At 38.3% G+C, this 72,089-nt stretch overlaps 3 protein-coding genes across 3 annotated transcripts; 1 reads left to right on the top strand and 2 right to left on the bottom strand.

The window, feature by feature from the left end:
* The first annotated feature begins 15,714 nt into the window (after positions 1-15,714).
* LOC576792 (uncharacterized peptidase C1-like protein F26E4.3) lies at positions 15,715-53,702 on the top strand. Its single transcript, XM_030983202.1, has 10 exons — positions 15,715-16,065; positions 39,163-39,580; positions 40,148-40,223; positions 40,638-40,742; positions 41,634-41,869; positions 42,385-42,538; positions 44,432-44,603; positions 49,412-49,457; positions 49,801-50,024; positions 50,894-53,702. Exons 2-10 carry the CDS (start codon positions 39,235-39,237, stop codon positions 51,050-51,052), a joined length of 1,518 nt encoding a protein of 505 aa, XP_030839062.1. The 5' UTR covers positions 15,715-16,065; positions 39,163-39,234; the 3' UTR covers positions 51,053-53,702.
* Positions 53,703-54,710: 1,008 nt separating this feature from the next.
* LOC100893201 (putative IQ motif and ankyrin repeat domain-containing protein) lies at positions 54,711-60,238 on the bottom strand. The gene is made up of 4 exons (XM_030983201.1): positions 59,882-60,238; positions 58,129-58,390; positions 56,159-56,281; positions 54,711-55,262 (listed from the first exon to the last, which is right to left on the bottom strand). Exons 1-4 carry the CDS (start codon positions 60,003-60,005, stop codon positions 55,106-55,108), a joined length of 666 nt encoding a protein of 221 aa, XP_030839061.1. The 5' UTR covers positions 60,006-60,238; the 3' UTR covers positions 54,711-55,105.
* A 2,566-nt stretch (positions 60,239-62,804) lies between these two features.
* LOC753918 (putative IQ motif and ankyrin repeat domain-containing protein) lies at positions 62,805-71,712 on the bottom strand. The gene is made up of 10 exons (XM_001183758.4): positions 71,476-71,712; positions 70,485-70,702; positions 69,847-70,011; positions 69,049-69,269; positions 67,512-67,748; positions 66,942-67,086; positions 65,999-66,113; positions 64,007-64,232; positions 63,311-63,439; positions 62,805-62,969 (listed from the first exon to the last, which is right to left on the bottom strand). The coding sequence occupies exons 1-10, from the start codon at positions 71,594-71,596 to the stop codon at positions 62,810-62,812; spliced, it is 1,737 nt and encodes a 578-aa protein (XP_001183758.2). The 5' UTR covers positions 71,597-71,712; the 3' UTR covers positions 62,805-62,809.
* Between the last annotated feature and the right edge of the window lie 377 nt (positions 71,713-72,089).

Genomic DNA, 72,089 nt, shown 5'->3' with positions numbered 1-72,089 from the left:
TAGAAAGCCAACTGTTTAAACAATCGACTACGCGACCTTGAATGCAACACTCCAAGAAAATTAACTTTTCATATACATGATATACAAAATAATCAATATGATTGGCAAATGCATTATTGATACTCATTTTTAATGCTATTTCATGGACTCAAGGCTCCTTCCAATTATAAAATAAAATTGGTTTCAGCATAATAAGCTATACAAATAAAATCGTTGCATTTTCCTCAGTACTAGCCATTCTTACCTTATGCTTTTGAGTTCAAATTTAAGAGCCGTATTTGTTTAACATGCAACCTGTGCAGCATAACTCATAGCATTTATTTTCATGAGGGACATTCGATTCCCATGTCATGGTCCCTCTCCACAACCTCGTCCAGCCAAGCATGCCACACGACGCAAATGTTTCATAAATTTTGGCGCCAAAAAATAGTTATGAGCAGACGACACGGCAACAGAAATTTTTGTGTTTGTTTCCCAGACTGTTTTATTTGTCACATGTATGGTGTACGATTATCAACTACATAAAGTGAGCAAATAACCCTAGAAGACTTGAGAATGAATGTAGTATAAAACTGCCCTATTTACTGATAATTCGTAATTGATTTATTATTTGATCTAACCGTGGTAAAAATATAACGTAGGTATCAGTAGAATTCGCTTGGATAGCTGACCAAATGAACAGTTCAGTACCAATATTTAATGCTTTGTGGACGCGAACCATTGAATTGAATTGAATTGAATTGAATTTCTTTATTGTCATGCACAAATTATAACGAAGGCATAAAAATCGTCTTACAACTCACATTTGTATAAAATATAACAATACATTAACATATCACAAACAAGTAAACGACGTTAAAGACAGGTTTGCCTTCTAATTTCCTAATTACATATCGGACTATTGCCAATTTAAAGAGTAACAATTTGGGACTGAACATCAAAGCATTCATAACTGCATTCATATTCCCCAAACATGTGCGTGACATGATCATGGCATTTGGAAAAAAACTCTACAAGACAATAACATGTCCTTAAAGACAAAACATGACCTCCGAAATGACATCTGTTGGCAATATTGGGCCCTCGATGAAAAACAACGAAAAATAGAAATGCCCTTCTCTGCCCACGAAGTGCTCCCTTATCATCTGAAACTTGATATAAACATCCTCGCTTCGACTGAAAACAATTTCGGAAGTTTGGTCTGATAAGAGGAAGGAAGGAGGCGAGAAATTATGGATATATTGAAAGAAGTGGAGAGATTGGTGTCATATTGGTCATAAATAGTTGGATTTTGATCAGAGAGACGGCGGACTGGTATAGGTGCGTAGGGTAAAGACGGGACGGCGTCATGGATGTGGGAGGGGGGGGGGGTGTACGTGGGGAGGGGGAGGGGTGACTAAAGGGAGGGGTGATGGTGGAAACGCCTTAGTAGCTCCAGTTCTAAAACAAATGGCAGCCCATACATTCATTATTATGTTATGTTTGGTAATAAAGATAGGTCTATCGGTCTTTAGGAGGGGCACGCGCCCCCTTTTTTTAACCATCAAATGGCAAACACTTGCTATTAAAAGAAATGGAAGAGGGAAAAAGAGAAAGAGGGAGAGAAAGAGAGAGAGAGAGAGAGAGAGAGAGGGGGGGGTAAGGAGAGTAAGAGAGAGAGAGAGAGAGAGAGAGAGAGGGAGAGAGAGAGAAAGAGAGAGAGAGAGAGAGAGAGAGAGAGAAAGGGGGAGCAAGGTGGAACATTAAAATATAACACATGCCAATATTTTCTACATCCCCTCCTCCCCCAATCCGTCGCCTTGCTCAGTGAATAAATTATAAACCTTTGCTTCCTCGCACATTACCCAGAACTATTACAAATCTGTATATGTCCCCACCCCCCCCCCCCCATGACGTGACACACGCTATACTCCTGTCTAGGTACAAAGTGCCTTTACATGTTTATATCTTTCAAACACATTACAGGACACAGGACAGTTCACCTAGTTACCTCTAATTTTTACTATAACAAAATTTCACAAACACACAAAAACACACACATGAACTATAGGCTGTTTATTCTCTAAAATAATGGGAGTAGTCCCGATGTCAGTTGTTAACATCTCTTAAATGTCAATCAATTTAATATTTATAATAAATGTGTATATTATTAACATCATAAAATTCCAAACACGCACTCCCTTAACCTTAATACTCTCCATTGGTAGCAAGCGGCTGGAGTAAAGAGGGGCATGGGAGGGGCACCGGTGTACCCCTGAGAGTGGTCACAATCCCGCATCTTTCAATACGCCGTCATTGATAAGGCATAAGTGGTGGAGGTGATGATTTATTAGACCGCTCAATATTTCATATTTCATCTGAACTCTCTACGACTATTAGAGTCACAGGCAGAGATTTGTATATTTATTTACGGTTAGAGAAAAGTGATTGACGGTAAAATTTACATCGGTGTCTAATTTATGTTTGATAAGTGGTATATATATCAAATTTATCAGGCGAGAGACAGGAATTCTTGATATTATCATCTATATTTAGGTAGAAATTTTGTAGGTCGCATTTAAGATATGAACTTTGAATTTCGAATTTTAAACGTTGATTGTTTTTCTTCAAGTCATATTAACTACACTCGTTAAAAGCTATGTGGTATACGTAATTCGAAACTTCTATATGAACTTTAAACTCTGAACCTTATTTTTGAATTTTTGAATTTTCACTTGAAAATTATTCTTTCTTTTAATGAAGCAACAAGGATCTATGAGTTTCGTTGTATAAAACAAATGATGGATGTTCTCATGCATTCATTACAGGATCTATCCGCTCTTGTTGAGGTTGTTTATATGCACCTATCGAACTCTGCCTAACGGCTTCTAAAGATAGATGCATACAGCCTCAACTCGAGTGCATCATTTTGCGTAATATCTAATAAAAATTAAAAGTAAATTTTGTATCAAAGTCATCGATTTGAGACACTATTTGAGGTTTAGGCGTTTATATCTCATTTCTATAACTTACCCACACAACTCTTTCTGACAGTCAACAAAACACCCCCAGTACAGTTCACGCAAGTCAATTTAGAGCTAAATTTAGTAATTGGGCGTAAAATATGTAGTAAACAGGGTTAAAACAACATCGTGAGCGATTAAATTGTACCCCGAGGATAGCAAGAACGCAAGCGATTAGAAAAACAACGCGAAAACAAAGTTAAAGAAATAAATATCCAAATGTCGTCTGGTAGCCTCCGGTCAAGGAGATTGTCAGTTTATTCAAATATAAAATACATAGAATATGTGGAATTTCCTTGTCGAGATACTCCCCCCACCCCCCCCCCCCCCACGTCCTGCGGCTATTTAAAGAGATGTGATGGCATCAAGACTTATCATCTCAATTGTAATCTCGTCATCAAAATGTAATAAAGACCATCTCATTAATATTGGCTGAATATAAGGTGATGATGGCCCGAATAAATGGTTGCCCGAATAATGGTGTTTTCAATATTGCTAGTGGGGGAGGGGGTTTATCCCTGTAGGCTCTAGCCACCTCAGCTCGAACTCTTCCATCAAAACCAGGCGCTCCTCCCTTTAATAGCCCCCCCCCCCGCTCCCCTCACACACACACACATACAGTACACACCCCAACGCCTATGGACGTAGTAACCTATACACTTTGGTTAAAACTAGGGGTTTCCAAAGCCATTTTATACAGAGTTTGGCCAACTTGGTTTCACTGGGTCGCAACATGGCGTTTATTCTTCTGTTTTGTGCTTGCCCAACAAAGCAGTAGTCGCCATATTGTGTCCAACTCGAACATGTTTGGCCAAGCTCTGTGTATAGATGGCTCTGGTGGTCTCCATCCCCTACCCCCCCCCCCCCCTACAAACAAAACCATAGTCATATACTTATCATGACCAGAGGGGTGTTTCATAACGCACTCACCAAGCCTTAATCGAATCGGAGTAGGAGCATAGTAGGAGGTTTGGCGTGGTCCAGCTGAGTGTGGAATGCAAGATATGAAAAGTGACCCACATCTACCGACACCCAGTGACCAAAAGAGTCTCAAAACTGAAATGATATGCTCTCCCCGTTCTGTATTCCGTCACTGTTAAAAGGCATTGTTTAACAATGTTTCTAGTTTTACAAATCTCAGATGCATGGCCCTACGTATTATCAGTGTCTGTGATATGGTGTAATAATAATATTGAAGCCCTACAAAAATTGCGCTTCAAAATGAACATGAAGTGCCTCAAAAAAGTAAAAATCTTTGAATGACCGGTTTTACCATACTCATTTTCCCTAATAGACTGTAATGTTATAAAAACCGTTCGGAAAACGGAAAATTTGATTTCGATTTTCAATCATAAATATCTCGATAATCAGACAGGCGATCGGCTTGTAAAAGTCATGGGGTTCCTGACTGACCTAAAGGTTTATACTTATGATTGGAGCATGAGCTAAATCCAGGACTTTGTTTAAAATCTGAGACAAAGATACCCAATCCCTTTAAAATTACACGTATCTCCGTTAGCGGTCCATTGGTAAGATATTGCGTTTCCACAGAACTCCCTAAAAGTAATTTAAATATTATTCCCTTCGAGGTAATATGGTTGTTAGTAGTGATAGGACCAGCAATTTGTACAATTGAAAAGATGGTTAAAAATAGATGGAATTAAAACCCTAAACACATTACTATATACATAAACGAGGGACTGCTGGAATGCTGGTTTTATTAGGCCAAGCAGACCGCGTTGATTTATTCATTATCATTACATATTCATTTCTGCTGGGTTAGCTAGGGTTCATTCCTCAGCTATCTTTCACATTTTCAAACTCTAATAAATTCGGTAGGCGGGTATCATTTTAATTGATGTATCAAAGAGTCGTTACAAATGTTGTATGATTCAATCTGCATTTCTCTTTCTTCACTTCAGAAATTCAAGAATATTCCAACAATTTTAATAGGATTTGAATAGCTGGGATATAAATGATTATACGTTCTCAACAGCTATATATCAGTCTATAGTAGAACAACAACAACAACAACAACAACAACAAAACTTTATCATGGGATTTACCGGAAAAAAAACAGAGTATAATCATGGCAAATCTCTGATATGGAAATATCATTTATTTAATTAGACAAAGGGCACATTTTAGGTCTCTGCATGGTCTTGATAAAGTCTGTCATTGACCGCTTGATGTTCTAAACTAATTCAGACTTAAAACTAAGACCCTTGACATATTGTTACAACTTCTCTTTTACAGAAAATTTAGGGAACACTTAGGGCGGCCTCTCTTAGGCGCGTTGATCTTTGAAATTGGGGCCGGGTGGGAGGGGTCGTTTATTTGACCGTATAGTCCGGCGTACCCATCTAATTATAAATATGGTACACGCCCTTAGTCTCCAAAAATAATGAAAATCGTATGCCCTGTAGTGCTAATAGTACGGAATATAATCTAAATGACCTCTGCTTTACTAATCATATTAATAAGTCAATCAGGCATATTACTTCATCCTGATTTTCTTGAATATTTTGTTGTCAAATACCACTTTCGAATGTAAAATAATTTCATTTTTGCATTGCGTGAGGTGCAATTAATAATTTTAATGAACAAATCTTGTTTTCATCCTGTTTATATCTAAGTTCCAAATCGATTTATTGTACATAGATTAATTCCCGGTTCGTGCAGCTGATTATTTTAATAAATAGAAGATAAAACCCATTAGTGCAGTCTGACATGTTTTGCTGTAAAGGAAATTACTTTATTAATATATTAACGCTTGATTACGGTTTCCATGTTTCATGTTTTTCTTATTTTTTCTTTCTTTCTTTCGTGTTATAGATACGCTATACGGATACGGAGACATCTGGTATTGAGCTTTCATTTGTGGTAAGTTTCATATTTTCTATGTTTTCAGTGTGAGAGTTAAACAGGACAGACGGAATATTCGGGACCCTTTTAGGAGAAATATCCTAAACGTCTGAAAATGGAACAAGTGAATTGTTAGCTTGCACAGTACTGTTTCAAAATAACACCTACTCAGCGATTGCAATGCCTGCCGTCTCTACAAGACTGGGAAAAGGTATTCCAGAACCATTCAAATAGTCCCGAGTGTTTCACGACCACGTTTATCATTCTATTTCACAAAATATGTTGTTAATATCATCCATACTAGTATCTCCATTACGACACGTCTATGTAATACATTTTCACATATATTTCAATAAATTTGGTTCATCGTAAATGAACAATGAGGTATTAATTTTCAATGAAATATATAAATTGACAGTATACACATGTTTTATTGTCACCGATTAGCAATAAGTATCATAATCATGCTAAAATATTGGTGAAAGAAATTGGATTGCCGGGACTTGAAAGGTATAGAACCATAGGTTAACAGATTAGAAATTAAGATATTGAGATTGTGTATCATGACGTGTAATTTAACTTTTTTTATTTTGTTCATTCGTTCGTTTAACTTTTCTTCTAATATTCAAAATAGCTTTTACCAACAACGATTTGTAATATCCAGAATGACCATTTATGGACATTCCTAAAAAAAAAACTCCAATGTCCGGAATTCCTAAAACATTGCCAAACAATGAACCTAAGCTGTCATATTAGGAGCTCATTATTACAATCTGTCCATCTCATCTCGTCGTCGAACGTGACCGGTTCGCTACACGATGGTCAAGGCGCCTTGACCGACGAACAGACCAGGCGTGGTCGGTCACTGGACATTCCTCTCTTGACCAACACATCGCCAACGGGCTCATGTCGAATTCTTCGGATTGTCTCAAGCAGGGGCGTCTCTAGAATATTTCAGGTTGACGGGAAGGGGCGGAATCAAATTTATTGAAATATTTTCTGGAAATTTCATTAAGCAACAACATCAGCAACATGATTCTCAGATTGTTACGTGATCCGAAACAAGTGCCACTGAGCTCATGTAATTTTTCTCTCCAGATTTTGTCGGGCAGGGGCGTCGCTACAATATTTTTGATTGAGGGGAGGGCGTCGAGACATTTTTTTAATTGACATGATTAATGGCATGTTTTTTTCTTCTTTTGGAATTATTTTTTGTTTACTTTTTAATAATTTCCTTGTTTATTTATTTATAGAATACTTATTCATTCATTTTTTTTAAAAATTCATTTATTTAGTCATATCGTATGATTTCAACAGGGTAACCCCGTCAATAGTTGACAAATGGTATCCTTTGGGGCTCTGCATTACATGAACAATACAAACGACACACAGGCATACCATTTTTTCACCACACTAAAGCAAACTAATCATTCTCAGATTTTAACACATTTCGACAATAAGTATAGATTTACCGACATCTCTTTGAGGGTGAATTAGGGGTCTAGCAACCGCCCCCTCGATGCACCTCTTGCCGAGAATTGTCGCACGACGTCTCGACTATGAGCACAGTGGCATCTAATTATCGCAGCGGTCTTGACGCAAATCATTCTCTGCTTAGTCGATGCAATCAGTAGGCTACTCCCCAATATCCAGCAGGCCTTGCCAATCATTGCTCGTTAGAATGAAATAAAGACTGATTAAAAATATTCCAGAGTTACCTTTAACAAAACCAACTGCTTGAACTGAAGGTATTATTGGACATGAGTGTTTAGGAGTTAACGCTGGCAGTGGCCCAGATATATCATTTTCGATATGTTCCATCTCCCTCCTCTTTTGTCATGTTTGTGTTTAATGCAAATGCTATTATGTAATTTCATCTTTGGCAGTAGGCAAATTTTATTTGAAGTGGATTTCGAGCCTTATCTCGTACTATATTATTCTCATTTCTTGCTAGTACATGAATTCCGGAAGATTCATAAAATTAAAGCACGTCGATTAAGTTTTTTTTGGTATCAGTTGACGTCAGAGTAATAATAAGCTAACACAAACATAGTTACAGCTACAGATTTACTAATGGTATCATGAAAAGAAAGTGTTAAATATAAACTCAAACCCATATAAAAACAGAATTGCGACTGATGGGTTTTCCCGGTGTAGGTTTCCTTTCGTACTCATCCTTCCCCACTCTTCTATTCTTCACTACAGAAAGCAACGCTTTCCTGGATTAACGCGTACCTGTTTGAAACTGAGAATAAGCGTTTTGTTACCTGTTTAAATCCCTCTTTACCTCCTCCTTGGGAAGGCCGTTTGTCATTTTAATCCACTTTCAGGGTGAAAGAACGAAGATTATTATATAAACGTCCCTCATAACATCCTTGATGGACATATATAGAGCACTCTTCATGTTAGCATGTCAACAAAAGAAACACCTCAATAACAATCACAGATTATTCCCGGCTGGGTAATTACAAATTGGCATAAAGTAACAACTGGTGGAAATATTTAGATTTTCGTACGGTATGTGTCTGAATTTGACTGGCTTTTCTTGACTTAAGCACTCGGAAGTTTTGCTGCCAATTGATTGTGGGAGGAAAATATAGCTAAATAATTTCCGGTCTTTTTCAAACAAATTGTGAGGGTGTGGATGACTTAAGATTTGATTCGGGTTGCATATTCGGTTGTCACTTTGGCCACTGTTGTAGAAATTTAAGTCAACCTGCTCGAATTAAATCTGATTTGGAAGTACGATTGAGAAAAAAAGTCTCCCTCAGATATAAGAATGACGTCATTATGCATTAAGGTGCGATGGCTCAGCGGTAGAGCAGGGGTCTCGTAACTTAGAGATCCCGGGTTCGATACCAAGTTATTGTGCTCGTGCCCTTTGGTAAGGCATTAATCCTCATTACCAAGTCCCTCGGAGAAGACTTAAAACTGTTGGTCTTCTGGTTGCTTACATTCCAGCATATACTTGCTTTCTTATAGCAGTTAGGTAAAGTAATAATCACCCAATCATTTTAATTAAAACAAATGCAATGGATAGTTTAAGTTTCATGCTCTCATATTATATAGGGCATCAAATTGGAAAATTACGGAAAGTCAGTTCACATTATGTCTTTCTTCCAGGTGATTTTTGTAGTCTATATTCGCCGTATGAAACTAATAGGAAAACTATTCTTCAAAATAATAATAATAATAATACATGAGATTTATATAGCGCCATTATCCATTTTAATTAAATGCTCAATAGAATTCCTTGCTCAATTTTATGCAATTTAATGGTTTATGCAGGCAAGTCAAAACGAACGTGTATGTTGATCAGAAAATAGTTATTATTCTCGGCCAAAATCGTCACAATCGATGTGGGGGGGGGGGGGGGGGGGGGGGGGGGGGGATTTCGACAAAGATATTGTTACTAGGGATGATAATTGATTACACCTCGAATCTACCTGCAATTGTATCTTCCCGGCAATTGAACACGTTTAAAATGAGTGTGTTTTCAGTAGCACGATGACAAAAATCAAAATGTTAGCTAATGTTGCCAAGGACCTGGGGTACTCGATGCTCACAATGCATGATGTGTTTGGTATTATGTTAATTTTTCAAGGCGAAAACCCTCGAATGTTGTTTGAATGGAATGAATAAATGTTTAAAAAGAAAGTGTGAATGAGTGAGAGAAAGAGAGAGACATAGAGAGAGCGAGAGAGAGCGAGAGAGAGAGAGAGAGAGAGAGGGAGGGGAAGGGGGGGGGGTGAAAAAAGAGATACAGAGACAGGCAGACGGAAGAGAGAAAGAGACAGGAAGAGAAGAGGGAGAGATAGAGGTGGGAAGGGGAGAGAGAGAGAGAGAGAGAGAGAGAGTAAAAGAGAGAGAGAGATGATACTTGATAGAAGGAAGGATGTGTGTGAAAGAGAGAGAGAGAGAGAGAGAGAGAGAGAAGAAAGAGAGAAAGAAAGAGAGAGAGAGAGAGAGCGAGAGAGAGAGAGAGAGTGGGGGGCAGAGACAGAGACATGAAAAGAAGATTTCATGGATACAAAAACCCACCGTTCGTTAAATAATGAGTGACACCTATGTTCTGTTCGCACAACATGAATGATCATTAGCCTCTTATTCATTTTGTAAATTCAAATCACAGGAACAACTATCTCAAGTGCCGGCGAGGCCTTGTAGGGCTATTTTCGGGAAACTGAAGTCCTTCGTGTATCGCCTTCGAGGACAAACACCAATTTGCGGATCGCTTCCTCAATGATCTGCGAGATGATAATCATGTACCTTATAAAAAGTATAATTACTGAACTAATTATTGGACAGTACCTTCTTCTTCTTTTGTGTCCATCATCTGAGCTCAATTGTTCTGCCAGGCTCTTGCACACTGAAGAGCCTTCTCATTTGCTGCCACTAGGTCTTCCAGGCAGCATTGGTCATCTAGGAGTGGGTATCTTGGACATTTACTGCAAACCGTTATGTTATTTTTCATTTTATTTGTCATCTATTTTCCTATTAGTAATGTTTTATTGTTAGTAACTTTAACAAATCGATTCCTTACAGCAGTGCTAGCGACACGAGAATAATACTCCGTGTTTGAAAGTCTTCTACAGTATAGTGATGCATTGTATTCACTACAGTGCAGCCAAAGATGTCTGCAGCATAAATGTTATAATTTAAACCTTTCTGGCGAATTTGCAAATTTAACGATCTAATATATTTTTTGACAATGATATATTTAGAGCTCCACGGGTATTGGATAAGTCATGATAACAAAGAAACAATCATAAAGAAAACACTGTGTATCTGATGTTCTTCCATACTTGCATAATAGCAATGAAAACACTCCCAGTTTTCGTTCACCTTTCCCCAGAACTCAACCTTCTCTTTAAGCTTAACGTGAAATTAAGGATTTTAACATGAAACCATGCAATAAGACCTATACCATTTAAAGGCACAAATGCCCGGTTGTCTGTATATCATGTACATAGTGTATGAATGGTAATTTTTGTTTTTCCCTCTTCATTTCTGTTGCAAACGAGGGCCTCGCAACCTTTTCAGATATATCTCACTCTGGGCGGTCAAGTTTCTCGGGATGACGGGTCGGTCTATTTTTAGACAGATCGGTATTAAATACCACTTAATGATAATAAACTCGTTTACCTTACCCTAGGTCAATGGTATTATGTATCAGGATCATTCTCAACCTACATAATAGGATGTAAGTGATACCTAACGTATGTAGAAGGAAGTTGTATATATACACCTGTATATACTCACTGATCAAGACGGTTTGTACTCGGTTTTAGTCCCACCTTCTCTCTCTCTCTCTCTCTCTCTCTCTCTCTCTCTCTCTCTCTTCTCTCTAAATATATCCCTCTCTCTCCCTTCACCCATCATTACCTTTGACAACTATTCATAAACGTGTAACTTAAAAGTGTTTTAAATTTAGTCCCATTTTAAGAAAAATGTCTGTCTGTCTCTCCCTCTCTCTCTTTCTCTAGTTATCTACCCAGTCTCTCCAGTCCCTCCAGTCTCCACGTAACACTTCTCTGTCCTGTATTTCGCTCGCCCCCCCCCCCCCTCTCTCTCTCCCTTTTTCTCACATCACCCCCTCATTCCCTTTGACAACTATTTCTTAAAGTGTAACTTAAAGGTGATTTAAAATCAGTCCCATTATAAGAATGCTTGAATTTCTCTGTCTTTACAACTCTCTCTCTCTCTCTCTCTCTCTCTCTCTCTCTCTCTCTCTCTTTTTCTCCTCCCTCCAACCCTCTCTCCCCTCTCGCTCTCTCTCTCTCTCTCTTTACCTCCTCCCGCCCCTTCTCTCTATACTACTATATATACCTCTCTCGCTATCTCTCCCCTCTTTCTTTCTCTCTCTCTCTCTCCCCTCCTCTCCTCCCCCTCCTCCCTTACCCTCGCTCTCCCTCCCTCCATACAGCTCCATCCTCTTCGTGTACGTCACGATTCACCAACACATAGGTGGTCCCGACACAAATGTGTTGTCAATCTTCTAGAAAATAAGGAAGAAAAGAAAATACGGAAGAAAAACATTTAGGCGACAAACACATTTCACAATTTGTCGTTATTTGTCACAGCCTGAACAGAATCAACCGGCTAGAGCAGAAAATCCTCCGCTGATCCTAAGTCAAAGTAAGGTCGAGTAATAAGGGTGACATACAAGATCCTTGGGGATTGACCAATTAGTCCAAGACGTGTTCTCAGGACCAGGAACGGTGACAGTATCATAAAAGGAAGTACATCGCTTTCTCCTTCTTCCAAAACAAAAAGGAAGCTTGTTTACGAATGGTTTCTTTTAAATCTTAATTTACATATTGAACATAATGACATAAAATAGTGTTCAGTTAAGACACCTTATTTGAATTGTGTGCTTTAATATATCCAGAAAGGAAAGCATATTCAAAATATAATTTTCCAAAAAAAAACAACACATATAAAACATTAGAATGATAAATGGCAAATACTCTTAACCATATTAAATGTGTTATTAGAGAGTCGTATACTAAAAAAAATATTCTACAATCTAACCAATAATGATATTGTATCTTGCTGCATGGGTGCGTGTAATTCTTCTTCTTCTTCCTTTTCATTCGTAACTACAGTAGCTAATTCCTTGTCTGAGGTTTGTCCTGCAGCTTAAATGCAACATGTTGGGGTCGGACACCTAATATGACTGGTAACGATGTCATTACATGTAGCCATAGTAACGTAACCCGCACACTTAAACCATGTTAATGCTTAGGTATTATGACGTCAGTTTTTAGGTAATCTATAAATTCCAGCTTCAGCAAAATCATACTAGTTTACAGCGATTAATGCGAACCTTCCATACTCAAATTAATTATCATTGAGCATTCCTGAAAACAATAATTATATGCATTGTGATGTCTACTTGTAATTGAGTAGATGACGACAAATATATTGTTTTGTTTCGAAACAGTGACTGTATATGTTCAGTGATGGTTGATAAGTTTTGGGGGAAAAATAGCAAAAATATTCTTATTTTGATGAATGTAGAACATAACCCGTAGACGTTTGCTTTGAAACGCTTGACTGCCCAAACATGAAACCATAACCAATTCATTCGCTGAATAATGAATATCTTAAGGGTTATTGGGTTTGCAAAATATTTACTATTAAAGGTGATTGATCTTCAAAAATAGAAAAATGGTAAAAAGGAAGAAGAATATCAACGGAAAACAGAAGGAAGAGGGAGAGAGAGATGGGTGGGGTGTGAAAGAGGGGAGGGTGTGAGACGTATCGATAGTAATAGAGAGATAGAGAGAGATGGAGAGATAGAGATAGATAGATAGATAGATAGATAGAGATAGAGAAAGAGAGAGGAGAGAGAGAGAGAGAGAGAGAGAAGAGGGGGGGGGGGGGAGGGAAGGCAGACAGTGACAAAGAGAAAGAGGCAGGGGTGCGAGATAGCCAACACCCAATGAGAATACTCCCCCCCCCCCACCCCCTAATTCCCGAAATTTGACAGGGAGCATGTATTTGTTGTTATCATTATTATTGTAGAAAAGCATAGAATATATTATTCTGCCACTCAGCCTGCCAAAATCAGCCTAATTATCTCCATCTTTTGGTAGGATTTCAACTTAATTGTCATAATGCCTGCAAGCTAATCGAAATCAGACTGTAGTGATGATCCCCAAATAACCATGATTACTGTCAATTAAAATCAATCCCCACATGACAACCTTGTGAAAGCTATGGATCATTTTGCATTCATTTAACAGGGAGCAGCAAAATATAATCTAAACTTAACAACAACAAAAAAGCGCGAAGGATCCACAATCACCAACGTAATTAGCCGGTAGCTGAATAAAAGATTTGAAAATAACACAACGAGGATCTTCATTAATCTGTGAAATATGTGACGTGTGTCCTCGACTTCTCGTTCTAGATGTGAATAGGGGTAGAATAGGTACAGGTATGCCGGTGCAAATTAGATTATTTTGTTCGCATTATGTGGAAGATATTTGTCCCCGGGCCGTTATCTCTTTAGACCCTTTTGAGGCGGGACGTTTTGCGGTTGTTACCAAAGTACAAGTAGATGGAATACCCAGCAAATGAAAAATTGGAAAACGGTTTCCACAAGTTTGAAAAGATGTTGGCATTCCCGAAGAACATTATTTTTGGACTATTGTGGTACATTCTATTAAAGTCAATTTTGTGCATACTTAAGCCGACATTTACAAAATCCTTGCATGCTTTTCTTAAGGTTCGACAGCTTTTAATAAATAAGATTGATGGTAACAAGTATTTCTTGATAATTTGTATATAATGTACTCTGCTTCAAACCTCGTCATGATAATAATGGTCCTTTTTGGTATATCCCTCGTTTATCACAAGTTTGTCCTTCCAACATTGACTAAAATGCCTTTTAAGAAAATGACTAGTCACCTATAATGATCTGAAATAAATAATGTTAACTTTAATTTGTCTCTGGTGGTCTATCTTCTCACACGACATCGCAGTCACATGATAATTTGCCCATGAAGAGACATGATCTTTTTCATGTAAGAGGTAACACTGAGCGTTACTCGGAGGGAAAAAGGACTCTCAAGAAAGGTTAGTTTTTTAAATTTTTTGATACGCCCGTTTACAAAAAGTTGATATTTATGAAATTATGAAAAGGAGAGAAGAAGAGAGACTAAGAAAAGAGAGAAAGAGAGAGAGAGAGAGAGAGAGAGAGAGAGAGAGAAAGAGAGAGAAATGCAGGATGGATATGATCTATGCGGAGAGATTGGGTAGCTAGATGGATAAAGAGAGAGACAGAGAGAGAGAGAGAGAGAGAGAGAGAGAGTTGTGACGACAGAGAGGAGACGTATTAATAAAAATAATGGGACTCACTTTAAAACACGTTTAAGTTACAAGTTTAAGAATAGTAATTGTTTAAGGGAACAAAGGGATGGGGGAAGGAGATAGAGAGATAGATAGATAGAGAGAGAGAGAGAGAGAGAGAGAGAGAGAGAGAGAGAGAGAGAGAGGGATTGGGTAGAGAGAGAGAGTGTGTGTGTGTGTGTGTGTGAGAGAGAGAGAGAGAGAGAGAGAGAGAGAGAGAGAGAAAGAGAGAGGGGGGGGGGGAGGTGGTTATTAACTGGGTTGGAATAAAAATAATTACAAGTCTGAAAGTTAGAAAAATAAACATGTTGAAACAAAATGCACTAACATTTTGACCGGAACCCCCCTCCCCCCAAAAAAATAAAAAGAAGAAGAACGAAACAACAACAACAACAAAACAAAAAGAGAGGGAGAGAGAATAAGAGAAGAAAAGAACAAATAAATCATTGCATCAACATTACAAGTTTTTAAAGCATCAATTTTGTAAGAAGCATTCCGTCTATTAAAAAAGATAGAATAAAGACGGGCAAAATTGAAGCTGTTTTTAACGGTTGTACATACAATGGAACTAACTTGAATACTAACAATTTCTAAACTTTCCCTTCACGAAATTTATCGAAACTCATTCGATGAGTGAGTTCAACCGTACTGTCCCTTTTCCCAAATTCATAGCGCACAAAAACGGGCGAGGATTGACTTGACAATAGCATCAAATCGCGATCGAGAGAAATAAAGCGTTGAGAGGAGAGAGAATAGGCAGTAAGCATAACAAAAAATATCGGGAGATAAAGAAGTGAGGGCATCGAGAGTTGAAAACGTGCCTTACAGGGCGAGGTAGGGGTTCAAAATGTCTTTCAGAAAACCTCCCCAACAAAAAAAGCGTACGAATCATGCATGGAGCAAGCTGGGTCGAGTTTGTGCGAGATGATTGTTTCGCGAACGAGCGAGCTCAATTCACAGCGCGCGAGCGACCAAATAGATTTATTGGCATTTACCAATTCGACCAACAAGCGAACGGACGCATTCTTTTTGTACGCCAAGAAATCAGACTATTTTTGACGTATAATTATTCCGCGCACTTTTGCTCGTCGAAGCTTTATAGAACCGTCTGACAGAGCATCAATATTTGTCAAAAACTTCTGACATCTTGACTTGGTGGCCTAGTGTGTTTTGGAACGATTTTCGCGTCGTGCTTTTGTTTTGGTAGCTGAAAAGGGGATTTTTCTCCTTTTTTTCTTCTTGTTATCGTCGCGATTGTGGAGATATATTTTGCTTGGGAGGTGTTTTGGTTGTGGTTTATGAAGGAATAACGATCAGGACTTGACAGCTCTTGTGGAAGGTAAGATTTTGTTTTGTTTTCTTGTCTCGTTTTAGGGATGTTTTTGTGAAGGTGGCCGTGATGGTGATGGGTGAGTGGCAATTTGTGCCTGGGGCGATCATTTATGTTTTGGGGTAAAACTGATTGACAGTTTTGTATCCAGAAAATTCTCAAGGGCACCTTGAAAGATATTTTTTCAATGCTCTCCTTCATTATTTTATGTAGATAAATAATTGTCATCAAATCAAGGCAGTAAGCATGTAGCAATTAAGTTGCTCAAAGAAATTTTAAGTTCATGATTGTCTAAAGAATGTTTCCAGCTAACTCTTAAGGGCATTTGAATGAAATTTCTTTTTATTTTCTCCATCATTTCTGGATGATATTCAATGATTTCAACGAGTTTAAAGTCCATGAATTAAAATTGTAATCATTTTTCTTAGGATATTTGTTTTCTTTCAGTATTCGTTTTGATTAAAAAGACATTGGTTTGGTCGAACTCACGTGAGCAAGAATGGACGGCGAAAATCAGAGAGGGGGATAGGGTGAGGGGGGGGGGGGGGGGGGGGGAGGGGTTCAAATATTTTTTCGATTCATTTTGCAATGATGAAGACGAACTACTATGCGGTGTAAAATCATAGTCAACGATGAGAGATTTCGAGATGTTCAATGTTGCTCTGTAAAATTCTTATGCTGTTTTACGAATTTGTCAGCTCTCCCCATGATGATCGTTCAATCTTCTTTTATTACATGTGAATGTTGAAACTGTCTGTAATTGAATGTATGTATTATCATCTATGATTATCTGCACATCCTCAACCTGAAACTCTTTGTTTTGTAAATAATTGTCATTTGAAACGGGATAATCTTATCATGAGAGACAATAATTTAGTGGGGAGTTACCTGATCTTTTTAAAGGGATGCCAGGGATCTTAGTGTCTTAATCATGATAATTGAACAAAATCGTGTCTTTTTTGAGCATTCTTGCGAAAGGGCGACCAGAATAATTTATAACTTCCTGATTATGATTTGATATTTAATCAAATATATCTCCGTTATGTATTCCACTTTTATGTGTGCAATATAAACGAATTGGTCTGGACATTTTCAACGGCCTGACATAGCAACACCTCTCCACATATTGATGATTCGACGTTGAAAGTTTTTTAAATTAAATTCACTGTCAAATTAGTAGGCCTACTTGCTAATAACAAAAGAGTGAAGATGATATGTGAGAGAAAAATGGACGTGAGAGAAAAAGGAAACGGATAGAAAAATTGAGAAACATAGTAAAATATAGTAAAGGAGAGAAAGAGAGGAGGGGGGGGGGGGGGCGTCGTAGAAAGGGAGAAACAAAGTGACCAAGAAAGAAAGAGCTAGAGGGTAGGAAGTAATTCACCAAGAAAAGGGAGAAATTAAGAAAGCAGAAATAAAGAGGGTGAGAGCGAGAGAGAGAGAGAGGAGAGAGAGAGAGAGAGAGAGAGAGAGAAAGCAAAAAGAAGATAGATATATATATATATAGATAGATAGGTAGGTAGGTGGATATATTGGTATGTAAAGAGAGAGGGAGAAAGAGAGAGGGAGGGAGAGAGAGAAACAGAGAGAGAGAGAGAGAGAAGGAGACAGAGAGAGAGAGAGAGACAGAGAGGAAGATAGAGAGAGAGAGAATGGTGTAACAAACAATCATGAGTGACTGCCGATGCACAGACGAAGAACATGATAAAACAACATTATTCAATTAGAGCATTACATTCAAGGTTAAATAGATTAAACATCTCGCGTCGAAATGTTTGCCAAAATTCATTCTTGCATTGACTGACCAGAGATACCGGCATGCCAAATCGATCACAGAATGTACGTCAGTGCAGGACACAGATGCGAGATAAAATGTAGTCGCCCCCACCCTCATCCATTTATATTTAGAGGTACTTCAACCGGCAGCACTTTGAAGTAATGTTATTAAATTATGAGACTGAATTTGATTAATAATTGTCGACCCATTACAGCAATTCTCATCCGCTCAGAGTCTTCATGTTTAAGATAAATTTTACAAAAAAGAAGCATTTTGAGAACACATGCATGTGTCGAGGTATCTATGTAGTGGTCCATTCACCTGACTCTCAGTCGAAGAGCTCTGGGTTCGAATTCCAGCCCGACGTTAACCTCCTCTGGCAAGGCATTAATCCACATTTGCCACTCTCCATCCAGGTGTGGATGGGTACCTGGCAATTGCGCGGGTATATAAATGCAGGGCCCTCAGGAAGATCAGTTTTTTTCAAAATACTGATGTGGCTACTCTATATAAATAGGGACCAATCATAATTCATATACATCTCAGTTTAGTCGTATCATCGTTTTTTATCGTTACTTTATTTAGCTATTTTTTGTTTTTGTTATGAAATATCAAACCTCGGAGAATCATTAAATCACAGATTCTGATTCTTTAACATTCTTTAACAATAATACTGATATTAAGCATGTTCATGTTATGCCCCCAAGTGGATACCATTACCATCAAACAAACCATTTGATTCCGTTCGATATTTGGCACTGGCAAGAATATGTAGCATGGTTAGGTTACGTCGTGCTGCCTTGTTTCTAACTCGCAATATTTTGATTTAACAGTCCACTTCGTTTCACATTCGATTTTACCAGTGTGAAAAGCATGCATTCTATAAAGGCAAGCATAATGTAATTTAAGGGTCCCAAATTTGTTTTGATCTATATGCCTGCATACCATCACGTTATCATCTGCATAATATCAAGGCATGCATGTATTTTTTTATTTGTTTATAACTGCGTCAATTGACTGCAAATGAATTGGTTCATATTTGGGTGAATGCCATCTACATTTTTTATTTGCTTAACTGAAGATTACCGAGCATGCATAGGCCCAAAGTCGTACCGGTAATTCTATGTTCAGAATTGGCATGTAATGAGAATGTGCCCTTTTTTTCTTCTTGCCAAATTCGATTGGTGGAGTGCAAAAAAGATATTCATGTATCAAAGCGATCTCTAGATAGATAAGCCCGTTTTTAATCGGTTTATGGAAGATTGGGGGCTATGAAATCTTTATAGGTATGGTGTTAATCCTATTATTAACACTTTGATCACGTTGGTGGTTAAAATTAACAATAGTCACGGAGGAATTATGATCCTTAACGAGCCTCCGGCACATACAAGCGTTTTTCTTCTTCATATTATTGACTGATGACCCCCCCCCCCCCCACCCCCACACACACGCACACTCGCCTCCTCACCCCAATAACTCTTCATATTACTCCCCATCACTGTCACATATGTTTTACTCTCTCTCTCTCTCTCTCTCTCTCTCTCTCTCTCTCTCTCTTTTAGGTTCGCCTATTTCGAAGAAGAAAACAAATCTTTTCAATGTAACCTTTGAATAATTTTACTTGCTCTCATCATTATTACATCTTTGTTTACTTTGATATGCGCAATAGTATGACTTTGTCTCAGGTCTACTTATTCCTTCATTAATCTCCGCTCTATATAAACGAAATTGTGCCTTTACCCCCCCCCCCCCCCCATCTCCCTATTTCACTCTCCCAAATGCTTTCATCTTTATCCATTTCCCCCTCCCTACACTCACCCACCTTCCACCCCAAAATCTCCCCACTTCTCTCTCTCTCTTTCTCGTCTGTTTCCCTTTTTCACTTCCCCATTTCCCTCTATCTTTTTTTAGTTTCAAATCATCTTTAAGTCTTTCATGAGTAGTCTCATGTTGTCACAATGGGAATATTTTTGGCGGATTTCCAGGACGCCCTCAAACGAGGGATTTGCGTTCCACTCAACACCTTTACATGCACTTTACTTCAAATGTTATGCAAAAGAAAAAATGATCGAGTGTTGCTTGTGGCTATGGATGGGGCTGGTGTTTGGGAAGGGGGAGGGAGGGGCGGGGGTCAGGACGTCACTAGAAGTGTGTGTGAGATGTGACACCTCGCCCCTCCTAATTGCAACGTTCATGTCGTTATTCTTTATTGCATAATCTTCATGTCACAAAATTGAAGACCCTTCATCTTCTTTCATTTTTCCTATTTGAAGAAAAAAATGTCAACTGACTTGTTAGCAGATGTGGTTAGACCATCCTAATTCTAATTTAAAGTACTGTTATTTAAAGTTCTCGTCTCTGTTGGCATCCCCTTCCCCCTATTTTGTAGTTCCTTTTGTAGTTACGGACTTTACGTTACGGACTCGCTTTTAAGTGGACCCCTCTGTTTCCGATATGTATTTCTACATTTTGTCGTAAATGTTTATAATTGATTTGTAATGGTCTGTTGGAAACATGAATAAATTGAAATTGAAATTGAATTTCAAAATGGTCAGGCTATTCCCCGGAATTAAATGCCGGTTGGCATAGCGGGAGGGACTAGGGAGAGATTAGGTTTAAGTTGTTGTTGTTGATCTCAGGTCGATATTACTCTAATCAAAGTTGAGCAAATCTGTCTGTGCGGCATTTTACATTGAAATTGAATTTGCGAAATATGTCAAAAATGTATTGCTCTTATTGAAAACGACTGGACAAAATTGTTCCTCAATTCATTTTTTCCTCTATGACAACGGGAAAGTGTTATCATAGCGAATATAATGATGATTTTACTGAATGTGATATACAATATGCAGTACTGTTCGTGTACGAAACTAAGGTGGTCTACATAACATAAATATCTTACCTCTACCTGCCCCCTTCACTGTTATTTAAACCAACTTTGTTTGCCTTTTTTCCTTTCTGCCTTTTGCCTTACGCCTTACTCCTTGTCACACCAAAGAAACCGACGTCAGACCGACAACAGATAGCATAATAATGGTATTACTGGGAATGGCCACCATTCGACCGGTTTGGAGTCGGTGTCGAGTCAGTTTATCGGTGTGACTGAGGCATCAGCTGTTTGGAGAGGAGGTTGAAATCGAATATGGCAACCTCTGAACCGGGGTAAACATGCATGCATGGCGTCCCGACTCTAAAATGGCTCTCCGATCATACACACAGCATGGGTTGCTATGGGTAAAAAGGTCGCAGTAATAACAGAGACATTGAATTACAAACTGGAAACCGATCAGGACAGTCACCTAGAAAAACATTGAAACATTAGTCGAGAAATAAGCGACAATTCATGACCCAATTCGCGCTGAATTAGACGTGGTTTTCTTCCCCGGTAGTACGACTTGAAGTTATAAACGGACATTTTCATGTAGTATTTATCTTGAAAATTAAATCTTTAATCAAAGGAATTTGATGCAATGTCAAGATTAATGTCTGTCATAATGCGATACTAATACAGTAATCGTGACATTTACATTTTGTCGGGAAATAATTTGCAAATGCATTCCATTTTTATGAAAATGAATTGAACACACGAATGAATGAATGAATGAATGAATGAATGAATGAAAATAATACATTTTCAGAAAATATCTCAGTCCTCACTTTTCTGCTTTCATTCATTTCTTAGTTGTTAGCGGATCTGATCGTATAGTTTATTTATAATGAAGAGTTTTCTCTTTTCTTTCTTATATTTAAGTGTAGCCTATACCAATTGATTTCATTAACTATGTCATTGATTTTGCCAGAACCTTACATGTTGTCAATATCCATTTTGTTGTTTAGCTTTGCGTCTTCGTATAATACATGTACTTAAAATGAAATGAAGTCATCTCCAGTTCAGATTTTATTGAATTTTAAAAGAAAGTTTGAAGATGACAGCTTTGTCCAAATCCATCGTATTAAATAGATCTCAAAAGCTTTTCGACTGTGTCTTTCGTGATGAAAACCAGATGACGTGATTCCGTAGGGGCTCTATCTCCATCTTCTCTCTCCTCCTCTTCTCCTCCCACTGTAGCCCCCATCCTCCTCCCGAGAGGTGCTATATTGATATACGATGACGTGAAATGGGAACCGTTACTGTGGCAACAGGCAAGCTGAAGTTCAAAACGCAGTCGAAATAACCAAATTTTCCATGAGTAAAGAAGAAGAAAAGAAATTGAGAAGAAATAAGAAATGCATCCGAAAAGGGAGAGGGTTAGCTATAGGGGTACAGAAAATGTGTTATTTATGCTGTAGAGAGAGTGTACTTGAAATTAAACACAGTGCATGTCTGGAAGTAATGAGTAACTTTAAAGGAAAGATGGAAGAGAGGGAGAGATAGAGGGAGGGGAGGGAAAGAAGGAGGGAGAGAAAAAGACAGAGAAACAGAGAAAGAGAGAAAGAGAGAGAGAGAGAGAGAGAGAGAGAGAGAGAGAGAGAGAGAGTAAGAGACAAAGGGAGGAAAAAGAGGCCGAAATGAGAAGAAAACAAATGGAGGGAAGGAAGAGAGAGAGGGGGAGAGGAAGAGAGGGAGAGAAGAGAGGGAGAGAGAGAGAGAGAGAAAGAGAGAGACAGAAAGAGAGAGAGAGAGAGAGAGAGTAAGAGACAGAGGGAGGAGAAAGAGGGCGCAAGGAGAAGAAGCCAAATTTAGGGAAGGAAGAGAGAGAGAGAGAGAGAGAGAGAGAGATAGCGATGGGATAAGGGGGATAATAGAGGAGAGAAAGGGAAAGAGAATGGATCATATGAAATAGAGACCGAGTATGAGCAAGAAAGAAAAGGGAAGGACAGGGAAATATAAATAGAGAGGGCAGAGAGAGTATAGAGACATGAAAAAAGGAGAAAAAAAAGGGGGTGAAGAGAAAAAGGCTTTACTTAATTCACTCTTCATCATCTACACCAGATGCCTGTTTGCCTCTGGGGCTACATTTGAACGTTGAGGGAGAGAGGGAATGATCGCAGCACGGCGAGGCCTGTGTCAACGTACGTGTCAATTGCATCTGGGATGTAGGGACCGTGACGATTTGAAGATTGGATTGTGGAAGAGGGGTAACCCCTTTCGACCAAGGGTACAGGTGATGCGGGAAATGAGGAGATTGGGAGACGAAATCTTGAGAAAGGTATTTTTATACTTGACTTCACTTTCCTCATCGTCTGCCATCCTTGTTTTACCTCTCCTAACCTCACTCTCCCCCTCTCCCTCTCTCTCTGTCTTCCTCTTCTTTTCTTCTCTTTTCGACGTCCTTGTCTTTCTCTCTGAGTGTGTTTCCATCCTTACCCTATCTCTCTTCATTGCCCCCATCCTACTCTCTCTCTGTCTCTTCGTCTCTCTCTCTCTTTCTCTCTCACTCTCTCTCTCTATCTATCTCTCTCTCTTTCTCTCCCTCCCTCTCTCCCTCTCTCCGTCTCGTTCCCTCCCTCTCTCGTCTTTCCATATTCGTCTACCTTTACAAATGTGACCAATGTACAGTGCCAATCTTAATTTTGTATTCCTTCTTCAATATTCCCTTTGTTACAATTATGATTTCCCAAACCTCATTATGCTCAACTGGTCTTATTTACTGCATTAATCAGTCTTTTAGAATAACTTCTAGACAGTTATCAAGGATATTTTATCTGCATTGCTAATACGTCAACTTCTTTAATGACATCGCGACAGTACAAGCAATGCCCTCTGGGCCCCATTGCACAAAACTTAACATTGATGGTAACTTTGCCATCAATGGTAACTACCATGCAAAGCTTGATTTTGATTGGCTGTTGAGCCCTGTTACCATGGCAGTTACCATTTATGGCAAAGTTACCATCAATGGTAAGTGTTATGCAATGGGCCCCTGTTATTTCCACGTACGGCTGCATGCTTTTGAACGTCCTTGTTCTTTGTTGTAGCCCTGACATCAAAAGAGACATCAGCATCAAAGCTTCGCAAAATCAATCATGACATTGAACTTAATTTGCTTTTTGAGAATTAATTCGTTTCATCCGTCGTCATCGAACGTATCTTTTTACCATCCTAAAGACGATGGTCGCCGCCCTCCTACTAAGTGCGGTTTTAATGTCCAGTGCGAGCTTGATTAATACAAGATGGCGCCAGCGAAGACCTGTCCAGTAAATGATGAGGAAATTTGATCAAAATATGAAACAGTAATTGATATTTTAGCGTGATGGAAGGAGGGGGATGGCGTTCCCAGTAGAGAGCTACATTGTAGGTCGCTGAAATAACCTTTTGAACACCGTGAGCACAAAGTTCATTGGAAGTTGAACTCATAACAACATGATCCATGATTTAGGAATTCGAAAGAATTAATGGGCATTTTACTTTGTGTTTGTTATGACATAAGCATTGCGGGGGGGGGGGGGGGTGGTGTTTGTTTACATGTATATTCACTTTTGCTGAAAAGTCTGCAATCACCTTCATGTTCCTGCTAATCAGTATAACCTGAGATACGGTCCTACAACTTCAATTTTTAGCATAAAATATTCACATGGGCCTGACGGGAAAATATTTCCTTGTGTCTCTTTGTCTGTCTCCATGTTTCCTTACACCTGTCCCCGTCACCTCTTGCTTTGTTCTCTATTTCACCCGTACTCTGTTTTCCCACAATTTTCCGTACTGTTTTACGCCTAAAGCTAACACTGCCTGTCACTGTTCCCCCTCCCCTCCCCCTCTCTCCCCTTCTCAACCCCCTCTCCCCTCTCAACCCCTCCCCTCTCTCTCCCTCTCAACCCCTCCCCTCTCTCTCCCTCTCTCCCCCTCTCAACCCCTCCCCTCTCAACCCCTCTCAACCCCTCCCCTCTTCCTCCATATCCATATTCATCTCTCATTTCTCTCTAAACCCCTCTCTATTCCTTACCCCCCCCCCCCGCGCCTACCAATACCACCACACCACCTTTACCCCACTCTGTCAATTCACCCCTCTCCCACTCAATCCCACTCTTTTATTTTCCCCATCTTATTCCTTAGATCCCATCTCTCATCTGTTCACGTGCTTCGCTCTGTTTACATGTCTTTAACACAAATCCAAGTGTGTGATTTCGAGTGATCCTAAACCCCGTATTTTCCACACTCATTGGCAGACATCAAGATCCAAAATGTCTTAAAGAGGATTTTTACGACACAAATCCGACGACATTAATTTTGTTCGCGGTGAATCTTCTGTGCTAACCGAAAACCAAATTTAATCCACGAACCAAGACAAACCTAGGTTTATGTGACGCGTTTTGACGCGTTTCAGACCAAGGTTTGTCTGAACCTTGGTCTGGAAAGCACCGAAACGCGTCATGACGCACATAAACCTAGGTTTGTCGACAAACCTCCTTTGTGAATTTGGGCCTATACCGTTCAATATTACATTCACTTGCACGTCGTGTATCTACATGTATAAAAAATGAATTTTACCCGAAGGTTCTGCGACACAATTTCAGGCGACATTTTTTCAGCGGTGTATTTCCTACTACTTCTAACATGTCTAAACAAACTCGTATCTTCTACCCAAACCCGACATAGATAAACAAATCAAATCAAAACAAATCAAATCAATTATTCCCACCATAAAATAATTCTTATGAGATAAGAGAATAAGCATTTCGTAAATGAAAGTGGTGGATTGTAAAAAGCACACGAAGTCCTGACCCATTATAAGAAATAAACGTTGGCTACAAGATTATTCCACATGTACAAAATAAGGTTTCATCCGAAGGTTCTACGACAGAAAATCCGGCGACAATTGTACCACGGTAATTTCGAATTAACTGAAAGCGTTTATATACCTCCGGCCATTTAGAATGTTATGTTTATCGAATATGATGAGCATAATTATGTTAAAGCACGGTGGTATTAAAGGTACATGGAAGGAGGCGTTGTGCTGGGTACATCTACTTTAACAAGATACTCATGCACATCTAGCACATCGGGCACGCCAGTGGTTATTTACTCATTTTGTTGATCTGCTTCTGACAGAATCCATAGTGACGAACGCATATTTTGAGGAGCTTTGTCGGGATTTTCAAGGTAATAGAGAGGTAATACTAATACTAATATAGAGGGGAAATAGAGCGGTGCAGAGTAGATGGTGTTGGTCCCGTGTTGGTATAAAGAATGCTCCTTCGCACTTGCCCAGCTTCGGGGTGAATTCCTCTTCACTTAAATCCGATTAAACAGAGAAAAGACTAGCAAATAAGGACAGGTCTTTCAGAAATTCAGGTATCCCATCAAGTTCTTTGTAGGTTTTAAATAAGTATCGGAATCATGACACCAGACGCATCCTTCTTGTGATTTCTTTCCCTTTTCTGAAGAATCGAATAAGTACTTCAAGAGGGTGCTAATTTGCGCTCGGTCGTCTTGACCCGTCACAGATCCGTCATTCATCTGTCACTCGTGGTAAATAGATCGATATGATTTGATGGCAAGTTAGTTCAAATGATTGTATATTACTAGATTACTGGTGATTTAATCAATGTCCTTTATCCGTAGAGCATACGGATTTGCTTCGAGGGGTAGACCAAGTCGATAATAATATTAGTCCGTAATTGCCCTTTATCACACTCCATCTAAAGAGTAACGAACGAAACACATTGAAACTCATTGAAATATGTCGAATAACATCTTTACTTGAATTGTAATATGTACTTTATCGAACCACGTGCCGTGGTATACCGAAGAGATGGGTTTTGTGAATGTAAAATGTCTCTAGTTATTGCATTTCATTTTCCGATTAATGGGGAAGCTGTTTTATGTATAAACTCATCGCTTTTTTTGATGATCTAAAAAAGATACCAAGAGAAAAGAATGAATGACTCTTGCCAATTTCTCCCTTTCTACTTATTGACCCCCCCCCCCCCTCATATTCCTCGTTTTCAATATTTTGTCAGTATTCAGTATAAAAATCATGTAAACCTGGTACGTTAAACAATTTTATCGCTAAGTATTTTGGTTGACCTAAATAAGATAAACATGCATCAAGAGTAAAACGTTAATGAACCGAGTCGTTTGCCGTCTCATTAGTTTACCCATGTAGGGTCCATGGTTGATCCCCCCCCCCCCCCAAAAAAAAAGCAATTACAACCTAAAACTGTTTAGGAGTCCTTCCCTTAATAAAGCAAAATAATTATTGCCCAACTAAAAACATGACGCGCATAAATATAAGTGTTGACACACTTATTCTTTACTCCCATCAAATTTATTGTTGATTTGACATACCGTAGGACAAATGAATGATATTGAATAGTCTGTAAATGTTTTTGGTCGACGTTAACCCCCTCTCTCTCTTTCTCCCTCTCTCTCTCTCCAATCTTGTAATCTGTTTCAGGATTGCCCTAAAGCTCAATTGAGCGTGATAATATTCTCTCTATTTCAATCATCTCCCCAAAAAACATTTTTCCAGTTTTGACCCTCAGGTTATTTTGTCAGTCATGTCACACTTTGTTGTAAATATTATGGTACAGAAATAGAGATAAAAAAACATTATATATTTTAGGCGGGAGATCGGAAAATGCACATTTATGAAGGAGTAAAATAACATACTCCTCAAAACAAATCGAAACGTGACTACAAAAAATTAGTAAGCTACTAAAATATTTAAAATGTGATGGCTATATGTGTCCCCTCTTGTAAATGTAGTCCCCTTGATTTATTGTTTATGTCTGAAATGAAAGCGGAGATGTTTGATTTGATTTGATTTTTATATTTTGTTTTGAATCAGGTTAAACTTGGCATGTTTCATACCCGGAGGAAGTCTATTAAACATTTCCATCATTTCAATAAAACAAATCCATACATTTGCTGCCAAATCTGATATTATGACATTTACGATATGTTTCCGGGGCTTATGACTGAATGCACAGTCACACGCACTAGTTTTGTCATGTAGTTTGATATTGAATAGGATGTTGCTCTATAACATTTTGGGAAACTTCAGGAATTCATATTTTTAAGAATAGCTACCAATGCTCATTTTCAAGAAGCTATCATTATTAAATATTTATGATATGAATAAGCAAGACATCGCAACGTTCATGTACAAAAATAGGAATAAGTTGTTACCTACCACCTTTTCAATATAATAGTCAAATTCATATTTATAATACGCGATTTTCCAACAAATTTCATTTATGATCTGTTAACTCTAGTTTTGAAGCTAAATCAAAGAGTTATCTAGGTTCTAAGCAGTGGAATATGATTCCCCAAGCAATAACGAAATCACCATTAATATTTTCCTTTAGAAAACAATATAAAATCTTACTACTAAATAGTTATCAATCATCACGGTTGTTGATATTGTATATCTGAACCCCCTTTCATTGTTGTTTTCTTCCCTCCCCCTTTATATATATTTTTTCTATTTCACTTTCAGGCTCTCGTCTTTATAGAAAGTTGAAGTGTCTGTACTTTGATTTTTTTTTTTACTCAATTTATTGTTGTGTGCTTATAATATTTTGTATTTCTGTAATTGGCGATCCAACTTTACAGGTTCTCGCAACCTTCATGGAAAGCCCCGCATAAATTCTAACCTTTGTAAATGTTGTTAAAATTTACTGTTACCTTGTATACTTTGATTTTTATATTGCGAAATAAATTGAATTGAGTTTAATTGAATATTTGAGGTTTAGCCACAACATATGCGAGTGAAAATTTTCAAGGGAAGCATTGAATCAATGTCAGTTTCATTCTTGTCAGTGTCATTTCAGTTTCAGTTTCAGTTTAATGTTTCAAAATCCGCATTTTGCAATATCGCTTGCAATAGGCAGGAATAAAACGTATGATTATTATGATAAAACACAACATTATTGCGTACATGGATTTGTTTTCCTTCTTGCAATTACATTAGAAGACTTGCATGGAATGAATGAAATCTAATGGAATCTTAATCTTAGTATCACTCAAGGCTTCCAAGACGCCGAATAACAGACCTAAGCTTTTAGTCTTGCACATTTTGGCAACTGACAAATTGACATGTATCGCATACTTATGTTTTCCGTTGTGTTTCAAAGCGGTCTCGATAACCATGATTACTATTAAACCTGTTGTACTTAATGAGATAAATTATATTTTGTTATGGTATTAGGCTAGTCTACGTGTAATGATTGTTATCTATAAAGGGAGATTTCGGCAGTTGATTCCAGCTATGGACTATTGTCAAGTTCACGCCTAAATCCGATTAATCTTAGTTTTGGGAGGGTGCTGCCACAAATCTTGGTTTGGGGAGGGGGGGGGGGGTCCTGTCAGATCAATGGATGGAGCCTGTGATTATTATATACTTCAGCATGGAAGATCGGAAGTGGGGGGGGGGGGGTAAATGTCTCTTTATTTCACATTTAGGCTCTACACATCCCCTCTCCCCTCTCCTCTCCCCTCTCCTCTTCCCCTCCCTTTTCCCTCTCTCTCTCTCTCTCTCTCCCTCTCCCTCTCTCTTTCTCTCTCTCTTGAAGGGTTGGGGGGGGGGGGCAATTGCCCCCGTTCCCCCTGAGCCTACGCCACTGTGTATACAGGTGTTTTGTATATGAGTAATGATCGCAAGTGGCAAGCAAGAATTGCCCGGCCAATAAACTTGGACCATAGGCCTGCTCCATTCATTTCTTCCTGTGTAAATACAAAGCAACAGGGTGTCACTAACAATTTCTGTTTTTCCTCATTTGTATCTCTTATTTTCTGATACGTATTCCTTTTCTACAATCTTGATATATCGATATATGTCAGAATATTTCCATGCAATTTTAATTAGATATTTTTTTCAACGAGAATTCATTGCTATATAGCTACATGAGCTCATTTTCTTTATCGTACTCCTGTAATAGAAGTCCATTTTGTTTAGAGCCATGCAGAATTGCGTTAATTCTGGGTAAAATCGTTTGCATTAATACCCTTCTGGCCCTGAACAGACGCTTCTTATTTGTGGAAGTATGATCAATCAGGTGATTGAAAAACATTACCCACAAAGCCTAGTATTACCTCTCTCGACCTAATGACCCCGCCCTAGCTCCACCCACTTCCCTTGCTCTATTTCACCTTTATCCCAATTTCTTCTCTCAACATACACTCCTGTCTTTAATCTCAATCCTCATGATAAACATGAATGCTTCCCATCGCTGCTCCCGGTTTGTAGTTCAATCGCGCCGCTAAAACGACTTTATATACACCGACTGCAAACAGACTAATTTCTGGCTGTTGCCATTGATTGGGGGTAATGAAATCATGGTAATATTTTGTTCGGTATGTTGTCGGCCTGGTGTTGGTCTCTGGTGTAGGTCTGGTGTCGGCCTGGTGTCGGTCTGGTGTCGTTCTGGTGTCGGTCTGGTGTCGTTCTGGTGTCGTTCTGGTGTCGTTCTGATGTCGGCCTGTGTCGGCCTGTGTCGGTCTGGTGTCGGTCTGGTGTCGGTCTGGTGTCGTTCTGGTGTCGTTCTGGTGTCGTTCTGGTGTCAGTCTGGTGTCGGCCTGGTGTCGGTCTCGTTTACGTGACTGAAATATCTCAGTCCCACCAACGAGACTTACCAGACCCGCACCATACCGACAACAGAGAGAGAGAGAGAGAGAGAGAGAGAGAGAGAAAGAGAGAGAGAGAGAGAGAGAGAGAGAGAGGGGGGGGGGGGGGGTAAGGTTGAAGGTTGAAATGGAAAAACATAACGGTGAGAGGTGAGGATAAAGATAGAAATCAATGCAAACAAAAATTATTGTCTAGATAATCGAGTGAAAGAAAACCGACCAGAACCACGAAAAAGGTAGACAGAAAAAGGCGATTGAAAAGGGAGACAAAACGATACCCTGCGTAGCCTAGATACAGATCATGAGCGGTATTAGACTATAAGCTCAGACCAACTTAAAGAAAAGAACAAAGAGATTGAAGTGTTTGGTTGCGGAAGCCAAACATGGGATGAAAACATCCCGATTGTTTGAATGTTGTCGAGATACCGGCTGACGAGTCAGTCTCCAACGCAGAAATAAAAGGAGTGTATGTATGTCATCCCAGGGCCAAACATCAGCAAATATTTATGCCACTCTACAACATACAGACAATGAGACTGTAATACGCTCAACATTCAGCACCAGCACCCGATGGAGATGTGCTCTATTTAATGTACATTTGTCAGTTGTGGCAAGGCCCTCAAAACCTTTCGCCAAATCTTTGGTTGATTACAAATAATTCTAAGCTGCTGTAAAGATTCTACCTCCTCATATCAAACAAATGCGAGGTAAAATAATATTATATTCATTTGAGATAATTGAAGATAATTACACTGATAGGATAATTTGAGAAATGCGTATTCAATCCTGTTTGCTGTAAGCATATTCACTATTGTATTATTAACGCAATGATCAAAGGTAAATCAAAGTACCTCCGACTTATTGTTTAATTCTGTCAATATGTTTGTAGCATGGGGGTAAAACACTGTTATTGAATCCTTTGAGGTTCTGAGTTCGTAACCCCGTTTCAACCCCTTTTCATAACGATACAATTAAGAAATAAATCAATAGCAACATCAAAAGTTCACAAGTTCATGACGAAACAGAGAGCATGAACGCCCGTCACATCAATAAAGAGTCTTATGAATACGCGGGCTCATGTCTAATTGTAGGGAATTATGATAATATCTATCAAGTCTATCAAAAGTTTAATCATTAAGTCGATTGATCTTTTTTTAAATTCGATTCTGCTTTGCGGTGAAGGGGTATAGCCTAATGAGAGGGGCGGATAATACAAATAATAAACACCCCGTTTATATCTCCTTCACTCGGTGTCTGTCACACCAGACGACCGTCTGATGTAAACGCGGAGTGACACTCCTTCTAGCAGCTGTCTGTACTGCATTAAAACACGGAGTAAAACCTCAGGCACACCGACGGAATCGACACCAGATCGACAACCGATCAAACAAACAATTACACTGTATATTACCACGAACGGCCTCAAATTAGTCGGTTTGGATTCGGTGTAATGGAGGTATTTAACATGTAGGGCTTCCGTTCATATTATACCCATGCTTGCCTGACGTCATCTGAGGTAAGTTTGTGACTTGGTCAAATGTTATTTCAGAATTAATTATTTTTTATAATATAAAGTACAGATTCCTATACTGATTAATTTTGTGTGTGTGTGTGTTTAGGAGTGTGACATTGGAAAATAAAACAGAGAGGTTACTCCTTTTTATGGTACCCCCTTTTATTTCTTTACCCCGCATACTCATTTTCTCGCGTCATTATTTTCACTCATACGTTCTCTCTCTCCCTCTCTCTCTCTCTGTCTGTCTTTTTCTAGTCACCCCTCTATTATTTTATATCTTTCTCTAGATCTGTCTCTTACTCTGTCTCTGGCTTTATCTCTCTCTCTCTCTCTCTCTCTCTCTCTAATCTCCCCCATTATTTTCGTTGTTATGGTTACCTTTCATTTTCTCACAGTTGCAAAGATGTATGTTTTGTTTAGGGTTCCTTTGCCCTCAGGCCGTTTATGTTCGTCATGTTGCTAGATTTGTGTAATCGTCGAGGGGAATACGTGCTGAGTCGAACATCACTTTAAAGGTACTCTGTCCTATTTGCTGGCCAAACAAAATGAACAGGTTAAATTCCAACTGCATTTGAAAGATAATACTAATTTAGAATTTCCCTCAAAACAAAAGGGCTTGAAAATGTCTTATTTGTTGGAAAATGACGACCGTTAGTTGTCGAATCGAATTTAGCGATCGCGTTCGTTCAATTAAATAGTCTAATTTTCAGACCCTTGTATCGAATGGTCGTACGTTTTGTGCTGTACAAAGATTCAATCAGTTAAATGTTGGTCATTACAAGAAGTGGGGTGTTGATGTAGACGAATGCTTATGTACCTGTACAGCTCAGAGCCGAGGAAAGAATACCTCGGCCTTAAACTTGTCATTCATAACATACAATGACAGATGACATGCAGGGATCATCAACAAACCATCGATGAAAGCGCGTGCAAAATAATGTTTGGCTTGATCTAATACTTACTACAAAAGTTATTTGCCTGTTGGCTATCTCGGCCTTTCTTTCCTTTATGTTGGAGAAGTTGCTGACTGGGGAATGCGTTGTTTGATACGAAGAGGAATCAGAACGTTACACGGTTCTAATGAGATGGAGTCGGGTTGATGTCAGAGAGATATGTGCCCTCCAGCTTAATATATTGTCCCCATCCCATCCCTATGACCATGATGGCATAGAATGAATATTAATCGACAGTTAATGTGTGCAATAATTTTTCTAAATACTACTCTACTGATTTGTCTCTGTTTGATTAGCATATAGCCAGTGGAAAGAACGGTGTGAGGATTTGTGTGCTCTAAAAAAAAACTCTTTTGAATTGAAATTTACGTAATTTTCTGTTGAACTCTGTGTCGTACATCATTTTGCTGTTTTCTGAGTCAATTTAGTTATGCAAATTTAATTCATAGATTTACAGTGCGTGATATGACGAGCAGGTACTGGCATGTGTCTCTGATGACAGTTAGACCTTGCATGCTTAAGTTAACTTTAGCTGGTAGCCATATGGTTACCATGGTGACGTCACTTTCAACAATAATGGTTATGGTAAATGAAGGCAAACTTTGAATACAATCTACACAAGTTTTAAATGTATAGACCAGTTTTGAAAATGCCCCACTCTCAAAAAATGAAATGGAAGCTCTTATTACCAATCATGTGAAAGAATATGTTTTGACTAATACGTGATGATACAAATTTTGCCGGGAAATCGCCTACTAATTGATATCTATCCGGACTGAATAGATATCGCGTAGTCCCATATACAGTACATCTTTCTGTTTACAGTGCTTGCAACTTTACCAAGACTGTGCCAAATTTCTTATCATTTTGATGATTCCAAAACCTTGCAGTACACAACAATACTTATATGCTAGATGATCAACCTTTTCTGATCAATTCCACAACGTTTCTTTCACAATGCAATCGCATGACCAGAACTGGTCTTTATCTTTAACGTCTTTGGATGCTTGATATCACGGGAAAATTCCTATGTTTATTGCCACATAGTGATATTCGTCCGTTTATTAGAAAGGTCATCAAAAGTATATCCCATTGACCATCGCTTGCTGACCATCAGAACAAGACCACTGAATACAATTTACCCACCAATATCAAATTATACATCATTACTATGCGGGAGTCCGATGAGTTATAGATCCAATTTCATATTCTAATTTTCAAGAATGAGACAGAATTTTACCAAACACCTGCTTTATTCTCACGATGCATTTACGAAACCATCTTCATCAATACTTGCTGGTATATAAGAAAATGAAACGCTCCATGTATTTTGTATCAAACCATATCATGTTTTTCTCCTTCGAATGGCCCACGGTGGTACGAAAGGGGTAATAAAAGAAAACGATTTAGGAGCCATTAAGGGTCTATTCAAAGATCTAACTTATTGTTCGCTCAGATACCTAATCAATCCTCAGAGATGATTTGGATCTAAAAGTATTGGACCATATTTTCAGGGTTGTTCCCATTATTTGATATACCTTGTCGCCTGACGTTTTCTTTCGGTATCTGCCTCTCTCTCTCTCTCTCTCTTTTTCTCCCACCCATTCTCTCTCTCTCTCTCTCTCTCATTCTCTCTCTCTCTCTCGTCCCTCTCTCCGTCTCTCTCCCTCTTTCTCACTCCCCATCTCTCCCCCTCTTTTTCTCCCCTCTCTCTCTCTCCTTTTCTCTCTATCTCTCTCCCTCCCTCTCTCTCTCTCTCTCTCTCTCTCTCTCTCTCTCTTTCTTTCTCTGCTCTCTCTGTATCTTTATCTCCCCTCTCTTATTTTGTACTACGTTTTTATGTTATAACATGATATATTGAGAGCATTCGTTTGAGCATATTTAGCATGTTGAGTGTGCTTCTGAGAAGAGCGCGAGATCATAGAATTCAGTCCCGTTTCGACATAGGCCTACACTTCAAACGCAAGTCATTTCAAATACCCATTTATGTACAAAGTAGAAGCCCTTTAAATACATGTACTAAAGTTTAAAGCATAGTAAAACCACGATAGCAACTTGACGCAATATACATGCATAACTCACCAATTACCCTCTGGGAATGCAGTTTATAAGTTATCAATCTGACATACTTCAGTTGAAGTTCAGCAATGAAAACTCATCTTCAACTATTCAAGATCGTCCCCATCTGGAATGTGATGATCATGACAACTATCGAATGAAGAAAGAAAAATAATTAGATACCATTACAGGATAACATCATCACAACAAAAAAAACTCTCCATTTATTAATATTGACAGGTGGGTGGGTGTCAATGCCATTATTTACGAGATCATTTTGTGGTTCATAAATAGTATTTTGAACTTTTCTTTGTTGGTAAAATGAGCATGCAGAGCGGAATGATAAACAGTTCACCATGTTTGCTTGAATTTATCTTTGATTCAGGTACGTTAAGTATTCAGAAAGGCTAAGACGTGACCAGACATAAATCCACGTTTATCAACCGTAACAAATCCGGGTTTTGCCTCAATTGTGTATTAATGGTAATATCATAATCAAACTATCATGTATAGATAAATTTGTTAAACAGAAGTGGAAACCTGCTCTTCAATTAGTATGAAGAGATAATGGTGCCTTGGTATTTATAAAAGCATTGTTACGTAAAATAACAAGATTTAGGATAGCAAAGTAGTAAGAACTCAATCTAGGTTAATGCTAGGTTAATGCTAAGTTCAATGACTATTCATGAACTAATTAAGTTCACTGCCCTAAAATCAATGTACTGGAGTCTATACAGTTCTTGCCCCCCCACGCCGAATCTATTCACAGCGTTAATAATGTATGGCATATTTATTTCGTTTATGAATTTCCCTCTACCTAAACGAGTTCATTCCTCTTTCCAGCACCTCGTCATCCTCCTCTCCAGCAAACATGATAACTAATTTGTTGTATTTTGTAATTGATTTGAATCGATGAGAGTGTTGGCTCAATCAGTAGAGCGTCCGCCTCACAACCGGGAGGTCGTGGGTTCGAACCCCGGCCGCTTCATACCAAAAGACGTTAAAAAGATGGGAGTTGTTGCTACCTTGTTTGGCGTTCAACAATATTAAAGGCCCACTGCACTACTTGTATCTACTTGCGCCCTCTATATAACAAACAATGCCTAATCGGTGACCATTGGTCCCCCATGATCCTCTTTTTTTTATGTTAACTGAGAGTTGAGTTGATGAGATAACCAACTATCCAGTGACCTTGCAGAGCGGTCTAATCCCTCCTGTAAACTACGGCAGATAAGCTTTAAGGGATAGAGCAACGTCGATCTGGCGCTGTTCAGTGGCTGCCGGGCTCACGATCAATTGGGCAAAAAGAATTTCCGTTTCGGTTTAATAAAATTTGGAGTGGACTATAAGCCTATATTATTATTATTATTATTATGATTATGATTTCGATCTATTTCCTGGTCGGTTTAATATTATCTTACTAGGCGCTGGCAAAACTGAAATACCTAATTGCTAACATGAATACAATGTAACGATATATAGCTTCGTAATAAAGAGTTTCCACTTTATAGTATTCATGCACTTTGTGTTATGTGAAATGAAATCTTAGCAAGAAGCTTGTTTTGGATGGTATAGCCTTGTGACGGCAAGGATTTTAAATCCAATTAGTTTGTGTTGTTTGTAATAATATTATTGACTTATTGAATGCCTTCCCTTGGTCATGTCGGCGCAAAGGAAGATATTGTGGTTTATAGCCGTTTGGTCTACAACCAGTTCGTCTAATACCCAATTGGTCTACTCCCGTATGGTCTAATAATCAGTTATTCGTGAATAGTAATAATCATCAACTGATACTCAGAACTTATAGACCAAATTGGCATTAGCAAACTGAGAATTAGACTAACTGGTTATTCGACTAAGTGAACAATAGACCACATGGTTAGTAGACTAATTGGAAATTTGACCATATGGAAAATTAGACAAAATGGGTGGTATTCTCATAAGTTAAGCCGGGACTAAGTCCAGACTAAACAAGAATTTTAGTTCACACTTCTATGGAATGCTAGGTTTCATCTTCCTCCTTCAATATTCATGACAAAGATAATCTACCAAAGACTTTTTGGAAATTCAGTTCATACTCATATTATCTTTTTCTTCCCATTTCATTGCAAAATTAATTTTTTGGAAACTTTTCATTGAAGGATTAAAATAATCTGTACAGGATAAATGAGTTGACAACAGGCACTCCATAAAAGTGTGGACTAACTTAGTGCGCGCTAACTTAGTACGCGCTACCAGAATAACACCCAATGAGTATTAGCCTAAACGGTCATTAGACCAAACGATAAGTAGACGAAATTATTATTAGACCATAGTAGACGGGCTGGGTGTAGACCATATGGGAATAGACTGATTGGGTAGTAGACAAACTGATGGTGGACCAAACGGCAATTCACCGATATTTTGATGCTGAAAAGTACCTTCCAGGGGTCCACGGCTTGAAGTCCTAACAGAGGGACAAGCGAATTAAAGATGGATTATTCACCATTGGATATTGTTTGGGTCTCGTACTCGTGTTACCCTATTTCAAGTCCATTAACATACCCTAGTTGAACCATTCTGTTCGAAGATAAAATAATGACCAATTCGAATGGTATGTAGTTCAAATGGTTATAAGAAACCAATGTATGAGAATAACATTTACATATAATAGCCATTATGCTTTAAACATCAACAACATATTCACATGGACGAATATTTCCAAAATGTTTTGGAATTTGAGTCAGATGATAGGTACATTACCTCAATAAGGGTAAAATATTTACGATATTATGTTCCTTAGATGTTTAGAGAACTTATCTGAGCGGAAACTAAATAAAGTCTAGCAATTAAACAGCTTTCTTCAAAACATACCAGATATCGTAACCATGTATAAACGAATGTATCGAGTATGTGTTGGAATTCTTGAATTTCAATCAGGCTTTCCAATATAGTTTTAATCTTTACATAGAAATAGAATGAATCTTGAATGTTTTTATATTTCTATGAAGATGGCCTTTACGAAAACCTCCTGTTTATAGTGATACAAGTAACTGTGTTTAGTGTTAAACTTGTTGCCCTTCTCACCAGATTGCAAAAATATTCATTTCGGCGTCAAATATAGTATTTTTTAGGTCCATAGAATGAAGACGCGTTTCTATTTATTCTTTCAATAATAGATTCTGTCAAAGATTCTGTCAAAGTAATGGGCTCGCTCCTGGGAAAACGCAGATTCGAATTTTGTACGACTTCCTTTCACGATCCCCATTTTCAATTTCTCACCCTCGGACAAACACAAAGTGTCAACACAGAAGCCTTTTATGTTAATGCAATTTGCAGCTAATGCTATACTTCTGAAAATACCCACAGAAAAGAGTTGGACAGGGTTTATAGGAACACTTTTGCGATATCGTTTAGAACGGTTTCGGGGCTAATGGGCGTTATTGTTCAAATTTGAAAAGTTATATTCTTGGCAGGCTTTTGTGTATCCATGATTATGACATTGATAATATTCTTAGGAGTGAATTTGTTTGTGTTTATTGTCTATAGCCCAGATACGTCAGAGAAGCATAAATAGGTATAGTGTGAGAGAAGTAGAGAACAAGAGGGAATGAGGGAGAGAGAGAGAGGGGGGGGGGGGGGGGGGGAGGGGGTAGAATGGAAGAATGATATAATGGGAAGAGAGAAAGAGTCATGCAGACAGAGAGAATGAATTAGCATATTTTAAGAAATAAAAGTGAAAATAAAGAAGAATTTATTATGTGAGTTGGTGTCGCGGTAATATCCGTACCACAGACAAACTGATTCAGCGGACCCCGTTTAGAGTCTTTTGGATGGTGACGTTAAAGTTCGGTCCCCAGACGTATCTGGTTGATACACAAATTACACACACAAGATCATAATGTCGGCCAAATATACCTATCGAGGACAGTACTTCGACGTACATTGTATCATAAGTCATGTAAGTATGATTCCAACCATGATAGCCAACCTCTCCCGCCATGTCCATCAGCCGTGTTTCATGTCGTAATAGGGACTTTTAATTTGCACGACGAAATAGTGGACTGCTACGCGTGACGTCCTTATAAGACCCTGGCAGTGCCTTAAAAGGACGTCACACGTAGCAGTCCACTATGTCGACGTACAAATCTAAAAGTCCCTAATAACTGATCATGTAGACATGTCTGTTTTTGTAACTCCTGACACAAACAAACCGCATAAAAACAGACTGCCCTTGGCGAAGTGATTGTATAAAAACTCGATCGATTTCTGTCATTCAAGGGGTAATCCCTCCCCTTCCTTTCTCATTGTACAGGTACAAGGGTAGCCCGTATCCCTCTCTTCTGACCTAAGAGCGTTGTTGGGAAGTCAAGAAGTAGAGACCAAGATGGCTTCTTCGTCTTTGATCATCACCTCCTCTGCAGTACTCTTCCTCCTGACCTTAGCTGTCCTCTTCGCCGCCGTCCCCGCAGATCACCACACCCCGCGCTACTGCGCCGTCCGCGGGTGCTGCAACGTAACCGGCGCTATCACGATCAGCGAAGCGGTCGCCAGGACGGGAATCGCACGCAACGACAAGTGCCACGCCCCTTATCCAACCAGCAACCCGACGACGCTGTGCTACTGCGACGGGTTCTGCCAGAGGAACGATCCTGACTGCTGCCCCGACTTTTATGAGGTGTGTTTAGGTCAAATTCCGCCTCCGGAGGTAATACTGGATGCTTCAAAAACAGGTATGCCCCATAATAATGTTGTACTTAATGCTAAATATATTACTCACTTTGAATGTAGTATCGAAAATAATATCGCTAGTGACATTCGTTTGTCTCGCAATGTATGGTTAACAAGGGATCTTAAAGATCACGACGTTTATCACCTGACGAAGTGTTGCAGCGGCACACGAAACGTCGTGATCTTTTAGATCCCTTGCCATACATTGCGAGAGGACCGAATATCACTAGCGATATTATTTTCGAATGTTGTACTTGTTTGCCGTATGAACGTTGTCTTAAAATCAATTGGTGATGTTATCATTTGAAATGGGACATGATTGCTCTTTCATAAGTCTGACACATGAAGTAATATCTATCATTGTAACTGCCATCTCTAATAAGGCTCACACTGAAACATAACAATTTAAGGAACAAAACTCTCATTGTGTGTATAACGTTAAATGCCTTGAATGGTTATCTTCATAATATTCATGACCCCAAATGACCGGTTTTATTGGTTTCCTAATGCAAGTTGATAATTTGTCTTTTAAATAATGTCCAACGAGATTCTTGTTCTTTTTTTTTCAGAAACCATACTACTATGCTGTCACGAAGGGAATGATTACCAAGTAGGGGAAGTTTTAAGGATTAACTGTAATACTTGGTAAGTATACGAATGTCATTATAGAATTATGTAAGAATCTTACCAGAATTTAAAAATACAGTTCTTCTCAACTGTCTTATAAAAACTATTTGATTATATGTAAAACGACAAGCAGGACAAGTCAATAATACTCAAAGAGAAGGTTGAGTTCTGGGAAGAGGTGAACAAATAATTTGTGAGTGTTATCATTGTAATTATGCAAGTGTGGAAGAATATCAGATAAAAAAATGTTCCTGAAAAGCATGGCTCTTCAAATGCCTTATGTTCTAAATATGGCATGTAACAGCTTAAAAATCTAATTTGCATTTACTTATATTTATATAGTTGATCTTTAAAAAATGGTTCGTGAACAATGTCATAATCCTCTCTGCAAAGAACCGATTGAACAATGATGATCTGTTTTCTGTCCAACAGTACATGTAAACCTGTTCTCTATGAATTCGCAACATTCGTCTGTGAGCAGAGAGATTGTGCCATCAATCCAGAGGCCTTCGGAGAGATCAACGACGGTAACTTCGGGTAAGTATACATCCAGCTGTAGTAGGTCCATGGTTAAAGACCATAGAAGTGGCCTCTCATGGGGAATTTGACAACATTCGGGTGTTCACCCAATAACAGGTGTTTTATGACCAACATGCTTTATGTAATGCTATGCCTCCCCCTATGGTAAAATCACTATCTGAGATTTTCATCACCCGAAGACTCTCCACAAGACGAGGGGGGGGGGGGGTATTTCATGATTGGCCTACGGGTTCGCTGTGCAGACTTGTCTGGTGTCAGCGAACAATGACCTTCTGCGCTTGGAAACTGACGACCCTCTCCCTGAAACATTACATAAGTATTACCAACAAACATTGCTCTCTAGGTAGTTTGTGTGCCTATAGTTAGAGTACTTGGGAAAGGGGAGTTGTCGAGGGAATAATAAGTAGTGATAACTGTCTTCGGGGTAGTTGTACAGGGTTGCAATTTGGTTAAAGGTAAGGACAGGTTAAGGTATAGTGTTGGGTCCAGGTTTGAAATCATGAAGTCGGTTTGCAGTTAGTGTGGGAATTTACCGCGGAGCAATTGTCGAAGGAGCAGTGTCATAGAAACAAATCTGAAGGCGGTATTTATCAGGTTTATGGTAATTTCCTAATGATGATGGCGACCTTCCCGATATGCAGGTAGCCAGGTATCAAAGCCCGACTGCACTAGTTCGGCCAGGGAAGTTATACCTCCCTGCAAGGTCTCTGACAGGTGGTTATCTCATTAAATCAGCTCTCAAATAACATAAGAAAAAGGGGATCATGGTGGACCAACAGGCACCGAGCAGGCATTGTTTGGTATAAAGAGGGCGCAAATAGCTATATAAGTAGTACAGAAGGGCTTTAACGTTTCAACGATTTTGATGAACCTTAATTTCGCATCCAGGTGGTCAGCGGGTAACCAGACCGAGTTCTGGGGCGCCTCCAAAGACGACGCGATGCACTACCGGTTGGGCACCATGAAGCCCACCGCTGCAGTCCTGACTATGCACCAGATTCAGAACGACATGCCACCGGAAGCAATTCCCGAGGAGTTTGACGCAAGGGCCCAATGGCCTGGTCTCGTCGAAGGGGTACAGAACCAAGGCAACTGCGCAAGTTCGTGGGCAATGTCAACAGCAGGTACTTCCGTCTTATTGCTCAAAACTCAAAATTCTTAGCAATCAACCCTGAGATTGTCTAGAAACCGAGAACGATGTTCACATTCTTCAACCATTTGGTGTTTCAAAGATCTCTAAAGACACCAAAGAGAAATGTTGAGCACTATCACACATAATATACTAGGTAAAAGCTTAAGCTAGTTGGTCAATGTGCAAAATGTTTTATGGTTTTCAAATGCAATGTTTGTAAAGAGATAGGAACCCGAATACTTGAACAAAATGGATTTCCGCTAAGAACTCGATGGCTCCACTAAATGCTCTGTCAATGCTTTGGTCACAGTATTTTAATCGTCATTTTGGAAATATTGACAACTATTAAGAAATCTTGTTTGATTGCAGCTGGGGTTTCTAGATTTAATCTCGACAACCGTAATTATAAAACTAAAGCAACAACGTCTTCGGTTGTGTTAGAACCACGACTGTTTTTTTCGAGACGTGTTCATTTGTATTTTGCCATTTTGTTTCTACTTTCAATAGCCACTGCGTCAGATCGCTTAGCCATCCAGTCTAACGGTACATTCAAATACATGCACCTGTCTCCGCAACATCTACTCTCGTGTAACGTAAAGAGACAGCAGGGGTGCGCTGGAGGGCATCTAGACAGGGCCTGGTGGTACATGAGGAAGAGGGGGTAAGTCGTGCATGGTCAAGGATAATGGTTAGGATAGGATAATAATGGTATTGACGACGATGACAAGGATGATGATGGTGATTATAAAGATGATCACTAGGAGGAGAATAGTTGTGATGAGGAGATGGAGGACCAAGAGCAGGATATTGGTGATGAAGATGATGATGACGACTACGGAGTGAATGGCAATAGTGATAATGATAATGATAATGATCATGATGATGGTGACGATAAGGAGGAGTGTGGTGACGAGGCTGAATTTATCTCAAACATCTTCTCTCATGTAACGTAAAGAGAAAGCAGGGATGCGCTGGAGAGCATCTTGACATGGCGTGTTGGTACATGAGAAAGAGGGGGTAAGTCGTGCATGGTCAAGTATAATGGTTAGGATGATAATGGTACTGACGACGATGACAAGTTTGATGATGGTGATAATGATGATGATAACTCGGAGGAGGATAGTTGTGATGAATAGGAGCAGGAGGAGGATGTTGGTGATGATGATGATGAAGACGATTAAGATGTTGATGATTATAACGATAATGGTGATGATTATGACGATGGTGATGATAAGGAGTTTATGAGGAAGAAGATGATGATAAGGATGAGTATGGTGATAATGATGATTACATCAACATCTTGTCTCATGTAACGTAAAGAGACAGCAGGGATGCGCTGGAGGGCACCTATACAGGGCCTGGTGGTACATGAGGAAGAGAGGGTAAGATGGAGTCGACGATTGACGATGGTTACGATGATGATGGAAATTTCGAGGGCCTTGACGGGGATGATGATGATAACATTGGAGGAGGATAGTTGAGATGACGATGACGATGAGGAGGAGGAGGATATTGGTGGTTATAAGGAGGAGTATGAAGATTAGGATGATGATGATGATATTGATGCTGATGATGATGGTGTGGTGAGATGATGGTGACGATAAGGTGAAATATGACGATGACGATGAGGAGGAGGAGGAGGAGGAGGAGGAGGAGGAGGAGGGGGACAGTGATTGGTATGAGGAGTAGGATGATAACATACCAACATCTACTCTCATAAATAGACAGCAAAGATGATGATGATGACGATAAGGAGAAGTATGAGGAGGAGGAGGAAGAGAAGAAGGAAGAGAAGGGGGATAGTGATGAGTATGATGATTAGGACGATGACATCTCAACATCTACTCTCACAAAGAGACATCAAAGATGCACTGGAGGGCATCTAGACAGGGCCTAAAACGACAACGAATGTAACATGATGATAAGGATGAGGATAGATGTGATGATGATAATGATAATGATGATGATGATGATGATGATGGTAATGATTTGGATAATAGGGAGGAGGAGGAGGATGATGATGACGAAGACGATAATTATGGTGACGATATTCCAGATAATGATGATGAAGATAATCATCATGAGGAATAACATGATAATAATGGTGATGGTTGTAATGAAAATGATACTAATGATGATGGTGACGTAGGATACTTCAGATTATGATGAAAATGATGGTTATAGGATGATGAAAGTGCGATGTTTATGATAAACAACACTATGATATCATAGTGATGGCCTTGATGTTGTCGCAGCACGGAATGCTGAAAGTTATTGGCCGTGTTCTTCTTGTAACAAGGGAATCAGGCAACAACGGTTTGTATTTCGTATACATACATATTCTAACAAATCTTCCTCAGTCAAGTTCGTATTTTAATACTGAAGTCCTTGGACCCGTTTCAAAAAACCTTTTTACAATGACAAATGACAAATATCAGTGACAAAAATGCTGATAACCAATCAGAAGCAAGGATTTCGGTAGCTTATAACAACAACTGTCATTTGTCACTGATGACACGTTTTGTGAAACACCCCCATATGTTTTATCTTCCAGAATTGTTACAGAGGACTGCTACCCGTACCTGAGCGGGACAACGTCAGATATGCAAATGAGGAAGGGTAACTGTTACATCAAAGGTCGTGACCGTGTGCCTCCGTTCTGCCCCAACCCTACGATAAGAAGCCAAAGATTCATGTCCACACCGCCTTACAGGATAGCACAAGATGTAAGTCATGGTTTCCTTATGTAACATGGCCCGAATGGCCGACGCAAATGCCGGTTGCACGCACAAAGCGTCATTTCCTGACACAGGAATGCGTCAGCGATTGGTATGGTATTTGACAGTGATAAATTGTGTTCTTTAAAAATGAACACTCAGGCTCGAATTCTCAAAGGATTCTCAAAGGTTTATTTGCGTCATTTGACGCGTTTCGACGCGTTCCAAACCAAGGTTTGTACAATCCTAGGTTTGAAATGCGTCGAAACGCGTCATAATTATGACGCACACAAACCTAGGTTTGTCGACAAACATCCTTTGTGAATTAGGGCCTCAGTGTTTGACTTGCTGTGGATTACCGGCATGTTACGCTATTTGCCCTCAGTCACATACTTGATTTAATCATGAACCGAGTATATACGTAAGTCCATGATTTAACGCAATCGAAAAAGCACTTGATGCACCGTTTGCCAGTTGCACACGAGGCGTTGCAGTGCGTAAGTGACCCCTGCATGCGGTCCTGCGGTCTTTGACACGTCATGTATGTCAGACTCAGAGTGACATCGTACAAGAAATGAGTGGCATTTGACCAGTGCATGCAGACGTAGATTTTTGGAAAAATCGATGTCCTCATTTTTTTTTATTTGCAAAGGTATATCATTGACGCCTCGTGTGCAAGGGGCATACTAGTCCAGCCTCTGTACCGTTTTCGTTTAGCGCACCCAATCAGCTGATAAAATAACACATCCTCAACGTTGAAAGTAGACCTAGCCATTCCTCTAAATCGGACGGAAATTTGGGGATTGCGCGATCAGTGGAGAGACCGCGATGTGTGTGGGGGATAAAAAGAACGAACGGACTGAATCTGGACTAGGGGCATACCAGTAAGGACCAACGCCGTTTCACCACTAACGCCATAAATAGCGTGTTGTCGCTAATGTTTGAAGTTCCGAACAGTGCCGATATTACCCGAACATGACCGAACTATATTAAAAGAACAAAAATTACGATAGAATGAAACCCTAGTCATATCGTCATAAAAATTTCCTGAAAAGAATGTCACATTGCAAGTTTCAAATTATGTCATAAACAATCCTGTTTACCGGATTCAATTGATTTTTTTAATGATTATGACAAGTTGTTGTTCAACGTGAAAATATTTGCAAAGTTTCATTTATAAATTTCACCTTTTGTTCTCCTCCTCTGTCACGGTTCTTTTCAAATATTTGTTACTCGTGTTTCCTCGTTAAAAGAACATAACACATTTCGATTTTGTTTTCTTGATTGCTTCAATTGACCTTTGACCCAAATAGTTTTGTTTGTAGTCCCACACGTAGTAAAGCGTGTCATGTTGACCACGGCCTTGTGTCCATTACAGTTCCACCCCCTGTGAAGCGTATGCTATATCACACCTCTTTTTTTCTTTTGAAATAACAAGATTTGACGTTTAGATTCGTTATTATTTTCACCATGAGACAACTAAATGTTACTTAAACGCTCTACTTCATTAATCCCGCATACACCTCAAAGTGTTTGCGTGTCAATATTCTTTTTGAAATTGGCAATAAAAAAAACCACCCCGGCGCATTTTACCTTTGGGTGAAAATCATCAATAGTTCCAAGAAACTTGTTTATGTTTACAAACTCTGCTTTTCTATCGACGAAATTTCCGATTAGTATTACCTCTTTTTTTTCTCACCAAAATCGGTTGGTCCTCTCTTAAAAGATATTGTCTCCCTTTAAGATATTTTGAAATATTCCATAAGACAAGTCTAGAGAAGAGATTTTCTTATTTACCAACGGCAAGATTGGACAACCCAACATTTACAGATGGAAGTTCATTAGAAGATGGAAGAACTTCATTGACAAATTTGTATCATGTAGGAATGAAAAGTATAGAGGTTTTCAAAAGCTGCGAAAAGTTACAATATTTGCTTAACTTATTTGGCACAATTATTGGCTTGCGACTATGTGTGTTTCTTAAAACAAGAGAAATTGCGCGCGAAAGTCACGTCCAAAAACCGATTAGTCTAGAGTGCTTTCCTTTTAAAGTTGCAAGAGCGCCATAATTGGGGGAACTGACTCGGAAACACGGAACACGTGGAAAACATCAGTAGGGGTTCCAAGTTCAAGAACATCCTTGTTTTCTTTGGAATTATGTAATTTACTTATGAAATTCAAGGTGTGTTCCTACATCTCAAGACGAAGGCAGAAGTGTATCAGAAGACTATTGATCTACTGGATGGTCATAACATGAAAATGAGTTTAATGCAAATATAATTATACGATACAATAATCTGGTCGTTGATTTAGTGAGGATCATAGAAATCGAAATATTATATTTCATACGTTCATATCGTACAAACTATGTCTATTATTAAGAAAAATGAATAAATGCGAGATCTACTAAGAAACAAAAATATAGCCGGACAATGTGAGGGACATTAATTGTTCGCTCCCCCCTCTCTCTCTCTCTCTCTCTCTCTCTCTCCCTATCTCTCTGTACCTCTCTCTCTCTCTCTCTCTCTCCCTATCCCCTCTCTCTCTCCCTCCCTCCCCCTCTCTCTCTCCCTCTTTATCTCTCTGAGACTCATGAAAAATTGTAACAAAATATTACTGAAAGTAGTGAGAAAATTATTATTGAAAGTCACCTTCTTCCTTCAAATGAGCACCGTTCAAAACAAGGGTCGGATTAAGATATACAAAAACTTTATCAAAATATGAGATACCAGCGTGAGACCGTGTTTGTTGTTTCTATTCTCTGACCACAACCCACGTGCTATATGATATCAACGTCACGGCTGTGAGATGATAGTAATTCTATTGGACACATAGAACCGCAGGTGTCCAAATAGTTTCGATTAGTATCCAACGTCACCCTCCGTAACATAGTCATCAGTCGTGTTTTTGTATTGAAAGATGGATCAAAGGCATGATAAAGTAACATCTATCAAAAAGAATACAACATGGGGGTGTTTCACAAAGATTTTAAGTCAAACTTAACTCTAAGTTGGACTCAAATATTATGGAGAGCTATTTGTAGTCTGAAAATAAAAATATATTCAAAAGCGAAAATTCAAGTATTTTAGACTTTTTATAAATCCACATCAAGAACATGAAATTTCCTTGATAATAGAAAATATGAATGACCTGAATCCAAATTGTATGCCTTTTGAAATAACTTTTACAATTTTTTTTTCATAGATGCTATCGGCTTTCCATATTTGTTAAGTCCATCTTAGAGATAAGTTCAAATTAGAATCTTTGTGAAACACCACCCTGGGAGAAAAATTATGATACCATGTTCTGTGCAATTTGCCTAGTGTGAGGGCATCTTATTCAACCATGAATTTAGCGGATGGCATCTTAGCTAAGGGCGTTACCCATTCAACCCTCAATAATGCTGATGATGACGATGATGATGATGATGTATAATGATGATGATGATGATGATGATGATGGTGATGATGATGATGATGATGATGGTGATGGATGATGGATGATGATGATGATGATGATGATGATGATGATGATGATGATGATGATGGATGATGATGATAATGATGATAATGATGATGATGATGACGATGAAGGTGATGTTAAAGATGATGATGATAATGATCATTACAATAATATATAAAAGTAATAATAATATGATAATAATGATAATGAATTCAATAATAATAATAACAATAATAATGATAAGGATTTCAATAATAATATAAATACTTTTAATGAAATCATAATAATGATAATGCCTTGTTTGATCAGTTCCAGTAAACTTTCAAGACCCCACATCTCCCTCAACCGTTCTATTCTACATCCATACTTTATCGACTATCTTTTCCGCACCTAATATATTGTAGAGTGATGTCTCCTAATATGTCTAAGAGCTAGCATCAGTTCAATCTTTGCTTAAATGATACAATTAATTTCTTATTAATCCCAAATATTATGTCAGCGAATAGAACGATTTCATTTGATCTAAATCGGGCCTTGAGGGTTTAAAGAATGTGATAGAATTTCGATTAGAATCATGCGAGAAAATGTTTTAACTTGGTTTCGTTTCTCAACATGACGTCTCTCTAGCATCATACCCCCTTCCCGTTGCCCTCGGGCCGTATGGGGTGGAGTTAGTTTCGAAAAACGTGCATTCCATCATGGTTTATAGTCATTCATAATTTTGTAATCTCGAAGTTCATGTTTGCTAAATATAGTCAATGTTCCAATCGAGTTTGTTTGATAAATATTGTGCCCAATACTTCAAATGTGATTAGGAGTAACTTGGAGTCAAGACACGCCTTTGGGAGCTGTGTATGATGGGTAATGGACCTCGAGAAAAAGGTGTATATGAAATATGATTATGAGGACGATGGCAGGGGTTTGTAATAGTGGTTCGGTCTTAGTAAAGATGTGGTGATGATTATGATGATGATGATGATGATGATGATGGTGGTGATGATGATGATGTTGATGATGGTGATGATGATGATGATGATGATGGTGATGATGGTGATGATGATGATGATGATGGTGATGATGATGATGATGGTGATGATGATGATGATGGTGATGATGATGATGGTGACGATGATAATAATAATGGATGATGGTGATGATGATGATGATAGATGATGATGATAATGGTCATATGAATGAGGAATTAAAGAAAGGTGCAACTTGGTCCTTGAAATTTGAAACATAAAAGTTTAAATTTTATTCTTCTTGGTCCTGCTATTTGCCGGGGTGCAAATTGTAACCATATATATGTGTATATCTCATTTTAACTGACTTTATCCGCTTTTCATACTTTGCAGGAGCAGCAAATTCAGGCGGAAATATTCACAAACGGGCCTGTACAAGGTAATTTCTTGTTTGATCTACTTTTTCAATAGTTACAATAATTTCAGCTCTTCAAGGATAGATAATACTTTACATTTTACATTATACCATATAACAGACGTAAAACGTAGGGCCATGCATCTCAGATTTGGCATTGTTAAACAATGCCTTTAAGGAAATATAAACTTTATCTATCAAGAATAAACCATATTTTCACAATCATTTCTGGAAAAGAGGTCAGAAAATTTTTCCAACTTTATGGGCAATAGTGTGAACTAAACAATTGCCTTTGTACTTTATTTAAGAAACATAATTCTGTGCTTTTTTAAATTGAATAATTGTTCCCGATCTTTCATCTCTACAGCTGTTTTCAACGTCAAAAGCGATTTCTTCATGTATAATGGCGGTGTGTACAGGCATGTCCCGATGAAAACGACTTCGCCTGCGTCTAATGTAGTCTTTACCGGAGACCAGACCAACGTGCAGGCCGATGGGCCGTTGGAGGATGAGCTAGGGGGATGGCACTCCGTTCGAATCTTAGGATGGGGTGTCGACAGTTCCTATCCAAATAGACCACTCAAATACTGGGTAAGGATCAGTCCAGGGGGGGGGGGGGTGTTTCACAAAGATCGAACTTAGGCCTATCTCTAGGTTGGACGTAACATATGGAAAGCCGTTAACCTCTCTGAATATATTTTGTAAAAGATATTTCATAAGGCATAAAATGTTGATACATATTTTCTCTTATCAAGAAGATTTCATCTTCTTGATGTGGAATTTATAAAAAGTCTAAAATACTTGAGTTTTCGCTTTCGAATTTATTTATTTTAAGGCTAGAATTGGCTCTGAATAATTTGTAAGTCCAACTTAGAGGTAAGTTCGACTTAGGATCTTTGTGAAACACCCCCAGAATATGAACGGTGTTATTATTTTTTATTTCGCGATCTCTCCCATTCCCCTACCTGCTGCAAGCCGAAGATGGCGTGATCCACGAATCCGTACAGTCACGTCGATGGTACGCCCAGCCGAAACACATTTTTACGCCGGGTGTAGAAATTCGGGGGTCAGGCAAAATATTCGGCTTGTAGTACGTTGAGGAAGATGGTTATGTTGGTGGAGATTGTTACGAATTTAATTGGCCAGATTCTGGACTAGGTAAAGATTTGCATCTTGTATTTAGTGATTTAATTGGGTAATGAACAGTTTGAACAATATATATTTGTTGATCGTTGTGACTCGCAAGATAAATAATCGTTTTAAATATTTAAATATTTTTTTCTTCTTTATTTGATATGTCGTTATCGTGGTAATTGGGTCGAGCGTTGAGGAAAAGTATCATTATCGTTGAGAAAGCTACTTTCTGACAATTAGATGATTCTAAAAGTATAACATTTAATACATTTTCGAGATTTTAATCTCGTTTAATATTTTCTCTGTCTCTTTTTCTCTCTCTCCAGCTATGTGCTAATTCTTGGGGTACCGCATGGGGCGAGCAGGGTCTATTCCGAGTCATCCGCGGCGAGAACGAGTGCGACATCGAGAAATTCGTAGTCGGCGTCTGGGCGAATATTGATACGGACATGATGAACCCAATTAAAACAAACAACGTCATATAAACATGTCGACTTAGGGATTCAAAGAACTCGGAAAATGAGACAGTTATGTGATTTTTTTCAGGCTGACGTAAACTGAGCTGGTAATGTGAATTTCAGGCTGATGTTGTATTGCAGTTTACGTATTGAAATGGCTATGATGACGCTGCCCCTCGTCAACGGTGATAACGAAAGTTACGATCGGGGAAAAGTTGTAGTCACGTGGGTTCTGACGTAATCTTCGGACTGACCAATGATATTGCCGGACCCTGATGAGCAACGTTCGCACGCAGAAAGTGGGTCGCTGATTGGTTGATATCGGTGACAACTAATGTTACATAATAGAAATGGATGCGGAAAAACTAATGCTGCCCACAGTACAACTTATGCAAATCAGAGAAGACCATTGCTGAGGAGGACATCTAAGAGAATGAATAATGGACATGATTGACGATGGTTAGAAACATTGGAAGACCTACGTTTTTGACGAGGGGTGCAGGTTTGCGCCTATGATACTCCTTATGTTCTGGCAATAACATATTTGCGGCATAGGCTATATAACATGTAAGAGAACGACACAAAACACCATTCTTTATACTTTTAATCAAGAGTCAAAGTACACGGTTGTCGTAGCATGCGTTTCGTCACCGGAGGCGCAATCTACATTTTCTTCTTCAAAATGTTCTTGAAAAAGAAAAACCACTTTTTACTCAGTGAGGTATGCAATGTGAATTACGCAAATGGCTGCATTACACAACCAATCTATTCCGTATCCGATAAAACAAAGGCTTGTTGATATGAAATCTCGAGAAAATAGAGTTCACAGAGTGATTGTTCTTAATTATTTTGTCCTTCTTTAAAAAATATCAGAAAGATTGCAAAGACGCAAAGTAGGAAGAACTACTGTTGATGTGGATCGGGGCCCTGTTTCATAAAACTTGTTATCAATAATAAATGGCAAATTTCTATGGCACATTTGCTCTCAGCCAATCAAATGCCTCGATTTCAGTAGCTTATAACAGTTATTGTAACTTGTAATGGATATCAAGTTTTATGAAACAGGCCCCAGTGCTAACTCGGCAGTAGGGCAAACTTCGCCACGCCACGCAATGCCGAAAGGGCCTCACTGCCGAGTTAGACCGACCCCGGTTGATGTGACCCTGTTACCATGGATACCACATTTCAGCATCCCGCATCATTATGGCTATTATAGGATAGGATAGGTATATATAAAATTAAAAAAAAAACCTGCTAAAATTCTGACGCATTTATATATGTCTTTCTACCAACGTGACTTAGGAGAGTTATGACTAAAATTAAACTGTAAATATTTTGCTGAAAGAAAAAAAAAAATGTTTTATACAGTGGTTTAAATTACACACTGCGGCATGTTTTGTCGATGATATTTATAGATAGATAGGCGTTTTTTGTATGTAATTTGCGTATTTATGTGTTGGTAAGATGAATTGTGCTTAAAATGATCGTAAAGCCTTTCGAGAAATCAACCTAAGGCAGTTTCGATGGCCCCGTATACGTCCCTTTCTGAAATGTACGAATATTACAATAATATTGATAATTACGTAATCTGAACAAGGTTTCTATTGGGCAAACGGTATTGAAATTGCCGTTGTGTCGATTACTCGGAAGCCTTTGCGATCATGTCTGTTATCATTATTCTTATAGTTCTGTCTAGATATATTATACTTAGATTGGGAATACGGCATCATGATCAATATGACTTTGTGTGGAAACGTTGTTTGTTAATTTCATATAAAATGATAAAATCATCAAACATAATGAATATCAAGGCCCCATTTCCCAAAAAGTTGTCATCAGTTGTTTTTGTTATAGAAGCTAGTGAAATCCTTGCTTCTGCTTGGTTATCAGCAGATTTGTCACTGATTAAAAAAAAAAAATTGTCATTGAAAAAGAGGCTTTATGAAACGGGTCCCAGGTATTTTACAGGAATAAATTGATATTCAGGGAACATAAGGCTGCTCTGTCATTCTTGTATAGGCATCCAAATCATCAGACATACGAACAGAAATGTATTTGTTGATTTCATTATATACTCGTGATATCAAGTATGTTGCATTACAAATAATTGTGATGTATTTGACGTTTATTTAAATTAATTAAATTTCACGACAGTTTTATCCATACATTTTAATTTTCAGTAGAACAAGTTTATGATCACCATATTCGCTTGTGCACTTTGAGTAATGGTATAATCTTATATTTATAATGTATACATAAATATGCATATCTACTGAGTTTCATTAAATTGTTATAAACTATATATTTGTTTCTTATCAACAATACAACGTTGATACTTTATTTCAAAACATTATCATGGAAGAGAAAAGATTTTTTTCTTCCATTTCCCAGATTTCAGAGGGAAATTCCTGAGAGAAAATGACTATTATTTTTTAATATAACAGACCATTGCCAACTACCTTTAATAAAACTGAAAAAAAATTGAGATTTTTTAAGAACAACCAATAAAAAAAAAAAAAATTAATTCATATCCTTTTAAACTTCAAAATTGGAAGCTCTTATTAGGGTTATCCGATTTTGTTTGTAAGTGTTATATCCGAATACCAATTTTATTTAAGTCCTTTCCCAAGAAAGTTTTATAGCGAGGTTTTATAATAAAGTATTGAATAATATCGTATTATTTTAGTGTTTTATAATCATTATTTTACGAGTTTCAAAGTGTGCTAAAGGAAATGGGGCGCTGAAGAGATCAAGGGATGGGAAGAGCTAAAAGAAGAGAGCTGAAAAAGAGAGAAATAAAGAGAGAGAGAGAGAGGGGGAGAGAGAGAGAGAGAGAAAGATGAAAGAGAGGGAGAGAGAGAGAGAAAGAAAGAGAGAGAGAGAGAGAAAAGAGAGAGAGAGAGAGAGAGAGAGAGAGAGAGAGAGAGAGGGAGAAAGAGGGGGGGGGGGGGGACGATCGCCTGTATCGATAAAAACAAACTGAATAATAAACGTGACAAGGAAATGTTTTTTGTGGTATTATTCTATCTATTTAATGGAAGAATTATTTAAAAATCCGCAAAATATACACATTCTTGACATGACATAAGTGTGGATAATATTAGGCCGAACCATGAAGAAGTTTATGAACTGCCTCTGATAAAACCAAGCGAAAGTGAGCTGAAGCGACTTTACTTTAGGTTTCAGCATACATCTAAAATATATCAAAGCATGATTTGAAAACGTCGTGGCTTATTCATATTACGTTTAACAGTGAACAAATGAATCGTACAGAAACCGTTGTACATGAGTAAAGGAGATATTATTTAATTCTATTTCACGACAGTTAATATGCCTTTCTCGGGCAGAATTGCACCTATATTCTCTTAAAACAATAAAATACATTGAAGTTATATCTCTTTTATGTTTCACAGTCATGAAAAAGATAGACAATTTCACACGTAATAAGATTAGAAGAGTAACTGAGATTATTGGACGGATAAAAACGCACATATTTGTCAAGATCAGTCTACCTGAGATTGTGTTTTATGCAAAGAAAATATCTCTCTTCCTTACCCTTCTTCATCTCCCCATCATCTCTTCCTCCCCGTTCCCGCCCCCCCCCCCCCCCTCTCTCTCTCTCTCTCTCTCTCTCTCTCTCTCCCTCCCTCTCTCTCTCTTCGCCCCCTTTTAATCTCTGTCTTTGTTTTTTATATATACATCTGCCGTATCGTTAGCTTTTCGCTAGGATGGCGTTGGGAACCAAAACTGTTAAAAAACGAAAAAATGTCAGCAAATTTGGATCGTTATTGGATATTATACTCCATCCATTTTTAGTAGCATGGAGGGTTGATTCCAAGACTGAAAGATCTCTCTCTTTTCCCCACGTGGGATAATTTGTATCTCACCTGGTCCGAATCGATCGAAAGCTTGCAGATTTCTATCTCTTATGTACAGAATTGCGATTGATATCAATTGCAAATAAGTTGCAATTAGCTGCAACTGCTTATAAAAAATAGCCCAGTCTAACCATGGACTAGTCCATGATCTAACACCACCCATTCAAAATAGTCCAGTGACGCCCAAACGTCTCCCCCATTTTTACTCCTTGATTTTAATGATGCAGAACTTGTTTCCGAGTTCTTGGGCGGGGTCTATCTTCGAGAGGATGATGAACTGGAAATTGCAGGTGACATGAGGTAAGAATTTGTCCTTCTCGTAATCCGGTCCATCCTCGTCGGTGATCAGATACTCGTACCTAGGATAAGTGCAAATGGATAATTTCAATAATAATAGTCATCCATTTATATAGCGCATCTACACTCTACTGCGCTTAATACAAAGTATCATAGTATTACCCCGGCTGCAGCTGAGATGAGCCGCAATAATAAGTCGCTAAAGCATTTGAGGAATTTCTTCCTATTTACTTCACCTGGGTGGAGAGTGGCAAAAGTAGATTAATGTCTTGCCAAAGATGTGATCTTTATTTGATGTTTATTTATACGTCTATTTACATAATCATGTATCTGTAACCTTTAAAATTAGTATCATAATAACGTGAAATCAATATACATTATACCAAAATAGACAAATAAAAAAGGTTCATCTAAAATACAGCTTGAATTGAAGTCTTTATCATACATATTCACAAATGAAAACAAAAATCATGTAATATGCAACAATTCATTTCATTTTCGCTATTGGCGTATAAGAGACGGAGATACTAGGGACTTTTAGATTTGCACAACGATAATGTGGATTGCTACGATCTACGTCCTTTTAAAGGACTGCCTTGAATGGACGTCACACGTATCAGTCCACGCAAATCTTAAAGTCCCTATAAATGTGACAAGAGTGTACTGCAGCACCCCCCTTTACTTCCCTGAAATGTTGAGACTTCCAGTATTTAGTCAACAGACTGTTATTTCATATTTTGGTAGCGAGTTGGTGTTTGTAAATGTTATCATATCAATGACTAAATTAGATAAAACGATTAAAAGGCCATAAACGGTGCACAAACGGTGGGTGTCGTAGTTATACTACAATAATGAAGGGTCATCTTTGCTCGTTGACTTTGCGTCATTGCAAAATGATGGAGTTATATCATCCAGGGCAAGTCTCATAATGAATAAAATAGAATTAAAAAGCACTCACTTTTGAAGTATTGATTTGTCCAAGACGTCATTCATAAGATCTTTGTTGATTTCATCAAATCTATCTTTACACGAGTTGAACATATCCGAATCTCCGAAGTCAAGAGTGAAATTATTGCCATATCTGTAAAAAGAAAGAAAAATATCCAGAAAGGCTGTTTTATTTATATGCTATAATACGATAACAAAATGACAAATGCATAATTAATTCATATGAAATATGACAGAGCCGCGCTGCGAAAAGAATAGTGACTATTAAATACTACAAGCATTGTAAAATTACCAATAGGCACGATAGGCCTATTCTATAATCACCGGCAGGTTCAGGTTTTTGACCCATTATAATTTATATCAAAGATATCTTAATGGGTGGGAAAAAAGCTTTTTCACGATGATACAAAGCGTTGAATATTATTACCCCTTTTTTCTACGAGCGTTTGTATATGCCTAACTTTATAAAAATCACAAGACGTTTGAGAAATCGACTAAGGGATACTTTCAATATCATTAATTTTGTCTATTCAATATTCACCGACAGGCTCTATAGCTTGTGACTATCATAAGTCATATCAAAGCAATTTTATTGGTGAAAAAGAGTTTTTTTTTCATGAGCGGGATACAAAGCGCTGAATATTATTTCTCCGGCTTAATTCTCCGAGCGATTATGGTTAACTTGTCGATACAATATTGCTTGATCATCGAATTCTGTTATTTCGCTAGTCAGCCTGATTATAGATAGCCTAATGATAATAATATTGTATGGCTTTGTTTTCGTGTGATACAAGAATAGGAATATACACTGCTCTCGCTATGACAATATTAGAATCGTCTTCGACTTGTCTAATATTGTTATAGCTCGAAAAATACATGCTTGTATCACAGTCAAAGCCATCCAATATTGTATAAGTACACTGTCGCTCATAAAGGTGGAATATTTTTTTTTAATTCCAATTTATTGAATTATTTTAAAAATAATTTAAAAATAATAGATCTAAATAATAGTATACATTCTCAGATTTTATTGAATAATAATTTGCCAATGTGTGTTTTGCGTGACTGCTAAAGCATGTGTATGCTACTATGCTTATCAACTAGGGGACCTATGCCCTTACAAAATAATAACAAATTCTGTGTGCCATGCCTTGAGCCATAATGCATGGCCGTCCAGAGGATTTTTTTATGTTGGGGGACCGGGGTAATGTGCAATAAATTATTGAAAATTTATTGCATTTTCTGTGTTTTTTTTTAATTTATGGAAACTGCCCCCTACCCTAGCCCCCGCTGCGTACAGTCATGGTTCAGTGACAAAACAATGGCCTCGTAACTGTGAGGCCCCAGGATCAAAACCGTGTCGATGTGCTATATTAGTGCCCTTCTGTGGGGCATTAATCCTCATTACTGTCATTTATGACTTGAGAGCGTAGGTCCCCTTGTTAATAAGCATAGTAGCATACACATGCTTTAGCAGTTCCGCAAAACACACATTGGCAAGTTATTATTAAATAAAATCTGAGAATGTATACTATTATCTATATCTATTATTTTTAAATAATTTTTAAAATAATTCCATTAATTGGGGTAAAACTAAAATATTCCACCTTTATGAGCGACAGTGTATTTACCAATAGAATGCATGATCGCATTATATTATCATCACACTGCAATGTCGCATACCTTCCAATAGGAGACGCACTATAGGCTACTGAAATTGCCTTTTTGTCAATGTTGTTGTTGTACTTTTTGGTATCGGATTCATAATAAATCTTTAAAGCCCATGCTTCTGCAATAGTTTGGCCAGGTGGTTATCTCATCAAATCAGCTCTCGATTAACATAAGAAAAAGGGGATCACGGGGGAACCAACGGTCACCGATTAGGCATTGTTTGCTATAAAGAGGGCGCAAGTAGCTATAAGTAGTGCAGTAGTGCAGTGGGGCTTTAAATTATAATACTATAGGCTAAACATTACAAACCTTATAGATCCAATGAGACGCTTCCTAATCGACTCTGCTTGCATGTCCGCCGGGGATATAGCATCCAGACAATTCCCGCCTTGGTAGCGAAGGAACACCGCCGCTCTCCCGCCGCCGTCGACGATCATGGGCCATTTCCCCGTGCTCTTGATTTTCCCGTCATCGTCCTTGAGTACAGCGGCGAGATCCTTCAGCTCGATCTCCATGATGACGGGCTTGGGCGGTTCAGCGGTGGTCAGGTTAGCTAACTTGTCCGTCACATCTAGAAACAAAATAAGAACATATTTTATAGAAATATTGAAGTATGAAAAATGGATAATAAATGCGATAGCAAAATTTATATAGTTTTAAAAATCGAAGGCAATTTCAATAGCCTTTAATATGCGTCATCTATTGAAATGTGCAAAACTGACTTTGACATTATTGGCAACCATGGGCGTAGATCTGTAATTGATACCTATTGTTCAGGGGGGGGGGTGATCTATTCATTCATCCCCCCCTGAACAATAGGTATTACGTAAGGATTGACGCCCATGTTGGCAACAATAATGTGCAATCATCTGTATAACTCCTTACTTCACCCCTCTCTCTCTCTCGCTATCTGTCTGTCTGTCTGTCTGTCTCTGTCTCCCTCTGTCTCCCTCTGTCTCTCACTGTCTGTCTCTCTCTGTCTCTCTCTGTCTCTCTGTCTCTCATTCTGTATTTCTCTCTCCTAATCACACTTCAGTCTCTCTTCAGTTATGTTTGAACTAAGTATGATATATACGTTTATATGTATACTGACTTTATTCAGAACTGAACCAGTTCTGTTTAGACTAAGTTTGTATTCTCCAAATTATGTTTTAATGTATACTGACTTTATTCAGAACTGAACCAGTTCTGTTTAGACTAAGTTTGTATTCTCCAAATTATGTTTTAATGTATACTGACTTTATTCAAAACTGAACCAGTTCTGTTTAGACTAAGTTTGTATTCTCCAAATTATGTTTTAATGTATACTGACTTTATTCAGAACTGAACCAGTTCTGTTTAGACTAAGTTTATATTTCTCCATATTATGTTTTAATGTATACTGACTTTATTATGTATTCAGAAACTGCAAACAAATTGAATACAATCTGCAAAATCTACATATTACATAATCCGCATACACATGATTACTCTATGTAATACCTTTGGGCTGGTTTATTGAATTTCAACCCTAACATGTTGGTATTGGATTAAATTAAACCATGCTGAGTTGCTGACACTGCTAATGGAATAATTAGAAAAAGATAGATTAAAGCTAATGAGACTTACGGGCACGTATCTCACCAACGGCTTACGTCCCTTGCCCGAATATATTTCTATGATTTTTTTGGTTTGCGAGCGAGCGAGAATTTTGACAACCTATTTATTCATCATCAACTCACTTTATAATTATAATGAAAATACTCCCTTGCCATCCGAATATCAGGTGCCAGTTGCCCCCAAATTAGTATTCTCATTCTCAGAGGGGTGTACCCCTCCCCATCTAATCTTAGCAGTAATGACATTAAACCATGAACAGTTTTAAAAGGCCATGTTTAATATACCATCGTCGTCAAAGCCACTTTCGCCCCCCCCCCCGGAAGGAATTCAACTTGCTTAAATACACGACTAATATAAACACATCGAGGGATTCTTTTCGGATAGTAAGTGCATCACAATGCTAAATGAATGGAATACCAATAACGAATTCATTAACAATTTTGTTATAGTCAAAACCGCTTACCTTTTGTATCCTTGCTTGCTGAGGGTCCGGCCTTCTTTTGAGAGGAACCTGCAGTTGATTTTTTGCCCGCCCGGGTTGGAGCCGCCTTCTTCTCCCCCTTCTTACCTGCTACCTTCGGAGGCATGTCGATGAGTGAAGATCGATGATGATAGGAAAATGATTTGTTCTAGATCTGTTTCGTAATCAACAAGAGATGATTTATGTATCCGCGGTGTATTTTTGTCGCATGTATTGCATGGAAAATAATGCAGAAATGACCCACGCTGACTTAACAACGCAAAAAGCAAATATATAGCTATTAGATCAGCATCGCTACCGTAATTCGTAAACAAACTCATGCGCTATTGTACATACAGGTGTGCGTAAATATAGATCTTCTTTTATTGTTACGTCATTTTCGACGAACCGATCGATTGTTACCTATTGAATAGTAGCGTTGACAATGATAGAAGCCTGGATAGCGTTTTGCGAGGTCATTGTAAATTGCTACGTAATAGATGTAGCTCCAATTAGCCATCTTGAGTTGAATTTCCAAAAGACATATAATTACGTTATGATTTCTTTTTTCCCTTAAATCAACACTTTGGTAGCCAATGTAGTTACCCCCCCCCCAATCTCTCTCTCTCTCTATTCTGATTTCCGTAATTTCATTACCATCGCTCACTTTCACTCGGACTCTCATCACTTTTGTTGATTTATGGCATGTTTTTATCTCTCTCTTTCTCCTTACTTGGTTCCTACCATTTTCTTTTATCTTCCCGTATTTTCTTCATTTTCTACTACTTACTATTTCTTTCCTTGCTGTTTGTTTAAATTCTTCCTCATTTCATTTGTTTACTTTTTTTTCCATCCACTTTATCAGCCTGTTCTCTTTCACTATCTTTCTCATTCACTCTCTCTCTCTCTCTCTCTCTCTCTCCTTCTCTTCTCCCTTCCCAAGCTAAATTCTTTTTCTCTTTCTCTGGTCCTGTCATCCTTTTTACTTGCTCATTTCCCTCTATTAATAAATTAGTGTTCAATTATTAGATTGTTATATTCATTTTGCATGTACCTGAAGAAAAGGATTGTATGAAATAATTGAGAATTATTATATGATGGGAATAAAACTGACAAGTCAGTAAAAGTAAGTTGTTTCTTCAAAACTATATCTTCATTGATCTTCACATCGCATAGGATATAACCCAACATTAATTGCCTCTTCACTTCTCTCTAAATTTTGGATTTTTGTAACAAAACACAATGACAAACCCAATAGCACAAGGAACATTTGTTTGTCTTTTTCTCAAATCATTTATATTTACAATCATAGAATAAAAAAGATACGAGTTACTTTGAAAATATACAATGTATATAACATGACATACATGGACGGAAGAGCGTTATATTATCACAGAATGGTCAAATATAGAGGAAGAAAAGAAATACTGCTTTGGACTAATTATGGACGGAACAAAGGAATATTAAAAATATTCAACATATATATTCAAGAAATATATAAAGGAAAGAAGGCAGTGTTAATGGCACAATATACAATATTGATATTAAGGCTCTTACAAAAAAATACAGCTTGTTATTCCAGAAAATACAATAACATATCCTTGAAACCCTTTGTAACTTGTAGAATAAGATTTCATAATAATAATAATAATAGTAGTATAGTAGAAGTAGTAGTAGTAGTAGTAGTAGTGGTAGTGGTGGTGATGGTGGTGATGGTGATGGTGATGTTGATGATGATGGTGGTGGTGGTGGTGGTGCTGCTGCTACTGCTGATGATGATGATGATGGTGGTGGTGGTGATGGTGGTGGTGGTGATGATGATGATGATGATGATGATGATGAAGGTGGTGGTGATGATGGTGGCGGTGGTGATGATGATGTCTTGTTTACCCAGGGTAGCCTCCTCAGTATTCTCCAGCATTCAAGGAGATACTTCGTTTCGGGTACCCATATACCTCTCCTGGGTGGATTGTGGCAAAAGTAGATTAATACCTTGTCAAAAGACAAGAGCATACCATATTAAAAAAAAAGAAAAATATTCACGTCACATGAATTTCTTGGTATCATCTCAAGTTTTCTTCAACCCAGCAGGTTAAACGTTAGATGAAAATGTCATTAAGGTAATTCTACAACACATCACATATAATATTGAAGGAGTTTAAAAAATCGCACACAATCCACATAGAATAATTTTGAGTTTACTTCGGTTCTGAATACCAGCTTCAAAACAGCTGTATTTAGAAGCTAGACTTTGACTCTCTTGTTTAAGAAAGCTAAGAATAAACTTCTCATGTTTGTATCAAAACTTTAAAAACTGAGACCATTTTACATTCCAGATTCTCTGATGAAATACTATCATGTTCTTTCATTGTATATTATTTATATCATTTATACTCAACTTTTCAGTCATTACTTAGCCTGCAGGACTCATGATTCACTATATCTGATTTGGTCTAAAATCTGCAGATAGTGTGATTTCCTCTCTGTAAACTTTGGTACAGTCATGTCAGATCATCTTCAAAACTAAGACTTAATATTAGGGGCGTTCACACCTACAGAAAAAGCAAAAAAATTTGCATCGCAATCCAAAAATCCTTTTTTTGCGTGTATGGACAGAATAATTTCACTAATCTTCGCGATTTCGCGTCCAATTCGCAGTAAGTCTCATGATTTTTCAGAATAGTCGCGATAGTTTGCCAGCCGCTGTGTGTGTGAATGGTATTGGGAATCCAAAATCAATTTATTTAATGCCAGGATTCCAAGCACGCATACATCGTCGAGATCCAAGCATGCGCAGTTTGGACGTAATTCTTGCCGTTGAGCGAGTATTCTCCCTGTGTCTGAATGGTCGCCCCACCAAAAAAAAAATCAATCTTTGCATCGCGTTTCAAATCGCAATAATTGTTATGTGTGAATGGGCCTGTTGAGAATTCAACCTAGCACTACCCTGAGTACATAGAATCTGTCCATTATCTCATCATCCAGTTCATTTTTGGAGACCAGGAACATCTTGAAGTTCTGGGTCCGGCTCTGCATGAATTTGTTCTTGTTGTATTCCTCCCCATCGCTCTCCCTCACGAGGTACAGATATCTGTGAAATGAGTGAAAGAAATGAAAATATGTTTTAGCAGGCGGTGTTGGCAGTCGCCCCATCAAAAAAAAAGAAAAAAAAAAAAAAAGGAGAGAGTGAGAGAGAGGAGAAAAAAAGGAAGAGGACGTAGGAAGAAAAGGGGCAGACATAGAAACCTGTCTATAATGACTGCCCAACGGAAAAAGTGGTATTTGTAGACAGGTTCATTTAGTACATGTCTCAATAAGAAACCATTTTCAAGGGAAACAAAAAATGTGGTCTTTGTAGACAGGTGGTCACTAAAGTAGGTTTGACTAAACTGAGACTTTGCTTTAGTTTAGGCTACCGCTCAGTATACTCACTTTTCCTTCTCCAGGATACTCTTGTTGAGGATGTCTTCCAGGAGTCCTGGCTGGACTTCATCAAACCTTGACACGCACGTCTCAAACATGTTCACCTCCAGGAAGTCCAGAACAAATGGCTTGCCATACCTGGCAAAGAAAAAGGCAACAGAAACAACATTTCTCAATACGACTTATTATTATTGATATGCAGCCGTACATGTAAGGCGCCCAAGTGGTACAATACATCAATGTATTCAATATCTTTAGCGCAGTGCCCAGATGACTGACCAATAATGTTTTCATATTGCTCAGTCACCCAGGAACTTCTATTGCTATCGATATTTATATCACACACACACACAGACACACAAAAAGCCATATTATTGGAGTAAGTAAAATGTTGTTATTTTGCTAGTCAGCCTGTTATAGATAATAATAATAATATTATATGGCTTTGTTTTCGTGTGATACAAGAATATATTGCTCTCACTATGGCACTATTGGACTCGTCTCAAATTCAAGCAATATATATATATAGATAGATATAAAAAGAGGGAGAGAGAGAGAGAGAGAGAGAGAGAGAGAGAGAGAGAGAGAGAGAGAGAGAGAGAGAGAGAGAGAGAGAGAGAGAGAGAGAGAGAGAGAGAGAGAGAGAGAAAGAGCATCCCCCTCCTCCCAAAATTAAATGAATAATAAAAACACACACCAACATACCTTACAGCCCCTAATACAGCGCTTCTTATAACCTCCGGTTCCATGTGATTTGGGTTGAGTGCGTTGATGAAGTTGGTATCCTGATAACGGAGAAATGTTGACACCCTCCCAGAGGGGTCCAGGAGCATCGGCCAGCGACCGTCAGACTTGATCTTGCCTCCGACGTCTCTTAGCAACACGTCATTGAGCTCCTTAAAGTTCACCTTCACACCAATCTCATCCTCTCCTAAAGATAGAATAAATACAAGAATTTTAAAGAAGTTACCCGAAGAATCAAAAGTGTTTTGAATTGATGCAAAATTCACATCATTGCAAAGGAGAAGCCTTGCTGATTAAATATAACAACTTCCCTCTTCAAAATATGTTTGGGGCCTGCAGTAATCATCTCTCAAAAATTATATAATTTTGAGATCCAGATTTTCTGCATTCAGCAGTCCTCCGTAGTGTCAAGATTTGGGACGTCACATGCCTTTCCACAATTTCTATATGATTTTTCACCAAATTCTTCGTGTTTTTTAAAGAGAAAATTTTTCCATCGATATAATTTGTCCATAATCATTAGTTGTCATGAATTTTCTTTGGGTGACTACTTTAACACTATAATGTCAAATGACTTGTCACATTGTAAGACCAATTCAACTTGTTTTAGTACCATAGAACTCAGAATTCAGTTGAAAATGCATACTGAATACAAAGACATCACCACCAACAGGATATTAAAATGATTGAATGGATTTTGAGTAAATCAAAGTTTAGATTGATATATTGCATCTTCTTGAAGATGTCATTTTGTAAATTTAGTATTATTAGATTTAAGTTGGGGAGAGAATATATATCTATATATATATAATATATATATAAATATATTGATAGAAATGCAATGGAGACATCTGAATTCTAGAAATGCATTTTAATCATTCAAGATATCATCATACTCCATTATAAATCATATCAACTATATGATATATTGATCGCGATTATAATGTCAAATGACATTATAATGTCAAACAATGATGACAAATCTATTTTTTAGTTAAAAAATACTTAAGGCCCCACTACACTACTTGCGTCCTATATATACAGCAAACAATGCCTAATCGGTGACCGTTTGTCCTTTTTTCTTATGTTAAATGAGAGCTGATTTGATGAGATAACCACCTGGCAGTGACCTTGCAAGAAGGTCGAATCTCTCCTGGCCAAACTAGTGCAGAGAGGCTTTAAGACAATTTATATCCAATTTTTAATACATGTACATGTACCAGCTGAATCAACAAATCTAGAGGTACATAAATGTATTCTGAACGACTGAAATGTCAAAAGATCTCAGAATCGGTCCCAATATCTGTGACAGAATGCTGTATGCCATTTCAGTTTGCTCTGTGTGCATGAAATCACATAGATGTGCATTCGCATGGGAATCCAAAATCTGTTTGTTAGGACTGGGCTCTACACAGGCAATCCAGATTGAAATCTTAGAGCTCAATGTTAACATGTTCAAATTTTGGGGGTTTGGATGTGTGCTCATATGTCTCAAGCACCCGTTAGTGTTGTGTCTTAGTTAAAGGGATTTGGTATCTTTAATGTCTCATATTCTAAACTAAATTCTGGATTTAGCTCATGCTGCAATCATAATTATAAACCTTTAGGTCAGTCAGGAATCTCATGACTTTTACAAGCTGATCGCCTGTCTGATTATCAATTTATTTATGATTGGAATTAGAAATTTCACAAACCGTTTTCCTTTCCGTATTTTATAAAACTACCGGTACATTCTATTCGGGAAAACGAGTTTGGTAAAACTGGTCACTCAAACACTTTTACTATTTTGAAGCACAATTTTTTTAGGGCTTCAATATTACACTATATCACAGGAACTGATAACACGTAGGGCCATGCCAGGAAACATAATTGTTAAACAATACCTTTAAAGTATACAATTTGGTTTCAAACACATAAATTTAACAAAAATGAAGTATCTATCGATCTCCTTACCACTGGCAGCTTTCCTTTGTTCTCTCATCTGTAGTTTGATTTGGTTCACTTTATTCCTTGCTTCATCGGCTGCTATCTTCGCCATCTCGAGTTCATGCTCAGCATCATGCACACACTGGAAGAATGTTGGAGAGTTTATGAATGTTGTTAACAGACATGGTTCTAGTGGTATGAGATATAACTAAGGTGGTTTGTAAGAGCTAGTACGTGTATTTCATTGGCTGAAAACATACCATGTACCAGTACATCATGTGACACTCATTGATTTTTTTGTTGTTGTGAAAAGCATGAGTCAGTTCATATATTACCCCCCATAGAAATTTGAAAATGTTGAGCATATTCGAAATATGACTAGACAGCTCAAATTTTTTATTTTCATTTGTTGTATGTTTGGAGGGGGGAGGGGATACTTTCTAAAACTGGAGCAAAAATTCACCTAACACCTGAACTGAGTTCTCGTAAGAAACGTCCAATAAGAAATTGTTATACTAAGTTAAATAGAGCAATAAACAACATCTATTCATCGAAATGAGCCCCCCTTGCTTTGGTGTCAGGTTTAAGACTTAAAGCCCCTCTAAAGTGTTGGTACCAATTTCTGCAAAGATTTTCCCCCAGAAAATGTGTTTGAAGGCAAACATTGATAAAAGAATACATGGTTTGGGTTTTCTGTTGTACTCAGAAAACCTTAATTTTGTATTCTTTCATCAATATTCAACTACAAACACATTTGTTTGGAAAACCATTGCAAAAATCATGTGTCTTAAATGACATCCTCTTTCACATTCACATTTACTCATTCACTAGTCTAAGTGAAATTTTGCCATCAAATTTTTGGGGCTCCCAACACTTTAGAGGGGCTTTAAAGTTGACTATAGCCCTGATATTCTCTTTTCCATTTCTGATAATACTCTTGCTTGGGATTAATTGCGTACTGCTTACTTACTTGTAAAGTAATATCAGTCTTGAATCCTGTCAGCATACATTTATCGTGTTCCACGATTCTTTTCTCCAGCTCACAGTAAGCTCTGCTCAGCAGTTTCTGCATGGCATCGTGGACCTTCTGTGCTTCAGCAAACTGGTTCTCAAACCTTATTTAAAAAAAAAGAGGAATATATCAAATGTTTAGTTTTTTCTTTTTCAAGCACTGTAAGGAAGTGTCATGGTGTAGTGGTTCTCTTTCAATCATAAGGTCATGAGTTTGAATCCCACTCGTTAATTTCCTTCAGCAAGAAATTCATCCACATTGTGCTGCACCCCACCCAGTTGAAGTAAATGGAGACTTGGTAGGAATTTATTCCTTGAAATGCAGAGCGTGTGACAGCGCTGCTCTGCTAAAGACAGGGTAATTATGCAGCATTATTGTAGAGCGCTTTTTAATATAGACTTCTGATAAAGTAAGTGTTAGGCGCTATATAAGCACATATAATTATTATTAAGGAGTCATTTAATAGGATTTCAATTGAGACAAGTGTTGATTAAAATGTAGTCTATCTACACGTGGTCAGTAACTCACTTTGCCATCTCAGCATTCTGTCTCTTCGTCTCTTCCTCCCTTCTCTTGTCCTTCAGCTTCTCGATGTTGCTTAGCAACGACTCTGTCATGGACACATCCCACGATTCCAGGAGGTTCTTGACGGCGTCCTGAGAAGCGACCTGTTCAGGTTTGTCTCCATCATTGGCGTAGATGCGAGGATCGCCTCCGTTCTGGAGCAACGTCTGAACGGCTTCCAAATGGCCAGCGAATGCAGCTCTGTAGTCAGGAAGATGAATGAATTTGTCAGTCGTGTTCAGTTTTGTTAAGAGTCACATATTTGTGTGACAAAGTACACATTTTTTCTGATTTATATATTTGCAAAATGAAAGATAGTCCAGATCTAACTTTAATTCGAAACTAATCCTGTTCTGATTTAAAAAAATTATATTGGGATTCATGTTGCAGAATATACAGGGATTCCCTGCTTGCAATGCCTCCATCTCCATTCTGGAGCAACGTCTGAACGGCTTCCAAATGGCCAGCGAATGCAGCTCTGCAGTCAAGACGATGAACGAATTTGTCAGTCATGTTCAGTTTTGTTAGTCACATATTTGTGTGAAAAATTGTACATTTTTAATTTAAACTCCTCACAAATATATTTGCTAAATAAAATATTCCAGATCTAGAAGTCAAGAAGATGAATGAATTTGTCAGTCATATTCAGTTTTGTTATGAAAGAGTCACATACTTGTATGAAAAAGTGTACATTCTAAATTTAAATTCTCATTAATATATTTGCAAAATGAAAGATATTCCAGTGCCACATTCATAAAACTTGTTATCATTAACAAGTGTCACATCTCTAAAAACAGATTTTCTCTCAGCCATCAAATGCAGCGATTTTAGTAGCTTATAACAAATAATTTGCAACTTGTTATTGCAACTTGTTATTGATGACAAGTTTTATGAAACAGGGCCCAGATATAACTTTAATTCTCAATTAATTCCATTATCTAAAATAAATAGCGACAATGCATGAGGAGGCGTGATGGCTCAGTGGTAAAGCAATGGTCTCATAACTGGGAAGTCCCGGCTTTGAAACCAAGTCTAGTCGCTCATGCCCTTTGTTAAAACATTAATCCTCATTACCAGGTCCCTCGGAGAGGACTTAAAGCCGTCAGTCCACTGGTTAGTTAGTTACAAGCATACACATGCTTTTACAGCAGTCAGGTAAAAAAAAATTCATTAATCATTAAAGCGTGTCTGCACTAGTTTGGCCAGGAGAGATTAGACCTCCCTGCATGGTTACTGACAGGTGGTTATCTCATCAAATCAGCTCTCAATTAACATAAGAAAAAGGGGACCATGGGGGACCAACGGGTCCCGCTTAGGCATTGTTTGCTATAAAGAGGGCGCAATTAGCTACAGGCAGTGCAGTCCCGCTTTAAAGCATTAATCCTCATTACCAAGTCCCTCAGAGAGGACTTAAAGCCGTCAGTCCCCTGGTTACTTAGTTACAAGCATACACATGCATTCTTAGCAGTCAGGGAAAATAATCAGTAATCATTAAATATACCTATAAAGTGGTGTCCTTTCAAACTGGCCTTTCTGATTGATATCCGCTCCTCTATCGATCAACATCTGAATCACCTCTGTAGCACCACCGCTGGAGGCCTCTGAGAGGGGTGTGTTCCCATTGGCATCTTCACAGTTGACCATGGCTAGCTGGTGACGCGCACGGATCGACCGGCCAATTTCATCAGTCGAGACACCATCAGTATTATCACGAGCATCGACCTTTACAGACAGTTATGAACAAGTAGATCAGAGTCCTTTCTCATAAACAGTTGCGATTGATATCAATTGCAACGATGTACAAAAGAGATACGAGACTGCAAACTTGCGATTGATTAGAGAACTTGTGATTGATTCAGATCAATTGCAACTCTTTGTAAGACGGGGCCCTGATTCATATAGGCACAATAAATCCTGAGAACAAATATAGTCTTATGTCAGAACTTCATATTATTATATGAGACAGAAAAGGACTCGCAAGTATCATAAATTAATGCTGTTCATTCTCTCAAGATACTGTAAATACATTTTCTTAGATGCTTCCCACCTCCGTTTTTTGTTCATGTTAATTTTGCCAATGAAATACAGTTAAGTAATGATAATTGAGGACTGCTTTACCTGACAGATGCTTGTAATTAAGGAACCAGGGGACCGACGACTCTAAGTCCTCATCGAGGGATTTTGTAATGAGGATTAAAGTCTTACCAAAGGGCACGAGCACATTGACTTGGTTTTGAACCTTGAACTTCACGGTAAGGAGACCACTGCTCTACCACTGAGCCATCACACCTACTCTTACCTCTTTCAAAACAGTCAGAACGTCATCCATGTTGCCATCAAATGCAGATTCTAACATCGTCTTCTCCCAAGTCTTCTCTTGCTTCTTCCTCCTTCTCATCTCCATCTCCTTCCTGTGCTCCTCCTCTGCTTTCTCCTGTTCTTTCCTCACGATTGCAAGGAAAGCCTTTAAAAAACAAAAAGGAAACACCACCATGTTAGAATAATAGATGCATCTAAACGAAAGCTTCCACCTAACAGCTGTGCACAGAAAAATGACAACAGGAACAGATTTGAGATAAAACCAGGGGATAAAAAGGTATTGTAAAATCAGATCTAAAAGTTTGTAAGTATGATCTTAAGGTTTCACTTTTATACATTTACATATGATTTTTAAAATTTCATTGGGGGGGGGGGGGGGAAGGGGGTCCAGTTAAAAAGTATATTGTGCCACAATTGCACTAGGCCTATGTTAGTGTTGGACCTGTGTTGTTTATCAGACAAAAAAATATGAGGTAGAAAATTAAAATAATGAATTACTATTAAAAAAATCAGAATTTACTTCCTTAAATGCATTTTTTTTCTTCAGTCATTCAACAAAATTTCTGAAAAAATGAAAAGTGACAATTTGGGAGGGGATCACTTTTGTGTCTAATTCACCTCTTTCTCCAGCTTCTCCACCATCTCTTCGTAATCCTCCTTCTCCTTCTTCATCTTCTGGAGCTTGCACTGGGCCAGGAACCTCCGCACCCATTTCTGGATCTGCACGGAGGCCAGGTGCTCCTTGCTTGGGGGTTTGGGCTTGGCTGGAGCCTTCTGGGCTGATTTGGCTGCATCCTTGCTGCCTTTGGCTGCTGGGCCAGCTTTCCTGGATCCACCTTGAGGCACAGAAGTCAAGAAAGATCAATAGGTATGTCTTCATCAGCTCGAGATTGCCAAATAGCCTGCTATTTCTGATTTGGGAAAACAGCCTGAAGTTACAAATTACGTCTTTATCAGCTCGAGACTCTACCTCGAGATATTTTGCTCAGCATTCGTGCATAGTGCGAGTCTCTGGACTGGTGAAGACGCATCAGACAAATAGCAGGATATTTTGCAAACTAGCCCAAGATATCTTGGGATGATTATCTTGACCAAATATCCCGCTAATTGCAACTGCGGACTGATGAAGACGCAAATTAGCTGGATAATTTGCGATTGGGATAGTTAAAATAGTGGGTTATTAGGCAATCTCGAGCTAATGAAGATGAAGACCATTAGGGGAATCTTGCTGCATAAAATTATTTGTTCTAATTAATCTGAACTTATTGAATAGTCTACTAGATCTATTTCTAGGCCAAAAATGATCATCAAGTTAAACCCTACCAAAATAAATATTCAACCCGTTTTCAATGCCTTGACCTTGTCCTTTCATTTCAATTCAGCCAGGGATAAAAAAAAAACAAAAAAAACTAGGTCTAGACCTAGACTAGATCTAGACCTGGGAATATTTACTCGTTAAGCCTAAACAATAAAATATTGTGGGGGAGAAAAACCTACGGCAATGATTATATTTTGAATGAGTCTAAAAATTGCACACATACATGGGCCCACCATCACCCCTACGCCGCCCCTAGGGTTGCGGGGAGCAAGGGAATCAAAATACGCTCACCTGGTGCAGCTTTTCCAGTCGTCCCAGGTTTTCTTGCCGCTGTCCCAGCTTTAGTAGATGTTGTCGCTTTAGCTGCTGGTTTAGCGGCAGCTTTCGGTACAGGTTTAGCTTTAGGAGGCATCTTATCTTATTTAAGCATTATCAAGTCCGATAAACTTATCAAGATGCCAGGACTCAGGAAACAGAAAGAATGGAGACAGTTTCTTCTCCGCTTTTAATTTTCTTTCACCTTTAGATCATGGCCACTTCACTTTCTTCGTCTAGTGTATGCGAAAGACTTTAATAATATTTCACATTATAGTGGATTCACGTATTTTCACCTATTTTTGCCGAATACATAAAAGTCGTCCATCATCCATGCCTTGCAATCTATATAAACTGATTTCATTCATTTTATATTATACAAGATGCAATTAAATCGCCAAAAATTCACTTTTTAATCGTCGATCTTATGAGAGAGAAAATATGACATTCTTTATCCTAGACTAGTAATGACGCTAATGTCGTTGTCAAGACTAGAGTCCCAGAAACGACGTGAAAGACGGGAGGGGACTCCCCTAATAAACGTTAATTCATCAATAATTATTCAGACGGTGATATGCTCTAGTAGAGTT

The sequence above is a fragment of the Strongylocentrotus purpuratus genome, unplaced genomic scaffold, assembly GCF_000002235.5.
Source record: "Strongylocentrotus purpuratus isolate Spur 01 unplaced genomic scaffold, Spur_5.0 spur5_scaffold_13, whole genome shotgun sequence".
Lineage (NCBI taxonomy): Eukaryota > Metazoa > Echinodermata > Echinoidea > Camarodonta > Strongylocentrotidae > Strongylocentrotus > Strongylocentrotus purpuratus.
Note: the sequence above shows the minus strand (reverse complement) of the source record. Positions and strands in the feature narration are given on the sequence as shown.

Excerpts from the sequence above, each read along its gene's own strand:
- LOC100893201 (XM_030983201.1), bottom strand. The coding sequence starts at position 60,005 with ATGCCTCCGAAGGTAGCAGGTAAGAAGGGGGAGAAGAAGGCGGCTCCA. Across the intron at positions 58,391-59,881 it reads AGCAAGCAAGGATACAAAAG|ATGTGACGGACAAGTTAGCT; the intron begins GTAAGCGGTTTT and ends TTTTGTTTCTAG. Across the intron at positions 55,263-56,158 it reads GACAAATCAATACTTCAAAA|GTACGAGTATCTGATCACCG; the intron begins GTGAGTGCTTTT and ends CACTTATCCTAG.
- LOC576792 (XM_030983202.1), top strand. The coding sequence starts at position 39,235 with ATGGCTTCTTCGTCTTTGATCATCACCTCCTCTGCAGTACTCTTCCTC. Across the intron at positions 41,870-42,384 it reads GTGGGCAATGTCAACAGCAG|CCACTGCGTCAGATCGCTTA; the intron begins GTACTTCCGTCT and ends TACTTTCAATAG. Across the intron at positions 50,025-50,893 it reads ATAGACCACTCAAATACTGG|CTATGTGCTAATTCTTGGGG; the intron begins GTAAGGATCAGT and ends CTCTCTCTCCAG.
- LOC753918 (XM_001183758.4), bottom strand. The coding sequence starts at position 71,596 with ATGCCTCCTAAAGCTAAACCTGTACCGAAAGCTGCCGCTAAACCAGCA. Across the intron at positions 67,749-69,048 it reads GAAAGGACACCACTTTATAG|AGCTGCATTCGCTGGCCATT; the intron begins GTATATTTAATG and ends TCCTGACTACAG. Across the intron at positions 67,087-67,511 it reads CAGAATGCTGAGATGGCAAA|GTTTGAGAACCAGTTTGCTG; the intron begins GTGAGTTACTGA and ends TTTTTAAATAAG.